The sequence below is a fragment of the Salarias fasciatus genome, chromosome 8 (genome assembly GCF_902148845.1).
Source record: "Salarias fasciatus chromosome 8, fSalaFa1.1, whole genome shotgun sequence".
Taxonomy (NCBI): Eukaryota; Metazoa; Chordata; class Actinopteri; order Blenniiformes; family Blenniidae; genus Salarias; species Salarias fasciatus.
The window spans coordinates 12280752-12352010 of record NC_043752.1 but is presented as its reverse complement, the minus strand read 5'-3'; the positions used below and the strand labels follow the sequence as shown (position 1 = coordinate 12352010).

The window sequence follows — 71259 nt, the reverse complement described above, 5'->3', positions numbered from 1 at the left end:
AAGATAGCATCAAAACACGTAAGTCTGGACATAATGAAGTGTGAGAAATGTTCCTGAACGCTTCATTAACATCAGACTGTTGCATCTTTAAGGACAAGTACCTGATGGACATGGACGAGCTCTTCTCTCAAGTGGATGAGAAAAGAAAAGTGAGTTGGAAAATTGCTTCCGAGTGTTAATTGCGTAAACGGCGGGGAAGTGGAGGTGGTCTGCACAGAGAGCCGTCCTCCGCCGCTCACACAGTCCATTAACGCGCACGCCGCCGTGCACCCTCGCTCGCAGTTCACTCCCACCTCACACCGACTTCTTTAAGCGTTGACATGGCAACAACTCAAATGAACCTGCACACACACACACACACACGGTTCCAGGCATTAAAGTTGACATTGTGTGTGTTTGTATATGTGCGTTTCTTCAGTCTGACTCTTTCTTTTTGCCGTGTATTCGACTGACACGCAGCCACTCACACCTAACTACAATCGAATAAAAACGGCACGTGATCAGCTGTTTCTGCTTTCATGTTTCCACGGTAACAGCCGCACTTCGTTTCACGTTGTTGTTGGCTTGACGGGGGGAATTGTCGCAGTGAAGGTGGCAGAACGTCAATCAAAAGTAGTTTTAATCAAACGCCATAATGGACGGCTCTGTGCTCCGTTTATTACTCTGTCAGGAAGGTCCATGTGATTTCTGAAGAAACTGATTTGTGTTCTAAATCGGCTCCCGCTGTGCCGCTCGTCTCGTCCCCGCAGAAGCGAGAGATCCCAGATTACCTCTGTGGGAAGATCAGCTTCGAGCTGATGAGGGAGCCGTGCATCACTCCCAGCGGGATCACCTACGACCGCAAGGACATCGAGGAGCACCTACAGGTAGGAGCGCCGCTGTCCCGGCCGCACGCCGACCAGCACAGACGGCGGCGTTTCAGTCCTGCGCATGTCTCCTCTGTCTGCAGCGAGTGGGGCATTTCGACCCGGTCACCAGGAGTCCCCTGACCCAGGATCAGCTGATCCCCAACCTGGCCATGAAAGAAGTGATCGATGCCTTTATCCAGGAGAACGGCTGGGTGGAGGACTACTGAGGAGGCGGCGCTCATCTCTCAACACAACAGCAGACTCTGGAGGACCGATCAGATCACCCCCCCCCCCCCCCCCCCCTGCCTGGACACAGACTTTACACAAGCTGTCGGGGGGGGGACAATCTGGACCTGAGAAGACGGGAGCCGTGTGTCCCGGCCTCCTCCCCACGTTTGAAAAACTCTGCTGTAAAACCATCCCGCTCCGGCTCACCGAGGCTCGGTGTCCATGGCCTGCTGCTCCCTTTAAAGACCTCCTCCCCCCCTGCCCCCCCTCCCCCCCTCGCTCTGCTCTTTCAAAGCCTGACTCCTCTCTGTACTTAAAGGGGCCACGTTCTCAGGTCTCTCATGCACCCTCCCTCTTCTCTCTTTCTCTGAGTGCCACAATCCTTACGAGACGTCAGTGTTTCACACAAACCACCGATTAAAAAAAAAAAAAAAAAAAGAAAAGAAGTTACAAGCCTTTCGTTTGGCGTTTTCTCCAGTATTTTCTAGTCATTTTACGTGAGACAATAGAACATTTTTCCCCACTTCTCAATGCACATTTGTAGAAAGGTAACAAAAAATGCCAAAAACCTGCTCTGACTGAGGGTTGTTTGTACGCAACTTTTACACACATCGGAGAAGGAATTTCCTTCTCCGTCCCCCCGGTGGCACCTCATGCAGACCGACCCACGTCACCTTACTGTAAGATTATGAGTAGATACTTTTCCTTTTGCATATCAATCACACCCCATGACAGACAATTGAGAGAAGTTGAATGTATACATTAAGTATTATTACGTTTTAGACTGGATCTCATGTAAATCAAGATGCTTCTTCTGTTTCGTTTTCCTTAAAGAAAATCGTAATGTAAGGTTTTCGTGAAAGGCCTTGAACTGGAGACAGGAAATGAATGGCTGCTGCATTAAAAAAAAAAAAAAGTTTGCTGGATTTTAGTACAGTGTGTAAAAGAAAATGTTGGATTTCAAGAGGTGAGAGACATTAGCTGTTGCAAAAAAAAAACAAAAAAACAAACCTGCTTTTGAAGGGTGGTCTGCGCTGTCCGTGTCGTGTATTGAGAAGAAAACTCGTGCTGTTTGCCTTGGATGACCGTGGACACTCTCCTCCAGCATGACCTGACTTTCACTTCCGTTATGTTTTTTTTTTTTCAATCCTGTAAAGAAGACGGCTGTGGACTCGTCCTCACCTTTTTTTTTTCCGCTGATAACTTCTGGCACCTTTCCTGCAGCAGCGGCAGCTTCTGCACACTGATGGATCCCAGGTCCCCCTCCCTCCCGGTCACTCAACCCCTGACCCCGACCTCTCGTCACAGAGATGCTGGAAGAGCTCACGACCATCTTTTCTCATCCGTACCTCACAGCGATCGTTTGTTTTTTTTTCAGTTCGCTGCTTTGAGTGGACACGTTTCCTTCAGCTGGATGTGTCTGTGGTGAATTTGGATTTGACCTGAGGCTGGTTGGAGTCGGGTGCAGGCGGTGTACATAACGTGCTGGTGTATCTGAATTTCTTGTTTTTTTTTTTTTTTCTTTTTCTTTCTCTGAGAAATCCTAGAGCTTGAGAAACTGTATTAAATGTAGATATGTTGATAACATAAGAAGCCTGACTCAGTTTTCATTTGTCCCCAATTAAAACGTGAACTTTGAGCTGGTGTGTTTTTCTGTTTCTGACTCGGATTAAACAAATATTTATGCCAATAATTCAAAGTCAGGATATCTTGGTAAAACTTTGATGGTTTTTATAATAAAGTATAAAGTAAAGTTTGGTCCCGCAATTCCCCTCTGTGCCAGCAGATGGCGCAGTGGAGCAGCAATTAAAAGTATTCTCAACGAAGCAGCCACACAAGAGCTTCTTTCAAATTAAACTTTGAAATCTTTTCATGAAAGAATTTGAAAAGTTCCTTAGAAAAGTACAAATTTCAAGAAGAACTTTTAGTTACAGCTCAGATGTTTGACCGACACTGTGATTGATCCTTTTATGAGATGTAAAAATCTCTTTCAAGTCATTATTGTCTGGTCTTGTCATGATATCGACACACTAATTCACACAGACGACCACACACACACACACACACACACACACACACACACACACATACACACACCAGAGCCTATTGTGAGCGAGTGTGTGTTCCAGAGCTGACGTCATGCTCTGTGCCAGGAGGGACGAGGGCACGAGACAGCAGCCAGTGGGACGGAGACATCAGCACAGAACATTCAGGAGACCAACATGAAAATGGTAACCACTGCTGATTTCCCCTCTTAACCTTGATCACTGTTTGATTTCTGATTATCCTGACCGCCGTCCCTGTGTGTGTGTGTGTGTGTGTTTCCAGAGGGCCCTGAGGTCAACTGTGCTTCTGCTCGGTGTTGTGACGTTTGAGACTTTTTCCTCGGCCACTCAAGGTAGGAACAAAAAGCAAAATGTCCCCTCAAAATGACTCTGAACTTTAATATTCTGATGTAAAACAAAAAAGCTAACTTTTCATCAAACTATGAACAGAAGTTCCTTTAATCTAAAATCAAAATTTCCCCTTATGGTAAATATTCATGGTAGATACCATGAAGTATAATTCAGCAAGACAAAGAGGCACTGCACCTTAAATCAAGACAGTTTTCATTAATTCCACTGGAAGAGTTTTTTCACTTAATTTAAAGTACTTTTTTGCCTATTTTGTTAAAGGATATTTCAAACTTTAATGAATGATTTCGTATCAATGTCATTTATATGTAATTCGTCCTGTTTGAAAAACTTTTTTCACACAGTTTTTTAAGTCTATACAAAAAGACATTTCTGACTGTATTTCTGTACTTTAATCTTACAAACTACTGAGTGCTTCTGTCCCATGATATAATTTATACTAGTTTTGTACAAAGCGTATTATACTTTATTGTGTTGCAGTTATTTTTTTTTGACATTTTCATACAAAAGCAATTATCTGGTAAGAAATGCTTTGCCAATATTCTGAAACTTTGTCAAAATGGCAAAAATGAACCACAGTTAGTTTGGAAGCAGCAGGAAGAATTAAGTCATTTACTCAATGTAATCACTTGCTGAAGATTTTCAGACGGTGCAAATAAAGTCGCCACATGGAGATAATCCAGGAATAATTCCTACATAAATCATCTGTTTACTGTGACTTGTGTCGTTTTGATCATCGCTTTTCTATCTAGATGTTCATCAAGCTTCAGTTTACACAATGAATATCATAGTTGTTGTTTTTAAGCACATGGTTGTGGAGCTGATCCTGAGTCACAGTCAGTGAAGGAAGGAGACGTGCATGATTATGTTTATGGGTTGAAGGAGGAACCTGGATTACAGGAAGAACATGCAAGCTAAAGACAGAGCCGACCCGACTGCTGCAAACTTAGTTTCACACAGATTGTTTTGTCTCGTCGCCTTCAGTGGGCCTGAGTGAGAAAGTCCTGGTCTTTCCTTATGAGACGGACTTCAGCTTCGTGGCCCTGATCCCCCAGAAGGAGATGTCCCTGCGGGCCTTCACCCTCTGCATGCGCGTGGCCACCGAGCTGCCGGAGGAGCGGCAGATCATCCTGTTCGCCTACCGCACGGCCGACTACGACGAGCTCAACGTGTGGCGGGAGAAGGACGGCCGGGTCTCCTTCTACCTGTCCGGCGACGGCGCCTTCTTCCACCTGCCCCCCCTCACCACCTTCCGCACCAGCCTCTGCCTCACCTGGGAGTCCCGCACCGGCCTGGCCGCCTTCTGGGTGGAGGGCAAGCGCAGCACCTACCAGGTGTACAAACCGGGCCACAGCATCCGGCCCCAGGGCAGCGTCATCCTGGGCCAGGACCCCGACAAGCACCTGGGGGGCCTGGAGGCCGTACAGAGCTTCGTGGGGGAGGTGGCCGACCTGAACATGTGGGACTTCGTGCTCTCCAGGAGCATGATCCAGGCCTGGCACTACGGACACAAGGTCCCCAAGGGGAACGTCTTCGACTGGGCCACCATGGAGTATGAGCTGAACGGCAACGTGATGGTGGTGGACGACGACTGACTGGAGGCGGAGAGCGGAGCGGGAGCGGACCGGGTCTCTGAGGTCGGCGTGGGGCTGATCCTGATGTGTCTCCTGGTCTTTCTGAGATTCTCTGCTGTGTTTTGCTATGACACGTCAGCCGTTCTTCCTTGAAGCCACTAAGTTTCTATTTTTGAGCTCCTTGTCCTCCTTTACAACCCGGACTTAAAACTCATTACTCCGTTTTTTTTTTCTTCCTTTTTTTCTGATGGTGTCCCAGTTAAAGAGCACTTTTTCATTCAAAGCCACATTTATAATCCATAAAAACGCAAAAGTTGATGTGCCAGATGTATCCATAGGGTGGCACTCTGCACTAGTTTACAGCATCTGATCCAGCACCAGTAATACAGTTAAACTAACAAAGATCACTCAATTCATTTTCTTCATTCCATTTATATTTGGGCACAAATTCAACATTCATGAGATAAATTTGTTTAAAAAGTGAAAATATTACCACAATGCTGCTGTTTATGACACATTAACAATAACTTATCACACTTGAATGTCACATTTATTCACCCAGCATATGGGATTCATTAGTATAGTCTGTAGATGATGAAGGTGATCCTGACACAGCGAACAGGAGGGCGGGTTATTTTATCACACTTAACGCCTTTAACTGCACTGAGAGACAAATAGCAATTATCATGTTTGAAATCCTCTGCCATCACGCTGCCTTTGGTTAGCAAACTCACTCATGAATTTTCAATGCCTCGACTGATGTAAGAGCGCTTCTGGGTCTGAAATAAAAATCTCGCCATGCGCATCGCTCATAGTGTTTGTAATTAAAGCGAAGATTCTGTCTTTGAACTGCTGCCTTCTTTTCAGGATCGACAACTTTTTCCACACATTTTGAAGAAAAAAATATAAGTTCTATCTGATCTAAAAATGAGAAAATTGTGTGTGACTGTGTGAGGAAGCCGAGGCCCGGCCGGTCCTCCAAGCTCAACACGGGCTGAGAGCGGAACCACTGAACATTTTCAGAATGTAGAAATACTTCTTTTCAAACTCTGAGGATGTCTTTATTTAAAGGTCAGTGTGCTGTTTCCTTTTTTTTAGTGCCATTAAAATCAAACTGGGCTTCTAATAAAGTAATGTGTAAAGGTGTGGATGTGCTTCCAGCTTGATCGCAACAGAGAAATGAGAACATTTCTATAAATTTGGATAAAATAGAAGATAATATCGTCACAAAGTGCTTTCTGAAGCGATGTTTAACGGTGAAGCATCTAGAAATAACCACCGGAGCACGAGTGAACTAAAAACCATTGTTTCCATCTGTACTAATTTGTTGTGTTCTCTGATGGACTGCGGCAAACAACCATGAGACATATGTCTTCCGCCGCAGTCATATGTAGCTACTCCGCTAACAAAGGCCCCTCAGAAAGAGCTCAAGGTCAGATCTTCTCCATCCAAGTGTAACACAGTAACCCTAAGTCGTGGAGCGCCGGCTCCGCTCGCCTCCGCGGCTCTGTGCACTCATCCACCCCGCCTGCGCCGCCGCCGCCGCTGACCTCCTTGCAGAGACGAGGGAGAAGTTTCCAGCGCGCGGGCTTCCTCCAGGGTGGTAAAGTGCTGCGTTCCCAGTGTGTTTATTCCGACCGAATCGCCCGTCGGCTCTCTCGCAGCAGCTAAATAAGGAGAAGGCAGGGCCAATGAGTTCTGACTGCGGGTCAGCAGCCAAATGTTCCACCTTCTTGGATGTTGCAATGCATCAATCGCGATGCCCACTCACTGTGCGGTAACACCTTTGTGGACCATCTGCCCAGGCCTGGCTTCTCAGCCCTCTGGTACACACACACACACACACACACACACACACACACACACACACACACACACACGCACACACACAGGCGTGTTATTTCCTTCTTTTTGCATCTCTGCCCAAGAGGGCTGCTAATCCTTCAGACATTCTCATGCAAAATCTTCCACTTATGAACTTTAATGTAGTTATTTGGTGAAGAGTGTTTAGTTATTCTGAAAATACATCACGGCGCAGCCGTTTTTTTGTTCCTATCTTGGCGCCACACGCCTCTCCTCTGCTCCACAGACGGACACGGAGCTGCTCGACATAAGGACGGAATCAGTGTCCTCCTTCACAGCAGGGATAATTATTCCCCGCGTCCCCGTGCTGCATGCATTATCCGACCGAGCAAACAGTCGCGGGGCGCCTCGTCCCGCTCGGGGACAGGACTGCCAGCGCGGGGCCCATGAGATCTGCATATTGGCCCATGGTGGTGGGAGCCGTCTGGGGCGAGGCGGTGCCGCTGCCTGCATGTCCGCGCGTGTGGAGCTGGTGAAAATGTTTTCCACGCGAGAGGAGATAGACGGCGAGAGGGAGCCCCGCGTGAGCCGGCGAAGGGGAGACAGAAGGAGGGCCGTTCTGGATTCCTTCGAGCAACTCCAAATAGATTTCCAGGCAAAACATATTTGCATACGCAAGACAGTGCTACGAGCTATCCGGGTGAGCCGTGGCATGTGTGCACTGAACAGATGGATAATTTTTTTAGAGCTTTCTTGCAGAAATTTCAGCCCATTAAATTGAGATCTTGGGCATTATTCAGCTGGCTTCTATTCATAAGGCTCACAAAGAGTCACCGGGATCAAGCAGCTCTTGTTTGTCAGGTTTTTCACATGACAGATGACAACAGATCGGGAAATTTTTGAGCTTCAACCACGATACAGCCCTCATGTTAAGCACTCATGCTTTTTAAGTGTCAAACTCTTTAATACTTTTCACATTATGGAATTGATTGTTCATCCTATTCAATTATGTCTTTGCATTCAATCTGACCTATTAACCTTAATTACACACACTGGGAAGGGTGGGGGCTGTGTGTGTGTGTGTGTTGGGGGGGTCAGTGTTGACCTGTCTGCTGTAAACCTGCAAACACAAGCTTCTATCTCTAAACCTTCATGATATCAAGACTCCGCAAATCTGAAAAACTGTCACAATCCACAATCTGAAATAAAACACAACACTTCTCCTACTAGTGAGATGAAATATCTGGTTTTTATCGGTAGTTTACGGGCACCATAACTGTTTCCTCTGTATTTTAGATTCTGTAGTTAAAACAGTTTAGATCAATCTAATAACAGTTCTCCCAACTTCTTTTTTCTTCAAACTATAAGACGCTATAATGTTAGAAAAAAAAGCATCTCCACACACTTTGACAACCACAGAAAAGCTTGTTTAAAATTAAAAAAGGCACTTTTACACATACACAGCATGAAAAAGTAAAACTTTCAGCACTTCTTCAAATATTTCACTGCAAAAAAAAAAAAAATAAAAATAAATGTACTCTCAACAAAACCGGAAATTCAGCAAATTTGAAGTTTACTTCATCGTTCAGCAAGGATGAAAAATGACCGTATGTTACAATGGAATCAATTTTTGCATTGCTTTGAAATTATTTTCACAAAATCTTTAAACAATGAAATCCGATAAATCCAGTATTTGCGAAGCTCAGAGGAGAGGTGAAGACATGACCTGAATGTCTCTCACTCTCTCTCTCTCTCTCTCTCTCTCTCTCTCTCTCTCTCTCTCTCTCTCTCTCTCTCTCTCTCTCAGAGCTGGTGATCTTGCAGGATGCTCGCTCGTCCTGCCCCTCTGGGCTGCATGAAAAATTCACCAGGCTTCCCCATTAGAGTCAGTCTGAATCAGGCAGCAGGCGCTGCAGCGGCCGCTCGCATGACACTTTTATCACTCGACATTTAGCAACGCAAATGTTGTGTTTATGAAACACAAAATCACTGCAGCGGCCGCGGCCGCCGACCGTCAGCAGGCCCCGAACCCTTCAGACCAGATGGAGGGCGGGGTGGGGCGGGGTGGGGTGGGGGGGTTGGAAGAGCGAGTTTTTTCACACTGACGGTGCGAGGCCTGACCTTTCCTGGGTGTGAGCGCGGCGGCAGCGTGACACCTCCAGGCGGGACGGCCAGCAGCACGCAGCCCACCTCTGAGCTCGGCCCGCGTCAGAAACATGACCGCCGCACAGAGGAAGAGCAGCGCCCACCCGGGCAAAAACGCAGGCCGAACACATGGCGTGCTGCGTTATCTGAAATCGTCTTAAAACAACTGAAACTTTCAGTTCTTCCAAAATAGTTTAGATCAGCAGTGGTTCTGGGATTCATGCTCATATTTTCTAACGTTCACATCACTGAAGTAAAGTCAGTTGTGGAAGCTGGTGTGTGTTTACAGCGTTTCTTTGCATTTGAGTTGATTCAATCACTCTTTACTTCACTTTAATTTAGTTAAACTCAATTCAGGACGTACTTAAGGAAACACCAGTGGCCTCTACTATTCTTAAAATGTACATTTTGCTATTTTTCTCCAGTTGTTTTTTTTTTTTTTGTCCTGCTTTTATATATTGACTTTAAGTTTAGGGTCTGTCCAAATATAATCTGGGTGTTAAACTCGTTTCTGCTCTGTAACATAACAGTGATTTTCAAATAACCCTTTTAAATGATATTTTTTAGTGTAAATATGAAAATTAATTGATTTTTTTTTAAATCATATAACAAATATCAGTACTTCCAACATTACGTCACCAGCTGAAATTAAATAAAATATTTTTTAAATATATAATTTTCCCATTTTCCAAGGTCAACAATGGCCTGCCATCTGCTTCTGCTGCAGTTTTGAGCAATATTGTTCATTTATACATTACTCAAAACTTATAAAATGCTATTGAAAAATAACTTATTTGACAAAAAAAAGACAAAACAATGTTTTGAATGGAAGTAACAATATAAGCCAGCAAATTTCTATTCAAATGATTAAAAAAAACAACAAACTTCACATTTTTCTAAATTTTTTTTTAAAGAAATTAAAATGAATTTCATTAGAAATCATTATTATTAAGAACAACATGTTGAATAGTAATGTCTGAACGCTATTATTCACATCCATCATATGACACGATCAATAATTCGAAAATGATTTCACGTCTATTTTGCTCATCAGGCAGCAGCACAGTGAGCGCCGCTCGGTGCTCAAGAGAGAAGAAAGAACCTTTGCTGCGCATTACGAAGCAAAAACAAATAACTACAGCATATAATAATTACTGAAGGAACGCAGCACGAGAGAGTGCAGAGGGGTGAGAGGAGTGAGAGGCTCTGTGGTTGAGTGCGTTGTGGCTTTTAGCGCTGAATTCCCCTCCGTCGCCTCTGGGCTGGCCTCCCCTCTGAACATATGAGCCGTGCCACGGCGCCGGGCGTCCCGGGCCTCCTGATTAAATATTACAGCCCTCTAAATGGATGGAGATTAGCCTCTGTGGGAATGTCGGGACTTAATTTACCCTCCGGCCAGAGGAGTGTGTGTGTGTGTGTGTGTGTGTGTGTGTGTGTGTGTTGTCTAGATATGAAGGGCCGTACATGTGCATTACCGTAAAGGGATTACATTTTGTCAGGAGTGTCGGTTGAGGTTGAGCTGTGGTTTTTAGGGGTGAACGGCGGGCTGCAGGTCGGAGGCTCGAATTTAACGACACAGTTTATATTTTTGTTTAAGTTTAAGTAAAATTTTATAATTTTCAATCGGTTCTATAGCGGTTAGCACTGGAATCTCACCAAATAAATATCTCCAGTTGGAGTCCGGTCTGTCTGGAGCTTCCATGTTTTCTTTGCGCGTGCACGAGGTTCGTGCGCTCTCCTCCCACAGTCCAGAAACATACATTTGAGGGTAATCAGTGAGTGTAAAACGCCCCCGGGTGTGGACGGCGGCGTGGCGGACCCAGACTTCACTCTGGGCCAGCGGGGATGGAGTGCAGCCACCAGTAGTGGCAATCTGGATAAAGCAGGACTGAAGACGGATTAATTGAAGAGCTGAATTGATAACAGTAAGTTTACTTCACCAGGTGGAAGATACAGACAGATCTAATGAGATCTAAAATGATCCACGTATTTCCGTACTCTGCTCCAGTAATCAGAATTCACATTAAACATTGGTTCTCTGCTCAGTTTTAGATGTATTTCTACCCTACCTGCACAGTTTTACTGCATCTGCCTGTTATTCCATCCGCAGTTCAGGATTAAATAACTGTTATTTTAATTGCAGCCTGTATTCTGTGTTCTGTAATGACATCTCCAAGTTTCCGCCTGAATTATTGATCGGTTGGTTTTGTAGTGCTACGCGTTGAAAATGCTTTTAAGAATGTGAGTGCGTGTTTTGAGGTCTTTGCATGAAAAACCCGGAACTTTATTATTTATAAACACACACATAAGCTTTGAGGAAACGCAGAACCATGCTAAACCATCCACACTCTCTTCTCTCATCTGCTTTGAGTTGTGTATCATTCAGATAAACATATGGCTTTTTTTTTTTTCTCTCTCTCTCTTTCTTCTGCAGAAGAGTGTATCAGATGTATCACTGCGAGGCCTTAATCCTCCTCTCATAATGGACAAACACATTCATCAAACACACTCCACATATGTGTGCAGCATGCACAGACAATAACTGAGCAACGTAAACGTGCCGCGTGTGCAAACACACACACACACACACGCGCGCGCGCGCGCATACACAAGCACTCTGTGCCACTGGGCAGGGACTAGCCTGAAAGATTGAAAGCAATTAAAACTATCATCTGCAGTGGCTCTGGGCAGGCCCGTGGCTGCGAGGGGGGAGCTGCCACTGCGCATCAGCCTCTCGGTCTCAGCAACGCACAGCGACATGAGAGGGAGCGTCTCTCTCTCTCTCTCTCTCTCTCGCTCTCCCCCTCGCACCGTGCATGCTCATGCACGGCTTTGTCATCCTCGCTGCGGATGCAGCTGCTCATCCCTCACCTGCGTCGACGACGGAGCTCGGAGTCGAACCGCCGTCGCGTGTTTGCAGGTAGAGCGCGCGTGGTCTGGTAATGGCCCGGCCTGAAGCGTGAGCAACGTGTCTCCAGAGGTGCGGAGACACAAAGCAGAGACAAACACAGAAAAGTTGAGGTTGTGAATCACAGCTAACAGGTTAGGCGAGGAGCCTTCGGTGCCCGAATAAGGGTTGAGACAAAAAAGTCAGCAGAGCCTTGGGTAATCAGGAAGGCCAACAGAGGAAATAGTTACTGTTCTGGTAAACACTTCAGTGTTTTGGGATGATTCTCGTCTCGTGCACACACACACACACGCACCTGGTTCGTCAGTCTGGTCTCATTAAGCCGGAGTGCTGTAACTCCGAGCTGTTTGGACCAAACTTGGAGCAGTTTACCTGCGTTCAGATCTGCTTGTGTCGGGACCGACCCTTAACAAGTCTCCTCAGGACAACCGCGCCACCATTACCGACCCCGGTTACTGTTTCTCTCTCTCTCTCTCTCTCTCTCTCTCTCTCCCTTCCGATCGGCTCGCAACCTGTCACTCTCACTTAGCGTCGACATTAGCACCGGTGGTTTCCTCATCCTGGTTCTCTGCAGCCCTCCCCGCCGCCGCCTCCCCTCGGTGCGTTTGAATACATATCTCCGATACTCCGGCCCGTCTTAATTTGATAGGCCCCTGTTTTGTCAGTCTGACAGGCCCATAGCAAGACACTAATAGGCCACGGAGACCACCAGCAAAGGCACCAGCCAAGGAGGGCCCTGCGGTGCCAGTCCCCATCACCCTCCACGTCTCTCCAGGCGATTCAGGCAGGAGGAGGGGGGAGAGGGGGGGGAGGTCAGGGCGAGGGTGGCGGTCAGGCAGGAGCGCTGTCACACCAGGCCAGAGCAGACTGGACCAGGCCTCAGTGCTGACACCCGTCACTGCTCCTCTGGAAACCCCCCCACCACACACACACACAGAGCGGGTGAAAAGAGCAGCCAGTGGGGGTATCCAGGGATCTAATGAATGAGCCTGCCACTCACAGCCATGGCTGCAGTCGTCACGGAGACGGCGGCCGAGGGAGGAAATTAACTGAGCGCTGGTTTGTTTGGTGATGGACCCACGGTGGAGCAGCTGGGACAGTGTGTGTGTGTTTGTGTGTGTGTGTGTGTGTGTGTGTGTGTGTTTCCCTTTAGGCCACCTGTCTGACCCACTGCGACCTGCTAAACTCTGATCACAGTTAATTGCCGGCCGGTGGCGCGGCGGCGGCGGCGAGAGGACAGCGGCTACCGTCCTTCTTTTGTTTCCCTCCCAGACAGGTAAGAGTCCAAAACAAGACACTTGATGGAACATGACCTCAATTTCATTTAAAATACAGACACAGACATGATCTCGGCCTCCTGCTCCCTCCACGCTCACATACTTTGGCTCTAATCATTTTTTCTTAGACTTTTTGGTTTTAAATAACTCAAGAAGCAGAAATGTCTGACTACAGTTAAAATGCAAAAAGTCTCTTGATTTCGACAATCCCTCTCGACTGTTGATGACCATCACTGTCAAAATTATCCCACTACAGTTTGACGTTTCTTCAGCAGAACCGTCCAGTCTCAGTCCCAGAGACTGTTTGGGTTTTAGATGTCCTTTTGTTTAACATGTGTAACAATCAAGCTCTGCAGACAGTCTGAGAATAAGTTCCTCCAAACTCTCAGGTGGGCATTTAATACATACAGGAGAGCGGCCGTCCCTTACCGTGGTTGAGCAACGTTCCCCAAGGCGGGTCGACAAAATTCTGAAACGTCAAACACTTGAGGAAATAAACTAAGACTTCTGTATTCACTTTGGTTTGTCGTTGCTTTAAACAGGCGCTGGGATTGAGAGAGAGCGAGAGAGACAAGCAGAGACCTCAGGACTGAGACGGGAGCCAGAGACAGGGGCTGGAGGTGGGGGACTCCCGGGGTCTTTCGTTTAGTGAATTATTAAGGTTTACTAATACTTCATAAATCCCCTCTTTGTCCTGTCCATTACCGGCCTGTCACATCCCCTTGCCACGGCTAGACTGACTCACTTGCTTCATCTAAATGACAGAAGTTAAACTGTGTTCCAGAGGAGATGGGGGCGAGGGCGGCGGGGCTGGGGAGGCAGGGAGGGGGCAACAGCACTCTGCGAGGAGGCCCCAGGGCTGGATGGCTGGGTGAGGGTGCGCGTCACTTCAGATTGTTTGCTTGTGCACGTCGGTGTTTGTGTATTCGGCGTTCCGACTGCGTCCCTCCTCCAAGAATCAGAATTTTAAGGCGTAGAAGTCGTAAATCTGAAAAGTGGTTTACTGTGTTAATACACCATGTGTATCGTTTATCAGATCCACGCTTCCTCATTAGCTCCCATCGTATCTACACCACCAGCTCGCTCCCTGCCCTCCCTCCTCCAGACCCCCCCCCCCCCCCCCCCCCCCCCCCACCAATCCCTCCACTCCCCCCCTCCTCCTCCCAAAACAGCAAACCTTGCCTCAGTGCGTGCCTGGCGGACTCTCTCCGCGGTCTCGACAGCCGAGCTGGTCGTTGCCCCGAGCGCCGAGGAGCTGTCGCCTCTTGTTAGTGTCGCTGTTGCGACCCAGAGTCGTGCCTGCCTGCTCCTTGATTAGAGTGAGGTGGATGAAGTGCGTTTGAGTGTGTGTGTGTGTGTGAGTGTGTGTGTGTTTAGTGCTACTCAGTTCACCCCCCTTCCTGCCCGCAGAGCTGCTTTTAAAGATCAGTGATTTGGTCAATTGGCCTGGCAACTCCAATCCCATGGAAGGTCAGTGATGACTCAATGGACCAGTCACTGAGGCAGGCTGTCATGTCACTGCGAGTGTGTCTGTGTCTGTGTTTGTGTGCGTGTGTGTATGTGTGTGTTCGTGGGGGTTGCCAAGCCCCCTGACAAAATCAATGACTAAAAAAAAAAAAAAAAAAAAAAAAACCCATAAAGATCACAGTGTGACAACATTCCACCAGAGCTCGTCAAATTTCTCTCATTGACTTTTATCTCAGCAGCTTCAGACCAAGTGAACTCGAAGATTATGTGAAGGATCACTAATCGGTCACGAACGTTAAATTACTGGCCAAAAAATTTATAGGTACATTTTGTGAAATCAACATATCTGAGCGGTTAAAAACACAGCTGGACGCCTGACGGTCTCTAAAGGTCACCAAGATGCTGGATTACTGAAGTCTTAAATAGTGTAAAGTAGAACCTCTTTGGATTTTTGTCTCATCCCAGGAATGTGAAGGCAGACTCGGTCTTTGTCAACCTATTTTCACGTGAGTGGTGTAGCTTTGATAAGAGTCTGCAAAATGTACGTCCATACAAACACAGACCAAAGTTTCCCAGCATAACTTCAACCTCTACTTTCAACTATCAACGTGACTCTGACACATCCAGCTGCATTTCTCCTAAACAGGAGGAACTTGAACTTGAACTCGAACTACGAGGCACTGACCTTGTGAAAAACTTTGACCGGCTCCATGTCTGCTGCTGCCGGACGGCCAGGTCAGTGAGTCTCTCCACCCCGAGGGAGCCATAAATACTGTGTGCGGCTTCACTTCCTGTACGCCCTGCCCTGGGCACAGCTGTCCATCTCTGGACAATTTCTCTGCCCAAAGGGAGGAACGACTGGCTCGGCAGACCTCGTACACACACTGCCCATCTGTCTCGGGCCATCTCTCATTCATCCCCTGCAAAAACAGAGGCGGACACTGAAACTCGTTTTGACTCAGAACGGCAGTCTGTGTCGCTCACATTTTATTTACGGCGACGAGGACGGCTTTCTTCTCAGATCAACATTATTCATCCCGCTGAAACTGAAAGCAGCCTGATTTATTGATCACAGGGAGTTTCTCATAAGGAATTCAAAACTTGGAGGCATCAAGCAGCTCAGCTTTAAGGTGTGTTGGAGAGAAACATCTCAGCAATTAATCTTCTTTCACTATTTCAACCTTTCTTCTACACCGCTGTCATTGTTAATTTATATATGATTCTCCTTGTTTTTTTACCCTTCTTTATTTCTCAGTGGTCCACCTTCTTTCTTTTCCTCAATTCTTCTACTTCTTATGTCTTATTTCTTTCCATTTCTTACACTTCCTTTGAATAAGAACAGTTTTGAATAAAGGTTTTAGAGCCAAGTCACTAAATTAGCACTGGAGTTGGAACATTAAAGGAAAGGTTTGTGAAGATTCAGCATCATCCTTAGAAAAAAACCCCCCATACATTCTAACTTCAGTTTGATCTTAAGATTTTTGTTTTTTAAAACATGGAGCATTATTTTTGCAAAGATGAACAAAACAGAAGAGATTTATTAAAAAAGACTCTTGTCCATCAGCAGCGTTCTGTCCAACGGGATGTGAGAGCAGAGCAGCAGTGAGAACATTCAGGAGCGAAAGTCAGTGAGAGGGAAACAAGACTTCCCTCTAGCTACGGCTTCCCGACTTGTTTATTTGCTAACCGGGTGGGTGAGGGGGTCGGGTGGTGGTGGCGAGGAGGGGGGGGGCGGGGAGGGTGAACATATGGTTTGCTAAAACACGGACTTGTAGTTGGGAGGCCGAGGCCCCCTAAGGGATGGAGCTGACGGGGCTTTGGTCCCTGTCTCCCTCGATTCCTCCCGCTTGGGCAGCCAGAGCCGAACAGCCGTCCTCCAGGAGTCGGCGGCGCCGGGCCCCGCGCTCTCTCTCTCCTCACCCCTCTACACCCATCCTCACGCTGGGAAGCTGACTGACACCACCGTCTTGTCCCTGGTCCCCAGAGTGAGGTGCTGCTCTGAGCCCTGTTGCTGAGGGACGAACGGAGGACGCGCTGGCGCGGCGGACGCTCGCCGTCTGCCCGGTAACGGATACGCCGCTCTCTGAAGTGAGAGTGGAGTTCCTGAACGAGGTCAGGAGCTTCGGTTTGGGGAGCGGAGGGTCGTCGATGACCTGCCAGCCACTGCAGCGATCTCACACAGATCACTGCACTGATATAGACAGTTACACACACACACACACCCTCGAGGTCTGTGTGTTTACGGACACACTCCCTCGCCGGGATCAAGGCGCCAATATACACACATGGTCTCACACACCCTGCATTGATGAACAAGCATATGCGCACACTCGCATACACTCCCCGTGGGTCAGTGACTTAATATGCACACACTCGCGCACACTCAAACACCCCGGTTTTGTTGTTGATGGCGCTCGCGCGCGCGCACGCCCCCGGAGGTCGGCGGCGTGATGGACAGCGGTCCTGATGCGCTCCGACAGGATCGGCTGCTTGCTTTCATTTCCACTTGCTTTTCCCCCATCAGGTGACACCCACAGGTGCCTCGGTGAGAGAGACCCAGCCTCCGCCGGGCGTGTTCGGGGGCGGCTGATGGAGATGGCGAGTCAAAAAAAAAAAAAAAAAAAAAAAAAATGAAAGCGGGTGATGGAGGCACCAGCTGCTTCCTGTCAGTGACCCCCACACTGGTGTAAACTCCGCTTCCTCGGATATAGAAATGATAAGCAGCGGATATCAGGCATCAGCTGCATCTCCTTCCAAATGAATGCCTCCAACAGACACGAGCCGCCCTCACCTGCTGATTCTGCCGCAGAGCTGCACCCGTCATGTGGTTCCGGGCTCGGAGAAGGGCACGCGTATCTGCGGAGAAAAAAAACCCCAAAGAGTCACCGCTGAACCTTGACATCTGCACTTTTCAGATATTAACCCAGCTCACGGTGAAGGCTGCACTTTTAGCTTGGACCGCGGCCAGCGTCCGTCCGGTCGTCGTCTGTATAATTGCGCGTGCTCATTTGAGATTGAAGCTGAAAATGTCTCGTTGTGCGCTCCCAGCGCTGTTCCCTGACATATACTGCGGGGGCAAACCACCTCTGAAAAGGACACTCGTCCGTCTTGCTGTCGACATTTTGGGATCTGGACTAAACGCCGTGATGGCTTCAGATCCATCAAATGTCTCAGACGGAGGAGGACTAAAGTATCAGCTCACTAAATGTGGAAGAAGTTTAAAAATAATCCCTTTAGTTAAATTATGATCACTAAAAACTATAGAGGAGGAAAGACCATAAAAAAATACAGTTAATGCGTTTTTTCAAAGGTGTCAAATCTCAGTTTTCCCAAACAATATGCACTTCAATGGAGCATCTGGAGTTTATATAAAGTACATTATCGCAACAATGGCGTAAGATCTTTATTAGCAGGTTTAAAACTATCATAGGAGTGAAAATATACTGAGTGTTGAAGCAAACCAAAGGAAGTCACCAAAGGCATGAGCCTGTTTTGTCGCTGCGGCGGTGTGTTAGCGGAGCTGCGGATGGCTGTCGGAGTTTTTCCTCCTTTGAAAAGCCGGGGAAGAGGGGAGGGGGGCGGTGAATAATTGATAGTGGCTGAGAGCGATATGAGTTTAGTTAATGTGCCCAGCAGCACCGGCTAAGAGAGGAGCTGTTAGCTATTCCACCTCGGGCCTGAAAGTCAGGCAGTGGAAAAAGCCGGAGACTCATCCTGGTTCAGCGGTCACAGTTCATCCTCCGTCCTTTCTATCTGCACGTATTTATTTTCAGAACATACAGTCTGTCTTCATGTGTGTTGTGATGATTTCTCTTAATTTGTATGGGTTTGGTTGGCTGTGTGATTGTGTGTGTGAGTGTGTGTGTGTGTGTGTGTGTTTGGAGGCGTCTGCACAGCTGGATGTGGCTGGCAGCGGCGTTGTTGCAGCCCTCAGGTTCCTTTCTCTGAGTGGTAATAGAGTGCTCCTGTCAGCCTCCCCAGATGCCGCTCCATAAGGACCCTCAACTCGCCAGGAGAGTTTCTCTGTTCACACTTCAAGTCTCTTCCTCATATTTCTGCTTCTCTCTCCAGACCTGGACGCCACATTTACAGTCTTACATGAAGGAAACTCTTGGGGAAACTGCACATAAACTCATCTTTAACCTTCTGAAAGCAGCACAGAACGACGTTCCTCTCATTCACCTTCGTTATCTCACCCAGGATTGCAGAAGTCACAGTCGCCAATTCGAATGAAAAGTAAAGTGTTTTTTAAATGAAGAATAAATTTTGACTTGAAACTAATTCAGAATGACTGAAATCTACATTGACAAGGTTTTCATTCTACCAGTCTGCAGAAAGAAAGACGATCAGACTTGAACGCTGAATCATTTGCACTGTGATCTCTGAGAGTCCGACAACAAAGAGGCTGAAGAAAGCGTCGGCTCTGGAAGACCGGGTCCTGGGTTAACACACTTAACAGGAGAAACTGACACCTTCTCCCACGCGTCTCTGCAGTCAGAGAGAAACACTGACATCGTCTCCCATGAGCCCGCGCTTTGAGAAGCGGAGTGGAGGATGTTCCTGCAGTTTCTCTTCTGTCTCCACTTCCTCCTCATGTCACAGCGCGCCCCTGTCGTTCCTCCTGATTTACCAGACATCCTCTTTCCCTGCTGTCACATTTGGTACAGATGGTTAGGCTCTATGGAGCGGCCTGTCAGTCTCCATTTGGCCGCCTGTGTGTGACAGCGGGCCCGATGGCTCGTGAAGGCCCCCCGACTTCCCCGGCGCACGGACGCTGACATTTCTCAAAGGGGCTCGCTTCCCACCCAGCCAGAGGAGGGAAGCGAAGAACCCGGAGTCGACCCAAAAGCCCGCCACGGGCGAAGAGAGGCTGCGGTAAGAGTCGGAGGAAGGAAGGAAGACAAGAGGCAGACAGGTGATGAAGGAGAGGATGAAGAGTCTGAACTGTCAACGCTCACGCCGTTAAATCATGTTCCCTGCACGAGTAATCGCTTGTGTCTCTTTCTGGGGGAGGTGAAGTAGCTACAAACGGAGGACAAATGCCCTGAAAACACCAAACTAACACGTAATACAGGTGAACTGAGGTGAAGCAACAAAAAGAAAAAAAGAAAACTGCCTCACTGCTCAAACTTTTACCACTTTTACCTCTCGACTGAAGTGTTCTGCAGCGAGTCTTCATCAAGAGCCAAACAAAAGAAGGATGACGGTTAAACTACAAGACAAAAGCATGGAGGGATTTAAAAGTTAAAATATATATTCTACTGCAGCAGATGGAAATGATTTCATCTTCATTTGGGAGGAGTGGTATCATTATTCATTGGGAAATGGCTCAGACAGACACGATGCATCAGCTTGAATTAATAAAGAAATAAAAATATTAATGTCAAGATTTACCTTAAGTTCACATATAATTTTGAAGCGCTAGTTTAAAGATTAAAAATAATCTTCCTGCATGATTTTCCCACAAAAATCTGTTTCTGGAGATTCAGCTTGAAACAAACTAGATTTTCTCTCTCATTCAAAACTATAATTTTTTGTCTTTTGTATTGAAAACATGAAACAAACAAGATGTTGACCTGATAAAGGAGGGATTAACCCTGATAAACATCCTCTCCCTCTTCTGTAAACCTTAACCTTTACCAATATTGTGTAAGTTGTTAATCTGAATCCCGGCATCGAGGTAGAGACCACATTTGACACTCCAGAGGGGGGGCGGGCGGGAGGAGAGGGGGCGCTGCTGTATTGTAGCGCCTCAGGGCGATGCTCCCAGTCAATATATATCTCCACGCTCACTCCTGCGCTCCCATTTGAGTGGGACGCGCTGCCCTGCCGCTGCAGAGGAGTGACAGACAGCCGCACCGGGACGCTCTGGAGGTACGGCCGAACACCGTTTATTCTCAGCTGGCATGCAAGCAGAATAATCTGGAAGATTAAATGGTATTTTAATTCGGGGACATAATGGAAGGCCTTGTATTTTGGGGCTGTTTTAGCAGAAAACCTTTGCTGTTTTGTTTTCAGTTGCATGCTTTCTTTTGGTTGAAATAAATTATTGCAATGTGAATTTTTGAATTTTAATTTTTTTTCAGTTTGGAAATTAAATAAATGCAAAAATGTTTTTCTTAAAATCCACACATAAGACATGAGAATTTATTTGATTTCACGCTTTAGAAAAAAACTTAAATATCAGAAATTTCAAGAAAACTGTATTTTTGGAATTTCTGTTTTTATTTTCAATAATAGCTTCAATAAAAAGTTGCAATATTTTTAGTTAAAAGGAAAAATGTATAAGTTAATGACAAACTGAGTTTTATCAAATATCGAATTGAAAAGCTAAAATCAAAAGAATGTTTATCTTTTTTTTTAATTGTATTGGGGAAATAAATCATCAACATGTACAGATATCTTGATATAATTAAAGTCTTAAAATCTCTTCTTTCTCTTCTTTTCCAGAACTTTTTACGACTCAAAGGGGGGAACAAAAGCTTCAGATCTGCCTGGCAGCCTTTTCAGGTAAAAACATTTACTTAAATTTACTTAAAAGTGTTAAACTTTATAGAACATGAGCGTTTGAATCCAGCCTCAGTCGGTCCCCGTGGTGCATCCTGCTGCACGCCAGCGCTGCGGTCGCGGGCACGTGTTAACTTGTCAAAGCTTTCATTGTGGTGAGCCTCCTTAATTGCAACAATAGATGTTGAAGCGATCGGGCTTGTTTGAACCTCGTCCCTAAAAGCTTAAAACAAGACCGCAGGGTTTGGATACGGGGAGGGCGGGCGAGGGCGGGAGGGGGGCGGGGGGCAGGAAAGTGCAGCCAAGTCAGTGGAGAGCGGAGCGGATAGCAGTGGCCAGAAGAGGGGAAAAAACCTACTGTAAAAATGATTTTTATTGATTGGCTCGTAGCAGCAGCTGTTAGACTCCATTATGTCAGAGCCCCGGGGCGGACAAGTGAGCCAATCAAATGGCCGGCCACTAACGGGCCAGTTCTGGGGGTCCGGATGGGCGAGCGGCGGGCGGCGGCCTGCCACCCTGTGTTAGACTCACCGCGTCTTTCACCATCGCCCTTCATGCTGAGGCTTTATGGATGAGGTTGTCCGCCGTCTCTCAGTGCAACCGCCCATCCATCACCTGTGTTTGCTTCGCCGGCCTTCACCTCAAAACTCTGCGCAGGACAGAGAAAGATGAGTTGGTGAAGTTTGTTTTTTTTTTTTTTTTACCCCGGCTTGGGTTGAATTCCTCACAGACTTTTGTGTGGGAATGACCTGAGGAAAGAGGAAAAATAAAAACCCTCAGAGCGGAGCACGCTTCTTCTCACATCTTCTCTCACTGCAGGCCTCACCCAAAGGCTCGGCTCTCAGGATTAAAAAGATCACAAAGTTTCTCAAATCAAACACCCAAAAAACTATTTAGATCTAAATTTTAGATGATAATAAAACCCGCTTTATTATTACTGAATGACTGAAGAAGCATAGGCAAAGAAGAGAAGTGGAGATATTATTCAAGTGAATAATTTTCTATAATTTCCATAATGTCTTCGTTATCCATCCAATGCAAAACAAAGCTTGAAAAACTGCCTCAAATTTTCTAAAAAGAAGCAAGTTCAAAGTGAAAACATCCTGGTTTAAATGATTTTTGCTCTCTTTTGTAAGTTTCAAATATATCTGGAGTGAAAGTCACATGAAGTGGTTATTCCTAAAATATCTTGCTGAACTATTACAATACTTAGAAAACCAAACATCTCACCTGTCCCACTTTAATTCCTCTGAGTGCAGAGTTGGCTGGATGAGACAGTACAGGAGAGGAGTTGAACTTATGCACCATGTCCTGACCCAGATCCCAGTCCTGGCACTAATGACGCCCTTTAGGCATGGCGCCAGGCTCTCATTAAGAATCAGGCCTCAAACCCCCAACTTCTCTCCCTCTCCACACAATCCTGCGCTGTGCCTTTAGCTGGCCTCGGAGGGAACAGGCCTAGAAACTCAAGCAGGCCTGCGACTGTCGTGAAGTCCCCCCCCCCCCCCCCCCCCCCCCCCCCCCCCCCCCCCCATCCTCCCTGCACAGGTGCTGAGTCCCCTGTGCCGACCCTGTTTGCCCCCCCCTGCAGCCCTGGGCCCCGCTCGGGCCTGGTGCTGCACTGGAACTAATGAGCAGTGGCAGGTACAGTGAGAAGGGAGCAGCGTGGGCCTCCCTGCAGTTAGGTTAGTGGCAACCCTCAGCTTAGGCAGACAACAAATGTGCTCCTGCAATACACACATATGTGCATAATGATACAGGCCACCCTTCAGTGAACACTCAGCTTTATCACTCGTTTGAATTTCTTGTTTGTTTCACAGGCTTGATTCATCAGGAAACTGATTCATCACCGGACTGAAGGGAAAACTTGCATCAAATGAAATGAGAAGTGTAGCTTGACTGACCACCGCCACACGATTCAGCTCTTTCTCGCCTGAAGACTCAACCATGTCGAAAGACGACACCTGCAAAGTGACTTCGGCCAGCAAGCACAAAGAGCGCAAGCCAAAGAAGCCCCACTACATCCCGAGACCATGGGGGAAGCCCTACAACTACAAGTGCTTCCAGTGTCCCTTCACCTGCATGGAGAAGTCCCACCTGTACAACCACATGAAGTACAGCCTGTGCAAAAACTCCCTGTCTCTGCTCATAGAGTCAGACTGGCCCTATAAGAAAGGCAACATCCTGCACCCGGAGCAGCTGCGGCCCTTCCAGCAGGCGCACGGACTCCACGGCGCGGCGAAAGAGGAGCTGGAGCAGGCGATGCGCGCCGAGGACAAGCAGGGGCAACGCAGGTCTGAGGAGGAGGAAGGTGAGGGCAGGGAAAACCACGGGGCCGACGAGGAGGAGGACGCAGGACGCGGGGAGGGAGCGGAGATGAGCGCTATGACCAAAGAAAACGGCAGCAGAGGAGACGCGGCGGAATCGGCTGCCAAAAAGACCAAGCAGCCCGAATCGGAGCTGCTCATGGCCGACATGCTCTCGCTTGAAGATCAGCTTTTACGAGCTCGCTCCGTGGAGGTGGAGGCCCAGCTGAGGCACTACAAGCTCTCAAAGACGTGTCTGACGGCTCCGGGTCTGCTCTCCGAGCAGTGGCGGCTGCTGGCGTCCAGCCACACCAAGGCCAAAGCAGAGGGCGCTCAGCCTCGAGTGGGAGGTTCAATCCCCTGCTACCCTCCGCCGCCAAACCTGGTGGACTACCAGGATCCCACCGGACTCAACCTGTCAGTGCTAGGCGTCGGTTACCCAATCAGCCCCAGCCTTTTCTCCTACATGAATTCAGCGATTCCCTCGGCAGCCTCCGGTATCACCGCCCAGACTCACGCGCAGCTCGCACAGCTCCCGTTCCTGGCGTCGGCCGCTCAGCTCATGCACCCGGCCTCCAGCACGCACTCGGACAGACCCCTCATCCCCCCTCGCCTCTACTACCCCTTCCTGTATGAGCACGCGTTCGGGCCCGCCTCAAGCCAGAGCGACGCCGGCAAATCTCTCAAGGCCTCAACAAACAGCCTGGAAACAAGTCCACTGTCTGGATTCCAGCCCAAAGTCAATCTGTGGAAAGTGCCTGCTCTGCGGCCAGGGACCACTGTCTCCCCGGCCGGGTGGGCGTCGCCTCAGGAGGACTCCTCCGAGCCGGGCTACAGGGTGGGGGACAGCGTGAAGGCCACTGCCAAGGAAGGAAAAGCAGGCTGGAGTCTCAAGAGGACGGCCGCACTGAGAAACCCCGAGGGACCCCCGGAGAAGAAACCCGCCGCGGGTTTCACTCTGGACCTCCTGAAAAACATCCAAGCTGCCTCGACTCTCAACATGACTGCAGACAAGCTTCTCCTCCAGAGCAGGTAAAAAAACGTCTCTGAGTTTAAAAATCACTTTTAATGATTCCAGAAAATCTATAATTCTCTCTCTTTTCCCAGTTCCCAGGATCCTCAGCAGCACTCTCGGTCAAATGAAATATGGAGCAACAATCCTCTCGCCAGTCCAAAGACTGAGACATCTTCTCTTTCAAGCTACGGGGGGCCGAACAGCCAGGACTCGACGGGTGTCAGGACGACTGGGGAAGGAGCCTCTGAGTCGGTCGCCGCTCTCCTCAGCGACCTCTCCAAAGCTCTGCAGGAGTATCAGGAGGCCGAACGCAAAATCTCCCACCTGGAAAAGCAGGACCTTCCAGCCCAGCGGCACCTCTGGGAACACCTGAACAAAATCCGCAGTGAGCTCTCGCACATCCACCAGGCGCTGGAGCGGACGGCCCGCCAGAGCGACGGGCCGCTCGACCTGTCGGTCAAAAGGGACGCCACGGATTCCGTGAGCGACCAGAGCGCGAGAGAGGAGGGAAGCTGTAAAGACACCATGACCGAGACGGAGGAGGAGGACGAGGAGCTGGACGAGAGGAAGGAGGAGGAAGATGAGGACGAGTGCGAGAGGAAGGTGATGAAGGCTTCGCTGGAAAGTCGGAAGCAGTCGCTGGACATGCTGATCAAGATGAGCCAGGCGTCGGTGATGAGCGCCGAGGTCCTCTCTCCGGCCGGTCTGGGCCTGAGACCCAGCCCGGCCGAGGCCCTGTGGCCCGGCAGAACCACCAAGTGTGAGGCGGACTCCAGCGTGCTGCTCTGCCCCGACGGCCGCTCGGTGGTGTTCACCGACATCCCCTCCTCCGCCAAGCCCCCGAAGAGGCCGCCGTCCATACAGCGGCTGGAGACCCAGTGTCCTCCGAGCCCTTTGACAGCGGCCGACAACTGAAGTCCGGTCTGACGGACTCACGGTGACTGGCATGACTCTGAAGACTGTCACTCTTATTCTCAGTTTACTTTCACTAAAAAAAACCTCAAATATTTTGCACCTTATAAGACAAACAGAGAATGAATGAAAATTTGAAAAATAAAGTTTTCGTTTTTTTTTTTTTTTTAATGCACTGAGGACATTGATTGTTGGAATAAGGTCCTTCTTCGATTCACAAATATAACGTTAGTTATTTCTATTTGGATAATTTGGATAAGCATTGAAATCTGAGAGGTAGTCCTCTGATAGGATTTGTGAATATTGTAAAGACTGAAAATGTATTTATTGTAAAGTGTTTTAAATGGTGATGTTTTTTTTATAAGGACGATGGGCTGCATCATTTTGCCTGATGAAAATAAAAATGTGCGACATACACTGTATTCCTTTGAGTAAATGGACTAAAAACAAAGGGTTTCATGTTTGTTCCTGAAAACAGCACAGTGAAAAGATTAAAAATAAAATTAAAAACTAAGGAAAAACGATGAAAAGGTAAAATTCAAGTTTAAAGAGATGTACATAAAGAAGACAGAGGCAAACAAATGGAAGGTGGCAGTACTGCCTGGTTGTAAAAACCTGTTAAAGGTGAAGGATCTCCTTGAGCTAAACGCTTACCTGAACTCTCCTCCTGAATCCAGCAGGCCTCCTGGATAAAGGTCAGGGCCGCAGGCCTCCGCTCCACACTGACCAGACACAGGCCTGCCTGTCTGCCCCGAGGAGGGCCGAGTGTCGGGCTGCCCGGCCTGCTCCGGCCCTTCACCGCCATCACACTGCCGACAGCGGCAAAGGTCAAGCGTCAAGACCGGGACAGCCGTCAGTGGACGCTCGGCCTGAATAGGTCAGAACGACTGTCTCCTCATTCTCACAGCAAATTTCACAGTAACAGCGCAACAGAAAATTGAAGAAAGAAGAAAGTGCTACTCTGAGGAATTAGGTTAGAAATTCAAAGATATGTTAACACATCTCTCTGAAAAATAAAAAAAAACCGGTGTTTGGAATAATAGTAATTTTTTAGTAGTATTTTGATTTCTTCAACTCAAAAGTGAAGCTTTGAAATCTATAATGTTAAGTGTTTTATTCTTTTTTTTTTGTTTTTTGGTTTTTTTTTGCACGTGCACACATCTGCAGTCCTGAGGTGAGAGCGCCCTCCTGTGGACAGTTGTCTTCTGGAATCTCTGCAGGCATCCAGTGATTACCGTAAATGTCTTATTCACACATTCTGATGACTTATTGCGAATTAAATATGAGTCTGTGAGATCTGCAGATCACATTTCAGTTTTCATTTAATGAGTTGGACCTCAGAATATTGCTTTGTTTTTAGTTTGCATTATGTATGAAAGTTAAGCATGACAAAGAAAACTCTGATAGTTACTTATGGTTGATGATGCACTGAGACAAATATCAAATAAACCATACAATAATTTAGATATTTTAGAGTTATATCATTCCACATACTTGTTTAGACATTTCTCAGTGAAAGCAGAAATTTAAAACTAGTAATTTTGATGTTAGACAAAGAGTCTTTAAAAATAATCAAATAAGTTTTTCTAATCACAAATTTATTAAATGCATTTCATTTTCATCTTAGTTTTTCTGGATAAATAATCAACAATCACAGGACATTTACTAAAAACATAAATTGCTTTGTAAGCTGTAGCAGACAAAGAATAGATTTTCTGTCGTGTGTGTGTGTACTGATACTCAAATAGTTTGAAGTTGATAAAGAGCTTTAAGTACAAAGTTAAAACATCATTCACATGAAGTCAGTTTCCTTTTGAATATTTACACTTCAGAGTGTGTTTAGTCTTTACTTTCATCATCACCAAGACTCCACAGGAAAAAAACATGTTGGGAAGAAATGGACCGTGAGCATTTCCAAACACTTCATTTATTTGACGGTATACATTCAAATGAAAATAAAAAATATTCATATATATTTCATATAGAGCTAGTGAGCAAGGTACAAGTTTAAAACAAAAAACACAGAAGTCTTCCGTGTAGGCATATATATATGTACAAGGCGTGGATTGAATACTATACAGTGTGTATCCATAGCTGCACAGGTTTCATGGGTGTTCATACTCTTCACTCAGTTGAGGCACGACTAGATTTCAGTGAGAGGTCAGGGACTGGGCCAAGTGCTTCAAGACTATTGCTTACAGTAAAACAATTCAATCTCAACATCTAAACAGTAGGACTTGCAAAAGCAAAGCTTAATAGTGTTAAGAGGTTCACACTAAAGCATAAAGTAGGGAAAAATAATGAGCTATCGTTCTGCAATTCAAATTATACTGTACAGTCATGCAAAGTTCCAATGAGTTTCAGGTTTTTGAGATGATTTTAATCACACCAAAGTCAAAACTGAGCAAACACAAAGTTTGAAGAAAGCAATTTAAAAATCCAGTATCACCAACAAGTCACCGTTGTTCACTAAATATGACAAGAGTCCAGATGTTTGGTTGCACTGCAGTAATTGAGTTGAAGTCACTACACCAATTTGAGACAAAAAAAAAGAAGAAGAAAAAAAAAAAAACAAGCTTCCTCAAGTAGTCAAGTGACAAGTGCAATCTCACTCTCCCGTCCACCCCTCTTCACACAAACACTCCTTAAAAAAACCAAAAAACTCTCATACACAAGCAAGGATCACATTGCTTTTCACTATCAATCAAACCATAGTTATAATACAGCAGATGCCCCAACAATCAATATCAAATCATATTCTACATGTATCCAGTAGTTATGTACAACACAACCGGTGCAACATCAAAACATTAAAAATTCTGAGATATAGACACTGTAATGATAAAATACAGCAGATACGTAGTTCATATTGGGAAATATATATTATTTATAGTGTGTATTGCTGTCTTGTTTTGGCATCTTGGAGGGTCAAGATAAACGCCGTCACGCATCCCTCTCACAGTTTATTTGACACATCTCCAACTTGGCCAGATTATAACATCTATGTCACTTTTTAATAAACCGTACACACGTTTGATTCTGTAAAACAATTTTTTTGCACTTAAAAAAAAAAACAAACATCAATAATAATAATAAGAGTATGACAACTTATGAGAAGCACGGTAGCAGTAGGTCCAAATCCAGATGAGATATTTTATATTCCATATTTCTTGCTGTTTGCTGTCAGAGTCTCCAGCTGGTTCTGCTTGTGGCAAAGTGACCGCACAAATAAAGGCCAGGCGGGAGGAAACAGCCCTCAGGGGACTTACACTCAGATCTTTCTGGAATCTTTTGCCTCAAAAAGCTTCATGCGCTCCTGCACGGTTAGCCCCTCTTTCAGGCTCTGTGAACGATAAAAACAAAGGAGGGAATTCTTTATAAATGTACAGAGAGAGACAACAGATGAAGTTTCGTTTCTGGTTTTGGTTCACCTTTTTAAAGACCCCATAAAATGGAAAACATATTCAACCAGTTTTTTTATCTCGGTATCAAATTATGTCTAATGTTGTCAAGAGTTTTATGACTTATCCCAATTCTTCATTAGCTTTTATTCAGCTGCTCTTATTCATTTGAAGTAGAACTGTCTTCTTCACCCCAGACAATCGAATCGGGTTCAGATATCAGTTCACATTTACTGCAACTGGTTTCTAAAGATATCAATTAAATCTCGAGCATGCCTCCTCCACCTGCAGGATCAGACACCACCCTGGCGTCCGTTTCATGGGGCCTTTAAAGAAAAAAATAAAAACCCAGGAAGAGAAACTATGTAGAAAAGTGAGGTAATTGGTGTTTAGCAGATCGTTTCTCTCTTCTAACACAGTTTCTGTTCTTTAAAATTAATCTTAAACCATCTGAAAGCTGGCTGTTGTCCCTTTACATCATGTGTGGGGTGAGCAGCAGAGGCAGCACCATCAGCATCATTAACCTGTACAACATGTACTACTACGACCTTTGGAGCTGTCAGCCCCTGTGGATGCCAGAAGCTCAAACAGAAAACAAAAGGCTGCTGACTCACTCAGCACTGCTGCTCATCCCACAAATGCCTGTTGATTTCAAATGCAACACAATCTGAAAGGGAAACACTCAGGATTTCCAGTGGTAAAAGATCTTAAACAGAGAAGCACTGCTGCAACAAATAATCCATCAAACACAAATTTCCTCAGTATTCGTGCTTAGTTTGAATGTTCACGTTACAAAGTGTGAATTAGTGTGAACGACACACAAACACCACGACACACATTTTAAAAACACACAAACAGTACGAACAAAGAAAAACAATGCAGGTACGAGTGACTAAAGGACAGTCGAGATTCCTTTCTCAAGGATCCCATCATTCAGTAACTGAACGATCAGGAGGATTGATGCTTTCTTCATATCAACTGCTGCATTTACAGGGGAGGATGAAGTGGAAATGCATCGTTAGACCAAAGTTTACCCAACCACAGTCACACCTGTGATATTCAAGAGAGAGGAGACACTGCACCGGCTTCTGGTTGTGAAGAGAAGGGAGAAGAAGGGAGTGTTTTTGGGGTGAGGTGAGGGGAGGGGGGGAGGTCATGCAGGGGTCAGTACGGCATGCTTGTGGGCTACTCCATGCTATACCTACAGCACGTCTTGGGGCAGGGGTTGGGGAGGGGGAATCACCCCACAATGGGAGTGTCAGCTATCCAAAGAAACCTGTTCAGTGACAGACTGATGGACAAAACAGACACGTCAAAACTCCATTTATAAAAACAACATCACGTCCGACTTATAAAGACGGTTTTACGATACGAGGGCGGCTCAGTGGCACAATAAACGGAGAAAAGATCACACAACAAACTGAAATTTTAAGTTCTAGAGTGTCTTCGGTTTAAAGAATGGAGGTGAGTTTCATGAAATGTGACTCTCACCTTTGACCTTACGCCTCTTGCCGGCTTGGAGGCTGTTGATTGTTCCTTTTTCATGAAATCTGGATTACTTTTTGATTTCATGATGTCTATAAAACACAAGGAAGGGGTATTATTATCATCGTACACCAGCAAACACACAAACCACTGTGGCTTCTTATCAAATGATAAAAGTGAACTGCAGCAAATAAATTCTAACTGTGTGAAAAAAAAAATGAACTGAACACAATGAAATGAGTTGGAAAAGTTGGAAATGTGGAATTCTTCACCGTATCCAGATGTAACAGTTCCATCCACCGTCCTCTCGCCCAAAGCCTCGGTGGCCATGAGCAGCTTCTCCTTCAGCTTGCTGATGTCGCAGTCGGCCTTGGCCTTCACGATGCTGAGCTCAGTGTAGATGTCCTTATATTTGTCGGTGGCGTACTTCTTGTCCTAGACAAAGAAATACAAAACACAGCCTCTGAGTGTTTTTACATTCTCACATGATGAGACAGACGGTTCAATAGTGTGGCTTTACCCTCAAAGCAGACTGCAGCTCATCTTTCAAAGAGTGTATTTCCTGTTTAAGGTACTGGATCTCTGATTCTTTGATCCGTAGCAACACCTACAGAAAAACAAAAAAATAAACCAAGAGATATTTAAATCCATGTTATGTGATGTATTGGAGTGTGTTGCATGTTGAGACGTACCTCAAGCTCATACACGTCTTTGCCTTGAGTGACCGGGGACAGGGCCGTTTCGCCGCTGAAGCAGGAGCGCATGCGAGTGATCTCTGCAGTCAGCCGGTTATTCAATTCCTGTGGAAAGCGAGGAAGTCATTCTTCAACCCGTGGGGAGAAATGGATCCACGTGCAACGTATGTGCAGGTATGAGGCTCGGGACCTGGTTGTGAGCGTTGAGCTCCTGGTTCTCTCTCTGACACTGCCTGAGGGCCTGCCTCTCGGCCTCCAGCGCCTGAGCCAGGTGAGCGTTCTCCAGACACTTCTGAGAGTACTGCTCTGACAACACCTCCAGCTCCCTCTGGATGGACTGCAGCTCCTCCCTGGACAGTCAGATTACCTCAGCATTAGTCTGGATTTCCATCAGATGTTGGAAACTTTCATTAGAAAGTTTCCCACATCTTTAGAGAGTTAAAACATACTCGTATTGTAAGCGAAGCTCATCAATGTCAGAGTTCAGTCCACTCAGCTGGGAGCGCTGGGTCTTCTCCAGCTCCTCTTTGTGTGCATTCTTCATAGCTTCAATAGCTAAAATAAAGTCAGATCACACATAGAAGATTAATATCTGCGCATCTTGGTTCTCAGTAGAGGAATTTTGAGGTAGTGGAGGACAGAGGGCTCACCAGCAATTGTGGCAGCCGTCTCCTCAGCCAGCAGTCTCTCTCGCTCCTCCATCAGTTTGGAAATCTCCCTCTGATGCTGCCTCTGGATGTCTTCTATCACCTTCTGGTGTGTTTCTTCCATTGCAGCAAAGCCGCGTTCACACGTGGCCTACAGTAAGAAAGAATCAACGCTACAGTGTGCCATCGTTCACCCATAAATGTCTACTTGTGACTAGAGGTAAAGTGCAGTGTCTACTGTAAATCCACTCAGATGCATGCAAATTCAGTGACAGAAGCCATGCAAGTATTTTGTCATCTAAAGACAGCTATGTTAGTAACAGAGTCAGTTAAGAAGTGGAAATCTAGATGAACAAAGCTGCATTATAACTGATACACTCTCACTGTTATCGACTAGTATATTCTGAAACCGAATTTGGGAAATGGTATGTTCACTGACGCCCAAGCGAAGAGGAAATGTTGCGGAAAAAGTGGTTAGGAAAAAAAAAAATCTGGTAAAATCAGGTGAAGCTGTCCCTAATGATTTGCTGCTTAGTCACAGCAGATTGGTTCAACGCGATCTGTAAGCTGCCGTGGACGTGCCACATTAATCCACCGGAATCAGTTTATTTCTATAGACTGATATAATTTGAATAAATCTGATAGAAGGCGATGCACACAAACGATACTTGAGGTCTTTGGTTCTAAACTGAAACACTGGGTGAAAACAGAGCTGTGAGGTTTCAATGCACTGCTGGAAATGCTGAATTTAAAACACTCGATTTCACAGTGATTTGCCAAATTGTAAGCCTATGATTCCTTAACGCCACTGTGATCATCTACTGACCTCAAACAAAAGCATGTGAAAGAGCTATAATCTCAATAAAGAGGTGGGCTCACTATCTCTGAGGGATTTATAGATTTTGTACAATCCCTATTTTGAAAATAATAGAGCGAAAAGGCAGATGAATGACAAAGGTCAACCTCGCTGTAAAAAAATAAAACTGAAACTTTGCATTAGCAGTTTATAAACACCTGAAGTTGCGTGTTCAGTTGAAAACAATACAAACAAAATGCCTTGACATCCATCACAGCGCTGGTTACACCCTCTGCTACAGTTCGCACTGAAAACAAAGTTTCTCAAATTCAAGTCACACCATTTCCCAATTCACATGATCAGTAAACATGACTAGGAATCAGAAACAAAGTCAGTGATTTAGCTACGTCTCTATTCATTTCTAACTCGCTCCTCTGAAATGAAGGTTTTAAATAAGGTAAAATGAAAGAGCAAAAACCTTAAGACTTTCAAAGTCTCTCTGGTATTTCTCTCTCAGGCTGGCCACATCTCCCTCAAGATGCTTGTTCTCCAGTTCGTCCCTCATGTTATTCATCTGAGTCTCCAGCTCCTGAATCCGGTCCTTCAGAACCACCATGGAGTCCACCTCGGACATCCCCTTCCCCTGCTCCTCCTCCTCCATTGGCGTGGCGGCCTCCTCACAAGGGGGCGAGTGTGGACTCTCAGGGCTTTCTTTGTCCGCCCGGCGATCTATGACGCTCTGAATATTTTCCACGTACTGAGAATGTAACTTTTCAATCTCCTCTTTGTGCAGATGCTGCAGCTCACAGATCCTCTGCTCGAACTGCTCCTCCAGCTTCCTGACGTGATTCTCGTGCTGCTCCTCCATGGTGTCCATGTCCACCAGCAGCACTTCCAGCTTCCGCTGACTGTCCGCCGCCGTCTCCACGAGCGCCATCTCTGTGGAGGCGCGGCCCTGTTCTGCTTGGCTGAGCTCTTTTTCGAGCCTCTGCTTCAGATCTTTGGTCTCCTTCTGAAAGTGCTTCTCCAGGAGAGCCTTCTGTTCCTGCTGCTGGGAGAGCTGGTTCATACGCTTGCTGATCTCACTCTTGAGCGTTTGATTCTCCTTCTGCAGATTGGTCAGGGTCTGAGTGAAGGTCAGGCGCTCCTCTTGCAGCGACGCTTCGTATTTTTCTTGGATCGCCGTCACGTTGCGGGCGTGCTGCTGCACTAGAGCGTCCATGTTCTGGCCGGTCTGTTTACACCAGCCCAGGTCTTGCTCGTGCATGGCCCGCAGCCTACATGCCACGTACGCCACCTGGGCCTGGATCAGGGCTTCACGCATACAAAGAGACGTGCCTGCGAAGCTTTGGGTACTTTGGTTCCCTAAAAAAGCACGGATCATTTTCAACAACCCGGGAGGGCTTCCGCCGCTTTCTATCTCTTGAGCGTACTTGTGAAGGATGGCTGCTTGTCTCTGAAGCTCATTCGCCAGGTTATCGTGTGCATTTTTCAATGATTCGACAGAGTCTACGCCACAAGAAGGCATTTCGCCAGCCAAGTGTCTATCAACAATTTCCTCTGCCAGGTCTTTAGCTTCTTCCGTTTCAATCTGCTCCATGTATGGAGCCAGTTCAGGGGGACGAATGTCAGCCAGCTTCTGTTTGCTTAACCCAAAGTTATTTTTAACTTCATTGATGACACTTTTCAAGTCAGGCCTTTTGGAAGCTTCGATAATTGTTTTCAAAGCCATTTCCCTTTGATATAAGTTATTATGGGCCTCGGCCAATTCCCTTTGAAGTACTTTGAATTTTTCTTCGTAGCAAAGTTTCAGGTTTTGAATGGAGTAGGCTAATTCTGCTTTAACAACTGTGTTGAAGACAACAGTTGCATCAATATCTACATCAGCCGATACGCTGCTCTCTTTGGATTTCGCCACGGCGGCTTCAGTTTTCTCCAGTTCTTTCCAAAAAGCACTCTCTAACATCAACTTCCTGGTCAATACGTCCGCATAAACTACAGCTAAGCAGTCTCTGTCACTCCTTTTAATCTGCTCTATCTCTTCCCACACCTCAGCAAGCGTTTGTAACAGGTCAGACTTTGAAGTCTGAATTAACAAAGACATTTTATTCAAAACAACTGCCTCAAAAGACAAAGTCTTTGCAAAGAGATGCAATGCCTCATTATCTATAGTTTCAGGAGTTTGCTGCTGATGGACAGCAGATGACTGCTCCTCTGTCTTTTGTCCTTGGCGGATGTACAGAGACGCATTGAACAAGTCACTCTCTATCTCCGATAAAGAGTGAAGCTGAGAATCGGTGGTGTCATGGGAGCCACTTAGAATAGCTTTCACTTTCTCGCGGCTGTTCTCCACACACACCAGAGCGTTGTTGTAATGCCTGATGGCAGCACTGTTGTCTGTCACGCTTTCTCCACTCATTTCTTTCTTTGTTTCTGTCACTTTTTGTCCCACCTGGGACTTTTCTTCTGCCTGTGTTAATTGCTGAACTTCTAGATTCTGTGTGAGGCATTTTAGCTTATCCTCAGTGGCTAGCAGTTTAGTTTCTAGAGCATGTATGATGGCGATAAACTTCTCTGGGTCACTACTGTGTGGGAATGCAACATCAGAGGGGACGTCTCCTTCTGTCACTTGGACATCCTCGCTTATATCCTGGTTTCCTTTCTGTCCTACGTCTACAAAGGCACCGCTCACACGGCCAGTGTCCACGCCTTCAAAACTCATGTACTTTTGGCACTGAATACTGGAAAATCGTATTTTTGGTCTCTTAGCTTGAGATTCTTTCTCGTCTGGGAAATCCTCTGTTGTGGATTTATCAAGGCGAGAAAGCGCGGAGTGTGTCGACATGGAGGAGGACAGTTTAGCTCTTCCCTTCTTGTTTTGCTCCGGAAGGTGCTGCTGCTTTTCCATTCGCAGGTCAGCATAGCCGAGCTTCAGGGCGTCGAGGTGCTGCTCCAGCTCTGCAATGCGGTCTTCAGCGACCACTAGCTTAGCCTGCAGATCCATTTCAGCCGTGCACGGCTCAACCTTATTCAAGAGGCTTTGACTCATTTGGCAAAGGAGCTCCTCCTTAGCCTGCAACTTCTGCTCAGTTTCCTCTAAGCTGTTTCCAAGTGCGGTCATTTTTACAAGTGCCTCTTCAGGTCTTCTTCCTTGCGTTCCATCAGCCTCTCATACATCTCTTTAGTTTGCCGGATCTCTTCCTCTTTCTCTCTGAGGAACTTGCTCATTTTCTGAAACTCTTGAGTAGCCCTTTCATATGAGTGCTCCAGAGTGTAGTAATCGGCCTCTTCTGTTTCCAGACGGTTGCGAAGCTTATTCACCTCTCGATCCGCTTCGGCAATCTGGTTGAGAAGCTCCTGACAGCGGCAGGTGAGATGGCTTTTCTCCTCCTCGAGCCGACGCACACTCTCCCTCAGCGAATCAATCACGCCGGACTTTTGGGCCAGCTCCTCTTGCAACTTCAGCATCTCCTCCCTGTTTTCTTTCCCTCCGGAGGCCCGCCTGCCTCTTAACAAGGCCTCCACCTGCTGCTCGGCCTCCACCAGCTTCTCCTCTATTTCCTTCTGTGCGGTTTCAGCCTCGGCTAATCTCCTACACAGAGTCTGCCTTTCCCGCTCGTGACTTTCTTGCATGCTACTCTGCTCCTTCCTGAGGCGCTCCTCCTTCAACGCCTGGCCCTCCTCGGTTGCTTTTAGTCGAGCGGTCACTTCTTCCAGCCTGTCCTGCAGCCTCTGTATTTCCCTCATGTGGTCACGCTGCAGGGCCTGCTGGTGCTCCAGGTGTCGGAGGGCCTGGTTCCTCTCCAGCAGGCTGGCCTCGACTTCACGGAGCCTGTCTTCGCTGTCTCTCAGCTGAGCCCGCAGGGTGGCCTCGCCACGGGCGTACTCCTCCTCGTGCTCTTTCGAACGGTCTTGCTCTATCTTCAGCTCGTTTCGCATTCGCGCCACTGCCTGCTCGCTGGCGAGGATTTCAGCCATCGCAGACGCAAGTTTGGCCTGCAGAGCCTGAATATCGCACTCGTGACGATCTGCGGCATCCTTGGCTTCAGTGTAGCTTCTCTTTAAGGTGCGGATCTGTTGCTGAGCAATGTCCTGCTTCCGCTTCTGCGACTCCAACTCGCCATGCAAATCTTGATTCAGCTTGTGCAAGTGTTGGAACGGCACTTTGTGCGGCGAAGAGGAAGGAGGTGGTGCACTCTTGAAAGAGATTGATGAGACAGTTTCATTAATGATATGACTTTAATTCTCCAACCACATATGGAGAACCACATCTCGGATTTTACCGGGAAAATAAGGTTTTGTCCTTTCTTGTTATCAAAGCTCTTTAGTTGAGTCCTCCAAGCTTCCACTGTGCTTTTTCAGAGGTCACTTTGGAAACCAAAATTCCATCCAAAAACAAAAATCAAGAATTTAATTGGTGACCTTTTTCATAAAAATATGAAGAACAAATTCCAATTTCGATACGACTTAAAATTGCACAACACAAAGAAAAAACACTGGTTAAAGCATGCAGTTCTGAACCCAAGGCATACAGAAAACAAGCTGGTGAAGGGACACACACACACACACACACACACACACATACACACACACACAAGCACACACACAAACAGAAAGAAAAAGCACAGCGCAAGGCTTTGTGATCATGTTTCTTACCTTAAACACATCAGATCAAATCAGTTATTTTCCCAGGAGATGTGAAACTCCGTCAAAAGTTAGTGAAAACACATGCTAAGAACACCGCAACCATGCTCATAAGTCTGAGAGAATAAGCACCCACACCTGTTAGTAGAGTTTTCAAAAGTTACAGTGGAACAGTATTGAGTTCAATCCATTAACCAAAAATGCCATACAGAACATTGTGTGTATCTATACTTTCATACAAACCTAAATAAAGCTGTAGGTTGAGATGTCTTTATAGAAATATTTGAAGAATATTAACCATAGTGTCTAATATGAAACAGAACCAGATGATGAAGGTGTGTGTTGTACCTGTAGCACATAGCCTTCCCTGGCACTGTGTTCTCTCCCTAGAGCATCCTCCAGCTGTTCTTTCAGAAGGTTGTTCTGCTTCTGTAACCGGTCCAGTTCCTTCTGTTTCTGTCCCAACTGAGCAAAAACGGGGAGACAAAACAAAAAAAAAATGATGCTACAACACATTTTCTAAGATACGTACAATGATCAGCAATCCCAGCAATTTCCTTCAGTACCTCTTTTTCCAGCCTTCTTGCTACTCTCGCTACTGAAACTAGTGAAACATAATACTGTAATTCTACATATATTGTAATAGCACACTGTTAACTGTTTAAACCTGCGACTCAAGTCTTAAACATTTTTGAAATATCTAAAGAGTGTTTACAGTGGGCAAACAAACACACCTCCTTATCCAGCAGCGCAGCAAGCTCATGAGGAGGCAGCCGGTCCGAGTTGCTGGAGTTCGCTAAAGCCGTGGTGATGGGCACTTGTTTCTCCTCTCTTAACGGCGTGGTTTCCACCTGGTGCCATCGCTGCTCGATCTCTTCTCGGACATCTGGGCTCCTGTTGTCCTTTTTGTCGTCCTTCTCTGAACGCAGAGCAGCAGGGTGGTCCACTTCCATCTTTCCTTGTTCTTGGCCGTCAGCTGCGGACGACTGCGCCGGTGACGTGGAATTCAGCGCTGAAATAATGGTAACGGTTACAGTATTTGGCATGTGAGCTGCACTAGTTGCGTTTTGTGGCGGGACGCTTTTACGAGCATTTTCCTTTTCTGTATCTTCAGCTATCGAGGGCGGGTTAGCGCCCGATACAGACGAGGTTTGGACAGAGGAGGTAGAGACTGGAGAGGACGCTAAGGAGGAGGGCGACGAGGAGGCGGAGCAGTAGGAGGAGGTTGTAGAGAAGGACGAACTGAGGTCGACGGTGTCCGCTCGTTCTTTCACAGGTTTTTGCGTTTTTTCCATCTTGAACTCGGTCCAGTCGTACGTCTTGGAGCGCCCTTCTCGCCGGCGCTCACGGACTCGGCTTTTACGTGGCTCAGAGGGAGGTGCAGAGGCGTTGTTTCCCGGCGGCTGTCTGAGGGAATCAGACTTTGGGGCCTCTGTACTGGGGCTTGACTCAGAAGCTGGCGATGAACACGGCTCCAACATCACATGGCTCTTAATCGTCTCATCGGGGAGGGATCTGGATAAAGAAAATCACAGTATATCCATAATTATATTTTAATAAAAGTGTACAAATGAGAGTTACTTTATGCACCGAATATGAGCTTTAACATCAGACTTTACAGGACAAAACAAGGACACAGAAAACATTTCATTCATATTAAGCAGCTTGAAGTCACTGCACATGTCCAGGGTTTCTGCAGGGTCCATCAAACTGTAATAAGACTCTAAAAAACCAGCTTGATTTGACTTCAGGCAATTTCTCATTAATCACATTCTTGCTAACAGAAATTTTCAGGCTTGATGGTAAACTAGAATATCATTACAAAGTTTGACTGCAGTCTTTAGCAGCCTGAACGTAAATAATTTTATTGTTAAATATAAACTCGGTTCATTCAGTGTTAAAATACTGTTGTGTCACAAAAGCAATAAAAAGGAAAATACTTCAAAAGTCAATTTAAATCAACCAATAGAGGAGTTATCCCAATTTCTAGTTTGTCACACTCTAAATTAAACACAACTATCAATTATTTAGAGAATCAAGACCAGCAGATACCCTGATTTTAAATACAAAGCAATAATGCCAAAACATTGAAAAGGACACTGAGAGACTGAAAGCAGCTTTTCAGTTCTAATTCTGCAGTAATCCTACCCGATAGCAGATTTAGCTACTATGTTAAAGCAAAAATCAGACAGTAGCTTAATGTTAAGAAAGTGTTGGCAGTAAACTGCTCATAAATGCATGCTGGCAGTAAAAGGGCAGAGCAACCTGACCGACAGAAAAAAATCCATTTTCAACATGTTGCGTGGGCGAGCCGGGGAGCACGGGGAGGGGGGTGTGTGGGTCGGGTGCAGAGGAAGGGACGGTGTTAAAGAATGGACAGGAGGTGTCTGCGAGGCGTCGATGCAGAAATACCAAAAATACCACACATACTCCAGTGTAAGAGACAAACTGCCAGATTAAAGTCTGTGACTCGGATAACATAGGTCAGTGTCTATACAGTATCATATGTAACGAGCCATCTGGATCGCAAATTTTTCTAAAAGAAAAAAAAAAATCAGTAAAATAAAAGTTGTAATTTCTTTAGATGCATTTTTGTCATTTTAAAAAAGGGGAATTATATCTCAGATGGTCATGAAATTACTTCTCCTATCGTGACTTTGTCAACCTTGAGCGGACAGTGGGGAAACAGTGATGATTAACAGCCGTGCGTGGCGCTGGGCAGATTATTCTAGGATGCTGATGTGTGGCTCCACAGTAGCATAACTTAACAGGGAGACATTACTCAATATTCACATGACATATGGGAGGACGACAAACACGCTGGGGCTGACATTGCTGAGCAATTACATCACCGTTCGAGAAGGAGGGGTGTTTAGCACACACACGCACACACACACACACGCACACACACAAGCACTCCAACCTGGGCTTCAGAACGGATAGTTTCAGAGAGATGTTTTTCCTGGAAGCAGGTTGAAAATACCAGGTGAAAGGGAAGAGAAAGAGGGAAAGAAGAGGTGAGGAGGAGACAGGCATTATGATAAACAAAGTGAGAAAAGCCGTTGTTCTATCTGCCACTGGCAGGTGCTAATCCCCGCCGGGTATTACCGGGTGACATCGGGGGCAATAGTAGGTCGCACATTCTTCATAATGGCCTGAATCCAATTGCGACGGATTCCAGAGGTCATGGCTGACAGGGTGCAGGCTCCATCTTTACACTATAAACAGACAGACAGTTCACATAAATGTCTGACAGCTCTGGGCAACATGTGGATCCAAGCAGCATTTCAATACTAAAGGAAGGCATGAAACCGACGTACAGAGCTGGACATGCAAAGACAATGTAAGCTTTGTTCAACATTCAGCAGAGAGACCTTGCTTCTTGTTTTTGACTATCCGGTCATTCGAAAGCAATGAGAAACAATCACCCAGTTCAGAACATTTCTATTAAATGTTACCATGCCTTTACCTCACAGTCATGAAAACAGCTTCAAGGTGAGACAGAGAACAAATTTACAATAACTGTGCCACAATTAAAAATCCTGCTGCAGGTTAATATTGAGTCCCTGAGGAAGGCCGTTAATCCCCAGTAGCTCCGCGGTTGCCCCAGCGTGGCAGCCCATCACCCCAAGTATATGAATGGATTAAATGCAGAGAAGTTCTTTCCCCAGGTGGATTAGTAAAGTGTGGTTTCTTTCTTTAATTCTCTTTCGTTTTTCTGCAGAGACCTCTAGTGGCAGCTGGGTGACACTCACAAAAGCCCCATTTCATGATAGATAGATTTTTTTTTTTGTTTTTTTTTTTTTTAAGTCAAGTACTTCATTAAACGAATGTGGATTGAAAATTGAGTTCAATGCTGCAGGAGGGCAAAGGCACTAACAACAAGCGCTTCCAGTGTGGAGCGTGGTGTGCAGAGAGCGGATATAAATACTGGAGTTATTAATTTCTCGACACCAAACCCGTGTTGTTCTCAGCCAAAGAGACAACGATCCTCTCCACTACTCTATTTCTGACTTCCTGTCTAGAAAATAGCCGGGGAAGAGACTGTAAACAAAAGAAATGACCCGCGGTTCTCACAGGATTAGCGTTCTGAGCTTATATCTATATGTAGCAGAAACAAAAGCCTCACTGGCTTCAAAGTGTGCTGCATGCAACTACATAGGACCACTAAGTATTTTGACGGGCAACAAGTGCTAAAAGCGTTTAATGACGGAGGGATTATGTGATTTTAAGAATACAGCAGTGTCTGGTTCATTCATGCAATGTCTCTGAGACACGTGAACACTTTTAAATGTATTTTCCATGGGCTACGGTGAGTGCTATCGACAAAATGTGGATAATGGCAGCGAGAGGTTAAATAAACATATCGCGAAAGATGAAGGCCACATGCTGCAGGACGCGAGCGTCGCTGGCATCGGCTGCAGCATATTTAGACCGGGATGATGTCAGCCTCACGCAGAGAGGGATGACAAGTCAAGTGACATTCCTCACGACAGACAAACAATCATTTCAAAAAGAGAAATGGCAAGACCTGATACCTAAGGTTGCCCCACATGGTATCTGTGGCTGTTTTTAGATTGGCAGGAGACAGTGGAGCCAAACTGTGCAGACAATAAGTTTCGGTCTTGCGGGTGAGCGATGACACACGACTATCGACGACATGAAGAATCAGCACCCACCAGGATTTGAAAGCCGTAATTCCTCTGGACCGGGAACTCTTTGACATCGTAACATGTGGAAAGGTCAATCTCTCCATCCAGTTCAGAAGCCTAAAAAACATATTTATTTATTCCTTTATCCTGGTTTATTAAAGATACTCACAATGAAATGACACATCCTGAGTTTTCCATCTTACCTCCTCGGCTATTGAGTCCTTGTAGTACCTTAAACTCTGGTCTGTTAGAACAAACCAGTGTTTCTTCCACTAAAGAAAAAAAACAAAGTATGGAGTTAAAGTCACGAAGTGTGTAAATATTATTCGATACTGGAGAGAAAACCATATTTGAGAACAGAATTGTAAAATAGATTACCACTCCATCTTCGTATAACTTCGTCATCCATCCTTTCTTGAAGTTCAGCAGATCAGGCTGCAGTTAAGACAGAAGAAAACAATGTCTCACAACCACCTGAAAATCTTAAAAAAAATCACATTAATTGGAAGTGGAATGCAAAAAAAAATGTTTTAATTGTATTTTTCTTAAACATTTTGTACCAACTTCATCAGTGGGCGATTATTTCTCCCGCAAGTATTTTAAATATACCAAAGGTCTGGCTGAACACTGCTGCATTTACGTGCATTTGTTTACATTCGGGTAACCGCCTCAGTTCAACAAGCGTCAGTAATCCATAAGTGGCTCCAGCTTCAGCGGAGACTTACTGGCGGGAGCCGGACTTTCCCTGTGAAACACAAACTGCTGCACATCGAAACCAAGCTCCAGTCTGTTTATAGACCCCAAAGCATAAAGTGGCGCTCCAGACCCTGGCGCCTGCTCGCTCATCAGTACCTTGCTTTTGTTGAGCTTCATCAGGTGTGGTGTCACCGTCTGGCAGAGAGTCATTCTGATGGCTAACTGCCTTCACTGCATATGTTGACAATCTGCGTCTTGCTTCTGCCCCTGGGACGTGCACAGCGACTGAGGCTGCCTCTGCGCCGGCTATTTATAATCGCCAGTAGCGGTGGCGGCAGTGGTGTGTACATGTGTACGGGTGTGTTTGAGTGGGTGGGGGTTTTGGCAGCTGCAGAGAGACCGAGCACACGCTGACTGAGTCGCCCCTGAACGGCCTTCAGGACAGACTGCGAGGAGTCAGACGTCAGGAAGATAACCCATACGACCGTGAGCAACCAGAAGCATTCAATAATGATGAGGGTGAAACACGGGACGGTAGCTTCAACTTTAAGAAATTGGAACGTAGCTTGTGTTGGAATTTAAGTTAAGTATCGCCCATGAGATCACGTATGCAACTGAAATAAATGATGCACCTTACAGCACATACTTGCATTCTTCTGAGCAGGGCATGTTACAGAAACAGAACACAGATCATATGCATATCATGTTTCCAACTATTAACCTATTAAAACCTAAATCAAGTTTTAATTTTATCCCTTTATGATTAGAGGCAACATTCTTGTGCTTCTCCTTTCAGAGTTGCATGCGATCTGACGTCGATGTCTGAAGTTCACTGACATACATTTCTGCAGATTCTGACGCATTTTATTGGTGGCAGGTCTTTAAACGGATGGCCTCACATGAATGCACTCAAGTTGCAACTGGCTCCTGAAGTGAGGACAGTGTCAGTGTAACTCTAGGTGTTTATGGGTTAGAGCTGTCATGATGTCTTCTTAAACTGTGCTTTAATAGCATTTATTTTTAATGATGCAAGTGTTGGCAGTTGAATTTCTTCAGTTAAAATCTGAATTCTTTCACAGTAAAATAAAAAAAACAAACAAAAACTGATGATGTTCTTCTTCCTTGAGTGCAAAGGAGTATTATTTTCATTCAGAGACCCCACAGTGACTTTTAGTGGACAGGTTAAAGTCATTTTACACCTCAGAAGAAGTGTCGGCACTCACAGTCATCGAGGACTCCGTGACTCTGCGGTCCAAAGACTTGGCTCTTCTTAAGTTGGCAAAACTGGAGCTGGACACATCCGGGACTGAGCGGTCCTTTGCTGAATCCAGTGACATTTCCTAGAGATGCAAACCATTTGAGTTCAGTTCAGTGTGTACGGGTTTTAAGTGCTCAGGATCAATGAAGTGAACGGCCTACATGTTTGTTAGCTAGATAGCGTCTCTCGCTGCGCCCTTGTCTCAGTGTGGGGTCAGCCGAGGGGTCACTGGAGGTGCTTGTGTCCATACGCTCAACATGTTGGCCTTCCTCGAATCGGCCGATGATTTGAGAACGTCTAAGAGACAAGAAAGACCCCTTTTTACAATAAACACTAGTTTTACAAATACAACAAAAAGTCTTGTGTCACTATAGTGATCCAAAAACAAACAAAAAAAAAAAAACAGCTTTTCATCATGCCGAAACACTAATCATTTAAAGCATAATCATATCAACAAAATCTCAAAGTACTGCGTGAACAGGAGAGCATTTCAAAATCAAAGCATGATATGAAGGCAAATACAAGCAACCATCTTAACTCGATTTCAAAATAAACATCATTAAAAACCTCCAAAGAGACCCATCCAGAAATACGATCAAAGATAAGGAGTAGCGTTACATGATGAGAGATAAATTTAAGAAGAAAAAGGAAATTTATTAGGATGGCGGATTAAACACACACAGGAGTCAGAGCGATGGCAACAGTTGGCGTTACCTTAAAACACTGCACTGATTAACGAGTAGATAACTGAGAAATGAAGCGCAGCTAAAGGAGAAAAGCCTCAACTGTCGGTAGGACCATCCCTCAGTTCGTATAGGCACATGGTAAATCATTCATTGATAAACAGTGCATGTGTGAGCTCCCAGGCAGTGCAGAGATGAAATGATAGAAAGCAGGAATCAGCGGTGACCAGCAGGGAACAGCATTGGGACAGGGGTGGAAGGGTTGGTTGAGATAAAGCTCTGTTCAGAAGCCCCTGGAAAAGATCGAAACAAAACAAACTAGCAAGGTGACTAGAGCAAAAGGTAGAGAGCAGTAGAAAACAAAGCACCACATGCATTTATTTAATAATCCTGAATCATTAATGGTAAACCACTGGTAGGCTGGGGAAGGCAGCAGGAACAGAGGATGCCCAGAAAAGAGTGCCTTAAAGGAAACAGCCACCAGGGGGCGCTACAACAATTAAAATATTGATTTCTTCAGGCAAGGCATGGGACTCTCAATAACCCTGCATGCTGTCTACAGGATTTACAGCTATGCTGAGAACTAACAACCAGTGGCCCATTAATGATTATTACTGAAGCTGGTTAAATTATTAAAATTATATATGCATCATGTTTTCAATGCTCTTCTTCAACAAGCAGCTGCAAGGAACTTAAAACTTTCATAACGTTTGATGCAGAGTGCTGAGCATGACACTGAGCCTCACCTGCGCTCCTCCCCAAACAGCCGAGCCACCTCCTCCCTCCCTGGGCTGCGTGTTCGAGTCCTCAGCTCCTGACGCTTTTTGTCTGATCGGAAGGCTTCCCGGTAGGTCAGCCTACGAGCCCTTGGCACATCTGACAACGCTGCATACTCCCTGCCAGACCTGCCAACTCTGCCTCCTCCACCACTGACACTAACAGAGCCCCCTCCACCACCACTGTGCCCCTCCCAGGTGGGCGTAGCCCCGCTGGGATCAGAATCCAGCGAGCTCTGGGAGGAGCTGATGGTGGAGTAGCTTGGGGAAACAAGTGAACCTGGAGAAGGGAGAGGGTCTTGGGAGGGCTGATGAGGGGAGGTCTGGGGCTCTGATTCGGAGGTGTACCTGGAACTGGGAGCTCCTAAAGAGGATGATGATGCTGAAGAGGACAGGGGCAGATGCTGGGGTGGCTGGGAGAGATGGCCAGAATTGGGAGAAGGCTCAGACTTGGTCTTCTCCAAGGAAAAGTAACCACTCTCCACTCGTACTTTACGTCCAGTGCTCACAGTGCCGCCGTCTGAAGAAATGAGACACAGTGACACTGATGTAACACAAGGCCAGGATGTGAATCTGCTCTCTTCCCAATCCTCCAGGCTAACACAACAGTGCACATTCCTAAAGCTGTGTAGATGTGCATAACCACAGTGGGCCTTCTTATGTTTGAGGATTAGCCCTCTTCTCGGTCCTCACCATCTTGAGTAGTGATACTGGACTCCGGTTGGCTCTGGCTCAGCTGGCTGATACAGGAGGCACTGCGGCTGCAGGGGATGGTGGCCCTGCTCCAGCGGCTCTCTTCCTGCCACAGCGAGGCCCGACTCATCGGGACGCGCTCGGCACCGGCGATGCTGCTGGGCAGGCAGGGGATGCTGCCTCCGCTGCTGCTGCTGGTCACGGTCACCTTGGCGGGGCCCGGCTCCTGAGCGATGGTCCGGGTTGGAAGGAGTGGAAGGGCGGAGGGAAGGACATAATGGGAGGTAAGGTCACAGAGAGACTACAATAAGGAAAATGAGAAGGAAAGAATTTGAAGAAAGAATAAAACACTTTAATGTAAACATTGGAACACAGATGTTGGAAATATGTTTTAAATCCTGACCTCTGAATGGAAAAGTGCTACGTTGCGCTCTGTGTGCTCACTCCCAGCATAAATCTTAAACACTACCCTGTAAGTGTTTCTAGTGTAAACATCTGGTCAAACTAAATACATAAAAGATACAAAAACCCAAGAGGTATGATTTTCAACAGATACGTCCATCAGTTTTCAGACTTTGCATCCTGACATCAACAGTAAAAAATGTATCTCAGTAGATTCATTATTCATCTATTCAGTAGAGCATTCTCTTAAATGATTGTTTTCAGTTAGCATTGTCTGAATTTTGAAAGAAACTGGACATTTTTGATTGGTATAATTTAGATTATTTACAGTGAGAATGATATGACTCTTGCTATTCAGTTTTATGTCCTGATACATTACTGATCTGTTTCATTACTGTTTCCTTTGTTTATATGCTCTCCTTTTAACCTCAACTGTTTGTGTCAGGTGATCCCATCACCAGCGTGTCAAACCAAAACAAAACAGCCTTTATTGCTGGTAAAATGACAAATTGTGGGAAGAGAGGAGGAAGCAAGGACAGGAGTAAGAGATCGACAAAGAACAAAGAGCTCTTTCATGGAGAACACACCTGTAACACCGGGGGATACAAAGAACAAAACCACACAAGGACAGTCTGTACAAGGAAATTACACAGAAACACTATTTCACAGTGGAAAAACTCATCGATCATTCTTGCTTCATTTAAATTTACAAACCAAATTAAGAGTGTGATAGCACCTGTCCAAATCAGAAATCCATTCAGTGATCAAGAGATGCACAAAATCATTCATACGAGAAAGAGAGAGAGAGAGAGAGAGAGAGGGAGAGAGAGAGAGAGGGAGAGAGAGAGAGGGAGAGAGAGAGAGAGAGAGAGAAAGAAAGAAGATTTCAAAAGCAAAGCAACCCATGAAAAAAGTATTTTTTAATCAGTCTACCAGATCACCACAAACAGAAAACATGCTGCTGGGGTTAAAATCATTCCTCCACTATCAGAGAGCAAAGAGAGAATGGTGTCCTTTTGATTCACCCTACACCCGGACTGATTGGGATTATAATTGTAATTTTCAAGGGATGGGATTTCAAAGTCTGGGATTTTGTTCAAATGGGATGCAGGATGAAAAGTTTGGCCAAGCTGAACTCACTGGATGTCCATTCATGTCTTCAGCTGAAAAACACTGGCTTGAAGTTACTCCACCCTGCCAATCACAAGAAGCCTTTGATGTCAATGCCTGCTCTGTGTTGCTGATCGTAATCAATAAAGAAAAAAGAAAACTCTCTCTTTTTTCTGCGCTAATGACATGACTCGTATTTTAAAAATCCTTCCAAATGTTTGGTTTAACAAAGACAACACTTTGAACTGAAATACAGCTACAATTTTAAAGGCATTTTCTTTCGATGGAGCCGACTCAAGAGGAGGAAAGTATTCAGATTCCTTTCAGTTACAGTCGTTTCTCCCTGTGCATACAAGGTCAGGTGTTTAGATTAGAGGGCACTACCCACAAGGCAAACACAGCACATCGCCAAGGTATTTACAACAGTGTCTTAGCATGTGCATGTCTCCAGTGCAGTATATTACAGTGGGAGGACAGCCTTCAGCACTAAATGTGTTGCTGGCCCAGTAAAGTGAGGAAAATGTAAACTATAAGACAACAGTTGATATTAATCAGTGATAATCTGCTGTCCCAGATAACTGAACAGGCCAAGACGCAAAGAAAGAAACTGACAGCAGCTAAGCAGAGGAAGGATTCCTCTGACACATTATCAACCCTAATTATATGGCCGATTCTTGACCACTGCTGTTATTTTAGGTGCTGATCTCACGCAGATACAACTACACCAGAAGTAGTATTGCTTTACACAAACATCATGGACTTACTAAGATAAAGCGCTCATCTCACAGCAATTTAAAGGTCAGCTGGACTTGGTCATGTCTTAGAAGAGTCGTTCCTTTCTTTAGGTGCCTTCATCACTTCATGCTTTTATCAGTATGAGGTGCTGTTTGCATGTAAAAAGAATGTTACACTGACTAAGCATTTCTGCAGTGCGCAGATCTTCAATATCATCTCATCCATTTTCATAGATGCCGTCTGTTTATTCGAGGTACCTTGTTATTCTCAAAATCAAAATCCGCTTGCTGGCTGCTCTACAAAGCAGTGAATGCAGCTAATTAGCAGCACTGGCAGCGTTTACTGGCAGACTCCCAAAGTCTGCATTCATAGGTAGGTCCACAGATATTAATGTATGTCGCACTAAGACAGTAACAGCTCACTGCTGTTCCGAGCGAAGTCAGAAAAGAGATGCAAGATCCCTTATGGGCCTCTATTTAAAATCCTGACTGTGACCCTCTTCAGAAAAAAATAACTGCTTTGATCAGGCCCACAAGGTTATTAAACCGCACAGGCAAGAAAATCCTGACAGGTGAGACAGCAGCTGCGAGACATGACAAGGAAACCGGCCGCAGTGGCAAACTCGCATGCAGGAAGATCGCGGACACATTGCTGAGAGTTTGTGCTGAACGCTGTGGCGGCAGGCAGCTGTCATCGTCGCCATGGATTGTTTGTTCAGGAATGTTTTCATAGCTCAGTAACATTAAATACCTTGTGATATTGTTTAGTCTTTGCCACAATAGATGAGCTTCATTCTGAGTGTTGTGTGTACCTGGCTTAAACCTTGCTACTCACAACGGTCAAATGTCCTCCGTCTCGGGCTGCTGTGTGTCAGCTCAAGTGGACATGCCGTCTACAAACACCGACACATCCTGTGACTGAAGAATGCAAATATGCATCATATAAACTCCTAAGCATGTTTGCTGGCAGAAAAACTACATATCCATTTCCCACCCTCAGTGAGGGGGAAAGATCTGCTGTACTGAGGAATGAAAAGCCTCCAAGCTGCACGTTTCCAGAGGTCATCCTTCGGCATGTCCTTATTGTCGCTCCAGGGCAATAACAAAACTGCCACTTGTGGATGTTTGTATACCGTTCACCATGTAAAACAGTCCATTCAGTCAGCAAGGTCGAGCTCGAGACCCCGTGACCTTAAGTTGGAGGAACGACAGAAGGCGGATGGATAATAGTTGGAGAAATCAGTACAGAGAGATCAGGATATCAGTCTGCGACCGTGAACCACATACAGAACACAACATAAAACATCAGAAACAGCGTCGAGCTTCAAATATGACCCTCACATTTGTCTGCCTGCCCGCTGCTGCTGCCCTGTTCAGTGAAAGAAGATATAAGTGCTTTACTGAGAAGAGTGTGAAGAGATGCAGTACCTGGTGAGTGGGTGGATCAACCTTGCGCTTCTTCTTCTGGTTCTGCTTGTTGGTCCTGGGGTACACAGTCAGAGCCTCCTGCCACCTACGAGCGGTGAAACAGTTCAAGCGTCAGTGGAACACTAAACACAGACCGAACAAACCCTGCATCCCGGGTGGATCAATAGACGACAAAGTTCTCTGTGGCAAAGAATAAACCAACAAGTATGTGCTGCAACGATTCTAAAATCGTGTAATATCATGGTAAATTAAGCACTCACCTCTTTCATGAAAAAAGAAGTGAAGCAATAAATGAAACAGACTGCAGCTGAATTCATCACACAGAAATGAGAATGTTAAATGCTCCTTTTCAGGTGAATAATAATTCATAATTGCTTTTCCTAATCTTGTGGAAATTAACATTTCCTAAGGAGGCATTTCAATGGGGGAACTTATTCTATTAGCACTCATGCTTTGGTAAGGCTGAATAGATTACCTTTAATTCGGTAGTGTGCTTAAAAAGTGAAGCTATTTCATGAGCTACACAGAGAAAACCCCCACATTTACTGACTTTATTAAAAAAAACAGTCATGCATTGTCTCAATCACAAAAATGTTCATGAATTTGTAGTTTCATTAAAATTTAGATGAGAATAAACTATGTTGTTTTTTTTATCTATTATTGACTCAGCTTTTCCATGCTTGGCACTATTTGTATTTGTATTTCCTAATAATTAATTTAGCTTATCAATGTCAACTTTCACGTCACACAGTGTCCTGCACATTGACCCACCCTGGCTGGAAAATCTCCTGGCCGAAGCGGAGGCTAACCTGAACCTTTTCCTAGTCAACATCATGAAACATTGATGATTAACTCATTGAGAAAATAAGACATAGTGAATCTATATTTGAACTTCTCATGAAGATACTGAATTGTGTCGTGTGCGTCACGCGTTATTTTGATGCTAACGGGGAGAAGTATTTATTTAATCAAAACAGTGACTGCAGCACAAAGCACTCATGCATTATTTTGATATTTCAACCCACCTGCTTTATTGTTAAAAAAATGAAGGGCTCTATAAACTGTCACAGATATAACATGTGACATAATTGTAAATGAATGGGTACCCACGCAGGGTGCCTTTCATAATGTAAAAGAGACTTTTAAGAGGAGCTGAAAACCCCCGGCAGTCATTTTTTTTCCATCGTCAGTTATTGTGATCGCCAAGTGCCGACACATGGAAGCCAGATGATGGGAGAGTGGGTGTACAGTGATTGAGCAGGTAGCATAACGGAGAGTGGGTGTTGTGAGTCACAGCTCCCTAAGAATAGCCATAATGTGTACTGTATGCTACAGCCGGGGAGGGAGAGTGCGCCGCAGAGACTGTGCAGCAGCAGCAGCAGCAGGAGTGTAAAGAGATGCCTGAATTACCGAGATTAAAGCTTTTTGTAATGAGACCTGCATCTTGGCCAATATGAATTTGTAGACACAAGGAGAGGGTCGGAGCGGCAGCGAGGGGGGGACTGTTCAAGAATGTGCACTGTCACTGCGGCGTGAATTACAACTCTCTGAAAAGCACGGCCCAGAGGAGGCAGCAGGGGGCAGAGCAGTTTTGGCTGCAGCAGCAGTTGCACACAACTATTTCCTTTGACTCAACCGCATCAAAAACCCACAACGGCCACCTGAAGCCAAAGCAGACTGAGGGGCCGATGTGAAAAGCCCATGCCGACAGGCGACGAGTCTCACCCGTTGATGATCTCTTTACACTCGGCCCGTATGAAGTGCTCCTTCTCAGGGGTCAAGATGCACAGGGAGTTCTTCTGACCGGTCCTGGACTCGCCATCGACCACGTCAGAGCACTGGTTCATGTTGATGGTGCCTTGGGGCAGAGTGCTGGGCTGCGGGATCACACCAGAGACACACAGAGAAAATGTTAAATGAGGAAGTGAACAGACGGGCCCACAAGTCCCTCCACATGGTCTGTCTTCTCACACCATCCGCCCCGGCATAAATTTTCATGCCAAGCCTGGCTCTTCACACATCGATATAACAGGAGAAATGTTCTCCTCAGTCCCTGATTTGATGTTTGTGTGACTTGTGATATGAGGTTTTGCATTTAAAATCCAGTAATTATGTAACTGCTTCACAGACGGGAGATTTGTGCCAACGTACGTCCACCTGAAGTACAGCAATGTTCTGAAAGAGAGGCAATTAATCACAGAACACAGTGTGAATCATTATTCTGTGAATACTTCAAACTCGAACCAGGTGCAAAAAAAAAAAAAAAAAAAAAAGCTAAATCAGCTAAACTCTGTCGCTGAAAGAGCAATCAAGCAGCATCCTTTCTCTGGTAGATATGCCGTGTGACTATCAGTCTCTGTTGTTCAGCAAAAATTGAGTTGATTAAACATAGTTTAATTGTTATTGCACATTTATATGAAGTGTTGAGCAATTTCACTCCATTAGCAGCAGGGAAAATGTGCAATAGCACATTAGGAGCAATTTGTACTATATGCAGGAATCAGTGATAATGCTTCAAATACATTACAATCTTTGTCAGTTGTAAAGTACAAATGTCTAGGATTTACAAATGATTTGCTTTTCTTGTTAGTATGACTTGATGGTAATATGTAATAGTTGCATATTGTACTGCAACAAAAGGAATAATGCACAACAAAAGAATGAACACACCCATTAATTGGCTTGTCTGTTTCACTTACAAACACCACAAGTTCATACGGTCACGGCGCGGCTTTGTATTTCAATCCGTCTGACTCCTGGGTGTTAAGTGCAAACTCAGCTACGTACACTGCTATTGACGCCATCTGTCAGCCAGAAATAACGTGATCATAGGGCCTGCAGAATAATGCTATGCTGTGCACAACGACATAAGGTTCCACATGCAGGTTTATTCAAGTACGCCGTGGCTTTGTACGAAGGTACGGCTCATTTAAAGTCGAAGAAAACATGCTAACTCAGCTCAAGATGGACAAGATAGTGCAGTCACAGTTCATTGTGGTGCTTTGCTCCTGTCACACCCAACACACATTTAGTTGGCAAAACTCTGTAATTATGATGCATACATAGGTCATTGCTATCAATAAGACAAGTCCAAGAAGTTCAACTGTTTCTCCGTCTGATCCCTAAATAACTTTTCCAAGTCAGTGTAGAATCCTTAATAATCTTTCATTCACTTCAGGAGTTACATTTGCTCGTCAAAATATGTGAGTACTGTGTAACAAAGTCCACAGAGAACAGGCCTTTGGGTCCTACCTTCACTCCACTAAGCATACGGACAAAATGATAGACAGCAAAATATCAGAGCTAAAATAATTCTAAAGTACCAGGCCACAGATGATAAATTACAGCCTTCTGCAAATCAGTATGTATTAGGAGATCAATCTGGGGACAAAATTAAAAGGTTCGCAAGTGACCAAATAAATCTGATTAGTGGATCTGCTTTGTGTCAGCATAAGCAGAGCTTGTAGGCAACAGAGCAATCTACGCCTGTGCAGGGCCTCTAATGTGGACACAGAGTAGTCAATCGTTAACAGTTTGTGGTAATCCCACCCTGAGGGTGGACCGGAGGCCCTGTTTACTCTGTCTCACTTTCATTCTCATCTGCTTTAGAAGTGGCCATGCAATGAACACAAGCATTTGCATGGTTGATGTTTTTCTCAATGTACCTTGAGATTTGTTATTATAAATATTTTTGAAAATTAGTTAATCGCAAAGGTTTTGTGAATTAATCTTTGTGCATATTGAAGAACTCATCAGTTTGAATTGGCAGACTGTGAATGCAAAAATGCATGGAAACATTTTAATGCAGAGGAAGTTAATCTTTTGCAATGTGCATGTTCGGACTTCAATAATATTGTACTGGGTTGACAATTTAATAAGCAGTCCTGCTGTGCATATTTAGTCTGAACAGGTTTTGACAACCCAAAGTTTTCACAAGAGAAAAACCTGAGACCTAAACATTGACGCAGCGTGACCTTTAAAGTTTGTCATGTACCGCAGCAAAATGATGGCGTCACGCAGGCAGTGACTCAGTCAGCCATTGTTTTGGTTCAACTTCTTATGCGGTTGGCTTTAAAATCACCAAAGGGCTCTTGACATTAGGTGAGAGGCCAGTGCGACAGCCGGGCTTGACACACAGACGGACAAACAGGCCTCGGGACAGCTGGGCGAGGACCTGGGCCTGCTTCAGACTGGGCAGTGAGAGACCGGCGTCAGCTTGACCTGAGAGCCCTGTCACTCTCACATGGAGACATGGGGACCAGGTTTTAAGGCAGAGAGAAGGGACAGTGGAGGGTGACTGAAGAGAAATTAAGTCCCGAACTGGTAGTCTGTAGAAGAACAGCAGTGCAGCAGAATAAAAAAGGGGGCTGTGTGTGTGTGTGTGTGTGTGTGTGTGTGTGTGTGTGTGTGTGTGTGTGTGTGTGTGTGTGTGTGTGTGTGTGGACTTTGACTTGGGACTGCTCGGCCATCTGTCCGTGTAAACAAATCCAGAGTACATCACACATGTGGGTCTGCCCTTGAGCTGGAGTCAGAAGAGGATAAACAGCAAAATATTTCAAATTCTGGGAACAGTTGTACAAGCTGCTTAAGCTCCCGGCTTTATAATCAGTGTGATAGATTCTCTGGGACATAGAAAATAAATGAGACTGACAACAGCTTTGATTGAAAATCTATTTTCACGAAGCTGCTCACCTACAATGGAGATTAGAGAGTAGTCGGTGGCGTTACAGTAAAAGTCCGGAGTGTTTTCCACTGGAGCTCTGTGGCAAGCAGCACGGGACCCCTCTCACACGTGTGCACCCTCCCAGCTCCGGCATTGTGTCAGCTGAGCATCAATACACGCCCCTTACTCTGGCCCAGCCACCGTGGCTGGAGGCCCCCAGACCCAGGCCCCGCGAACCCACACCTCTCTGTCACCTAACCGGGACCCAGTCCACTCTGCCCGGGCCACCGCTCGCCACAATGGGCCCTTTGTGAATCAGCACCAGTTCACACAATGTGGGATTGTCAGCCGCCACAGTCCACAGGGCCACTCCTCCCGTTAACCCTCAACAAGAAAATATCCAAGAGACAAGAGGCCGGAACAAGTGTCCTTTTGTGATCCCAGCATGGAAATTATGAAGCCGGCATAAACTTATTCTTGTCCCTGGAGTGGTTCAGACAATAGTATGAATGCTGTCTCGATGAGAGTCATTCACTGGAGTCTGAGAGGGAGACGGGGACAAATCAGATTAAGATTTGGTTTCTTAATTCAGTCTAAGATAACTGACTGACCTTTACTGTTTCGGCAGTCCAGGCATCCGCACAGGTATATTGTTTTACCATGTGAAAAACAGACTAAATAACTGCAAGTATTTAACTGAGTGTTTGTTACAGGAGCTTGACAGTGGATGTTAAAAAACAGTTGTGAGCATTCCAGAAATCTTAAAAAAATAAATAAATACAAAATGTCAGAATAAAAGTTGCTTGGTGTTGAAGAAAGAAAAAAAAAAACACCTTTACTAAGATGCAGAATAATTAAAGATTCTGAGCTTTGCTGTTGATGCTATTAAATTGCAAATCCACTGCATAGTTTCAGACTCTCCTTTCCGCAGTATACACTGATCATATGTCTGTCCAGATGTTGTGCAGCATTACGGCAGTATTCATTAGTAACCAAGTCTCTGTTTAGAGAGTGGTAATTAGTGAGTCCATACATGCAGGCATGTCTTCTTGCCCGAGGCCTCCTTCATCCGTGGTCACTCTGCAGCTTAGCAAAACATCCCATTCTTCCTCGTGACCCAGTAGGAGAAATATTTGCTTCTTTTGGCAGCTGGCTGATGATCGACTTTCAATTTTGGTTGAGAAGCGAATTCTCTTCCTCTGCCCTCAGCATTTTTGGGTTTGACATGCTCATTTCTCATCATGGAAAGCAGGAGTGACTCACTTCAGCATGCGAGTGAATTAGAATGGCATTCTACAACGTGACGCAAATTGGAATGCACTTTTTTCAAAACATGCAAGTGGTTGTCTATGTGCGCAAATACACATAAAAACGGTTACTTATGAACACCTGTATGCTGATTAGAAACATCTGCTATCTGGTATTAGGTGCCAGTTTGTCTGCCAACATCGGAGGTGACAAATTCTAATGCTATGACTTCACTTGTTCATTTACATTACTCTTCTTTAGACATGTAGCAGCAGGATTCTCAGGAACTGCTCCAAGGAGTTCACACTGGATCCTAACTGGATTGACTTAGATTATGAGAGACGTTGGAGTCGAAACGGCAGATGACGAACTGGCACCGCTTCATCCTGACTCATGTGTGCAGCCGAGAATCAGGGCTTTTTGGGGTCCTTGTTCTGTTCATTACCAATAACAGCAATTATGCAATAAATCTTTCCATGGCAACTGAGGATAACAGAGGTAAACAGGCATTTTTGATACCAGTGAGCATGCCAACAACAAACAGTGGGGAAATATCTTCAGGTGCCAGATGGACGGAGTCACTTTAAGTCATGCTGCAGAGAGCTGCAAAAGCTACTGTCTCCATCCTGCACAAGTCCACAACGATCATACAAAGACAGATACACAAAAACCAGAGCAGGAACTGGAGCTGGCAGATTGATCATGGACAAGATTATAACCATCACCCTGAGTCCCCACAGTCCTGTAATTTTACTTCAGTATCAAGACAGCGTAAATCCGGTACAAAAGCACAGCCTCAACTATAATACAGTCCCTTAACTCCTGCCTGTACTTTAGATAAACATATAGCTCTATAAAAATCAGACTCGGCCATATGGTGGATATCTGACATCTCTGCTGCAGGGCCAAGTGCAGTCCTCCAGGCATTCGCAGATACACCTCACCCCGCTGGTATGCATTCAGGATTTTCAGTTGGTTACAAAGCAGCATTCTCTACCGCGAAGGATAACTGTATACCGGCACGTCATATTCAGAGGAAAAATTAACAAGAACAGTAATCAAAACAACACTCATTTCACACATTCTTGTACCAGGTATTTTGGAGACCCATGTGGGTGGTAGCGGCACTTCTCCTCTTATGGAGAATGGTGAGAGGATGTGGGCGGCTTAATGCTGTGTTGGGAAGCCAGCAGCCGGCGAATGCAGAGGAGGAGGAAGAGGAGGATGAGATGGATGAGGAAGAGCTTTTTTCTCTGCTAGTACAGCAGGATTCTTTTCAAATGGAAGCTCGAATTGTGCCTGGTCAATCAAATGCAACTGTACCAGAACTATGTGAACCAGACCTTTGGCTGCCCACTGCGTTGGCAGGTCTGCTTCACGATGGAATAATTAAAATAGGAGCTCACTATTGTGTGGGCAAAGAACAGTTTATTATTCTCATTCGGCCGTGGTGTCCGTGATGACGACAATAGCATTAATGTAATGTCTGTAATGATAGTGACTGCTTGGCAAAATGCAAGAAAAGGCAGACGGAGTGTGAGAAATCTGCCAGCCTGCGTCAAAGTGGTGACAGAGTGGATGGGCTGGCTGCAGAAACAGGTGCTACAGTCGAGTTGTGTCATGTTGCTTCGGCTGTTCAGACACAGACCGTCTAAGGAGAGTTATTGTGAGTGTGTGTTGTTTCCCAGACAGGTAACTTTTCACCCCCTCTGTGCAATACAACTGCCTTCAAGGTTTCTTAAAAAAAAAAAAAAATCTTACATTAATGAATACCTTTTTAATTTGGATTGTATTGCTAGTAAAGAATAATTGTTATACATGCACAGCAAGTGATCTTCTGCTAATCTGTCAATATATTAAGTAACTTTGCAGACTATATTATGCTTATAAAATCAATACTTCCGAGAAGAGTAGTGCTGATATCTCCCCTTGAGTTAAATTTTTATCATTCAGTTACTGGTTGTTGGTTGATCAAACGTAACCTCTCACCTTAATCACTCCCACCTGTTTTCACAAAAGTATGTACGTATGAATAGATTGCATTAAATCATGCACACTATGAGCTTGTAGACACTACTGCAATACAGTGATATATAACATCAGACCCTTTGTACTCACATATGTATTAAAATGCCACATTCTTGCTACATTAAATGTGTTACCATTTTAGAAGTATCACGACTGCCAGACCAGAGAAACATGGCGACAGAACTGGAAGCTTATCTAAAACCTTAGGCTGCCAATGAAAAGACAAATGCATTTCAGATAGCTCTACCATAAAACATCCCTTCACAATGAACATGTGAGTCCCACGACTGCTACTCCTCTATGTCTGATAATGATTGTTGGAAGCTCTGTGGAGCGTACTGGTTTCAATTTGTAACACAACTATTAGACGTTGTTGGTTCGAAAGCACATCTGTGTTTTAACTCAGTGACTTCTGGTACAGTAAAGCCTGAAGCTGCAGGAAAATAAGCCAACAACAGTCATTATAGGATCACAAAGGTACCCCAAAACAGCAGCGTCTGAGCTGCAGCAGCATCACATATGGCGCCCTGACACAGCACTTCAGAAAGTAGGCCAAGGTGAACAGGTCCTAACAAATGTTCAAACAAAATGAAGATCCAGAGAAGAGGAATTCTAAAGGAACGAAAACATACTTATTATTCACTCCAGAACTCAGTCAACACAATGTGAAAGAGTTGCATAAGGCATGCAAGGAGGCTTCAAAAAGTCACTGCAAATCTGCCAAAGCCTGGATAAGTCAACGCAAATTAGCCCATCAGGAGTGAAGAGAAGGGAAAATGGAGGAGCACTTACGAAAAAAAGTTTCTTTGAGAATTCAGCTGATACCTCAGTTTTTGAGCTCCCAGTTTCCCTGCAGGGCTGAAGAGCAGCTTCATACAAGCCTGGGTTTGTCTGTTAGCACTGAAACTGTCATTCAGAACATTGCTGACACATGATAAAGTTTGAGAAGATAGCACTAGAAATAAAAAGATTTTTTTTTTAAAAATCTAACAGAATGCCAAGTGTAACGAAGCTGAAGGAAGGAAATTCTGGGTCAGGTCGCGGAGAAACTGAAGTGGGTTTTTAAAGAGAGCCTGGCTCAGAGCAGAAGCTGCAGGTGAGGAGTGGAGTTTACAGGCATGGCTTGCTCATGACATGAAGCTTCAACAATGTTCTCGTCAGCTGGTATCAGGAGATTGTTTCACCTGTATATCAAATATTTCTATTGTAGACTGACGAAGCCTTCTTAAAAAAAAATCTACTGCAGCCTCAAGGTTGCACTTTCTTTCTAAAAATATCTCGGCTGCGGAGTTCTGACCTTAGCAGGTGGTTGGATTGGTAGATCATCAAGCTGAGGTGAAAGGTTAAAGGTCATCCAATACACATGCACCTGTTGCCACTCTGAAAGACATTCAGCTGCAGCTGTGGTCACTACTACTACTACTACTACTACTACTCAGCTATCACAAAGCCGAGGCATGTTAGACACCCAGTCTCAGGCCAGTTTGCAACTGGAAATCATCCAACTGACGTGTCTCCTTGCAAAAATGAAACTAATCAATTCATTAGACTCCACACAGGAAGTAGCATATTGTAGATGTATACTGTACTGGTAAAAGTACTGAGAGTATGTGGATCATTTACTCTGGTTCACTGTGTACTTTCAGTGTCTCATACCTTCAGCACTGTACTCGTAGACACCTTCCCAGCTACCCCGCTGTTTTATTAGTGCCTGTCTCAGAGCAGGCCAGCCCCTCACCCCAATACTTTAAATAAAACCTTTTGTCGGTGTCCTGGTCTAGTGTTTAGAACAAACTGAGCGAGCAGTCCATCAGGCCCAGCTTGGCTTTACAGACAGGGGGGAGGGTTTAGGGGGGGGCAGAGAAGTTACACAATACCAGTGGTTGCTCTTTCCAGCACCAATGATTTATAGAGCAGACAGAATAGGAAATGGAAGACAGAGATATGGGGGAGTGGCAGGATAAGCGAGAGGAGAAAGTGAATCAGGCCTATTAATTGAAAAAATAGAAGTGAGGTCCTCGCGAGTGAGAGTGGACACTGGTTTTAGCTTGAGCCCCCTGGAGGAAGCCTTTCTCTGGGTAATGAATGGCTGGAAATCATTAAAAAGAACAAGACTACAAACAGGGCAACAAAGGAAGGGATAGTAAAAAAAAAACCAAAACAGAAAAAGCGTCTGAGAGACTTCTCACCATGGCACAGCAGAGGACCACCATCAAGAATTTAGCTCAAACCCACATGGCAATCATATTCACCAAGAGAAAAAAAAAATGAAAGCAAGTACTGCTTCACCATCAAATGACCCCCACATCAAATGAAACTCGATACCTTTAAAGAAGCCACTATTCATCTGCTTTGAGTGATATAGTACTATTTTAGTCCATGTGCTGATAGACCCCGACCCGTGTTAAATGTTCCTGTCTACAGGTTCATGCTGCAGTGAACACCAATATAATAACAGACCGAAGTTAAACAAGAAGGTCTGTATCCTCATGCTAAAGGTCCATGCATTGGCTGAAGCTTTAACTAGCGGCTATGAAGAGTTTTATTATTGTCAGGGGGAGTTCATGGTCTACTTATCCAAGTATAATCTTTTCCAAAATGCTGAGGAATTTTGGTCCAACTTCCAATTATATCTCAAATGACATTTAGATCAACACAGCGAAATAAATTCCCTCCTGTTAGATTCACTTTGTGTTTCATTTAGAGCTTTTCTGCTCATTCAGTCAAAAAGAAGATTTGTTGTATTTTTTGCATTTGATTCCCCTGGAAAACAAGGTTGTTTTATTGACTGTTATTTGAATTTAATGTGAGACTTGAAAGAGCGAGATTAATTTTTGACCCATTAAAGCCTTTGACTACACAAGCACGCACAATAAACCGGAATGAAGAGCAAAGAGATGAGTAGGGAAACATGAAAATGTACCCCTCTGTCATAGTTTATCTTTTAGAGTATCTTATGAAACTCTGATTCAAAACAGCTGGAATCGTGTTTTCAACAGTTTTCCATGTCTATTCCTATACTGTTGGACGTAACTGCTGCAAGAGACAGTTTTGTGGATGAAGACAATAAAAGTGACCACATGTAGGACGATGTAGAGCAGTGGCTCACATACACGCTAACCATACGCCTCTGAAGCAGAGAGGACGGGACTTGACTCTGAGTCAGAGTTACAGTACTTGTGACTAAACAGATGGAAATGTCCAAACAGCAAAGTGGTGGAGATAAGATTTTTATCTGAGCCATGTCCGGGGCGATGTGGTCACTAAAGGAGAAGAAAAAACTAAAAAGTACTGATATGCAGACAGTGGAAAGTCAGGAAAACATAAAGAGGCAAATTAACTGATGAAGCGAAAATACAGCACAGATTGTTCACTTCAATCCCAAGTTAACAACAGTCATGTTGTGTATCAGGTTAATTGTATTAATTGGTCTCAAACAGGAGGTCTACAGCCTGAAGCTCACAAGGAGGGGACAAACGCTATAATCACTGGTTTGAGAAGATAAGATCAGTGACTACAGGTTATAAATGACAAACTGGTACAATTTTGGATGACACCTTCACCTCTTAGGGAGCGTTTTCCTGACAAATGTCTAATTGTAACAGGAAAGCAGTGGGCGGGGTGTGTTATTTTTAAAATGTAAGCTTCCGTGACAGGACCTCCTCGTGAGATTGACGAGGGTATGACTGGTCAAAGACTTTTCCTAATGAAAAACTGCCTGTGCTCACTTTGAAGTTTTGAGCATTTTCTCCGGCGTTCTATCACTGAGATGCACAGTCCCAGTGAACTGTCAACCCTGTCACTGCCAAATCACTTGGAAGCCTCGGGGCTGTACACTCGCGTGGTCTATGCTGATGATACCTCTTCCAGTTTATTCTTCTTCTAACGTCAACACACTCAGTCGAGTCATGATGGGATTACACAGCTTTCAATTAGAAGCAGGTTTTGTTTTGTTCAACTAAAACAGATTTCTCAGGATTTCTGTGTTTCTAGCTGGAAAAGCTGCCGTGGGCTGTTGTCTAGCAGTGGTTTGGCCATTACACCTGCACTGTTGTTGCTGGAATATATAATACCCTCTCCCTGAAGATCACTGCAGCAATCCCTTGTCATGCAGTCATGGCAATGACAAGGCCTCCAGTGCAAAGGGGGCAAGTGGAGCTCAATAAGACCGATAATAATAGTTTAGAAAAAAAACACCATCTGAATACATATGAGGAAAACAGAGAGAGAGAAAGAGAGTGCTACAGTGGTCGACAGTTTTGGCACGTACAGTTGCTTTTATCTCCAGAACTGTAAATACTGATTATTCCAAGCTGTATGTATGGCTGTTCCCATGGTTTTGTGCCTCTTTGCAATGGGTACAGTGACCCCAGTGTAATCCATGAATGTTTACATTCCAGAAGATCAGTTCCTATTGGAACCATGGGGAAGGAAGGGCAGGGGTTAAAGAAGACTCTCACGCACCATATCTCCACAAAACCAACAAACGCCTCACTCAGGATCCACACTTGGTAAACAATCCAGTCTGTTTTCCAACAGCAGACCATCGATTTCTCCAACATGCAACACAGCACAGACTCAGAAGTACAGTAGACATTCGTTGCTTCCTTTCCCACTCCAGCTTCTCCTGATTTGCAGTCAGAAGAGGACTGGAGCACCCCTTTAAGTGTTCCTAATTTGACGGGGTGGGGTGGTCAGCGTGCACTTATTCCCCACACAGAATGCCTGGAAGCAGCGACACAACTCAGACGGCTGCCCACTCAACCATTCCCTGGAAAGCGCTCATCATTCCCAAACCAACGCAAGACAAAAGCTCCTCAATTTGGCTAAAAATAACCCTCAATTTCATCTCTTACTGGCAAAGAGAATAGCAGCTATTTATGCCTGTTTCAGCACGTCAAAAGGTCTGAGGGCAAAGATGGGCGAAGGCTGTATGCTCATGTTTGAGAGATTCAGCGGAGAGGCAGCGGGATTCTGTGCCTCAAGTTAAAAGAATGCACGAATGTGTGGGAATTGAAGGAAGTTTGTCAAAACTCTCTCTCTCCCTGGACAGTGCTATGGGGCAGAAGTCCACTATTTGAATTCCAGTAAACACAGGAAATTAATTGAGCTAAGATGAAATGAGAATGACTTCAGCAGCTGAAATGTCATGAGAACATCGTGTTCTCATTGGGATAACAAGGGATATGGCTGTGATGCAGACCGTCAACTGCAGTTAGCGCAGTCTAAAAGCAAATGCAATCCGAAGGCCTCTGAATGGGCCTTTTGTGTACTGCAACTCAATAGGTAGCCTCACTTTATTTGCAGGTATACTGTGAATGTGCAGCCAAGGTTAAAACGCATTAACAGATCAGCAGGAGAAAGCAAACCGCCCTGTGGTTTCCTATAGATTTCCTCCAAATGAAATGAGAAAATAATTAGTATGATTTTTCAGTCAATACCTGTAAGAAATTGTCAGAGCTAATTTCTTATAGGTATCTGAAAAAATTCAAGAAAAGTTCGACTGTGTGTGCGTGTGTGTCAGCGGGAGCAGGTCACAATGAGGTCGCTGGATGCTAGGTCTTGTGTGGGGTATTTATGACTGCACAGCGAATCAGTTATTAGAGAGTGAGTGTTGATGTTTTTCACTCACTCTGTCATCAGGCTGGCTTTGTGGAGGGCTCTTCTCACCAACATATCTGCTCTCACTGTGAGGTGATAATGGAATTGTTAATTACCCGGTTGTGCGAGTCGTCATTTTTTTTTTTTTTTTTTTTTTTCTCGTTTACCTCGTAGTCATTATTGCGGAATTTAAGCTGACATTCATCTGACAGAGTCAATCAAATCCCGCTCATGCGGGGCAGTTTAAAACTGAGCTTTCTCAGACTTTGCAACACCTGTTCCTGACACGGCCTCTGCAGTCAAGCACCCTCGGTTCCAGGTGCATTCACTCACACACAACACTTACTCACTCCAACAGACACATATGCACTTCAGCAGAATCTGCAACTTGCTCCAATCCTGCCTTGCACATGTGTTTAGAAGCTGCGTCTGATCTTTCTCGTGCACGGCTACTGTAGGAAGGCCGGCTCACCGTGCGACTGAGCCTACGGACGACCTCGGCCCACGCCGCCGTGCTTTGCTTCCAGAGCGTTCTGCCCTCTATCCCTACAGTCAGGACAGAGACGGCTAGAGCTCGCCACAAAACCGACAATCTGCCCTGTGCTACACATACCATGGTCAACTGTTGCTGGACAAAAGGACAAAACATGTTACCTTGGCAACGCGGCCCTGACATAACTGTGTTAGGTTGCTCTGGGAAAAAGAAGCTTGTGCATTCAGCAAATACTGGAGGCTGAAGTGAGAATCAACTTTATGAGTCATCTTCAGAGTTACAAATAATAAAATAAGCAATGTGTTTGATCAGTGAAGTAACTTCGAGATGACACATTTCAGCTCTGGTCTGTGGAGGCCACATTAGCCTTGCATGGAAGAGCACGCTCTATGCAGGCCAACATTTCCAGTTCTTTGCCGTGTCTTTCCTTTCAGTCAGTGACAGGACACATTTCTCCTCATCATGCTCGTACTGCAGCAACATTTTCTTCTTTTACCCACTTGTCTCGAGCGTATAACGGCTCTTCAAAGCCACGGCCGCCCCCAGCAGAAAATGATGGCAGCGGTGTGTGATGTTGGGTGTTCACCCTAGGTGGGCAACCCCAAATGCAGGACTCCAGTTACTGTGATCTGTCCCAGGTTTTTACAAATCCAGTCCTTTCCCCCAGAGCCACGCCACATCCTGCAGGTTGGAACCACAACCCATCTGGGTTTGGTTAAGCGAAGACAGAAGAGCCATAAAACCGGGCCGAGAGAAAAACAGAGGGGCACCTCCTCATCTAAAACCCTAACTAGTGCTCTCAGATGGGGGTTCTGATGTGGTCTGGAGAAATGTTACACTGGCGAAAGCTGGCAACCTTTAAATTTGACACAATAACACACAATTGATCCTAACATTGATTGTGGCTTCTCTGTGTGATGTGAACAGAACATTATTTCACTTTTGTCATTCAATCTCATCCTTCTCCATCTCACCCATCCATTTCCATCTTCTCCTTCTTCACTGCATTCACGAATCTTCTCTGTAAGAAAATCTTAACTGTAGCGTCTCAGTTGATGCACGGGAAACACTTTGACAATGAAGTCCGATAAGTACACTCATTAGCCAAGTTTGTGCAGCCATTTATTCAACAGGAAACAGTTATTCTAATGCATCTAGTGTGACATGCCGGGATCTATATTTAGTGTCACTTGATATTTTGAGTGACAGGCCCTTGTTGGCCCCCCCGTCCTTTTGATCCTCCACTCAGAGAGCAGATGAAAAGATGAGGAGTGATGTCCAGAGAGAATGCTGAATGGAAAAAAGGACATCCGCCTCCACCCTTTGTCTCGTCCCGTAAACACATCGCCCATCTTTTCCCCGCCACCATCATTGTCCATCAGTCAATTGAATGCATTTTATTATCTCCATTATGAAGTCGACATTCAGGCTAAAGCCTATTTATTACTTTTGTTCAACGCAAATACAAACAACGATGAACAAAAAAATGCTGCCCATGCAAACACAGCAGAAATCTACTGCACAGTAATGATGCAATGACCATAAAAACCACTCTACATCACAGCTCCTGCTATTTCAGTAAAGAAAAGAAAACTCTCAGTGCTTCTCTTTTCTTCTCCAGAATACCACACGTAATGTGAAAGGGTCAGAAGCAGCCGAGCGACTGCTGGTTGTAGTCTGCTTGCACTTCATTTCAAAGCGCGTCCAGAAAAAGCTGTTGAGCACTGCTTTGGGTCAATCAATATCCAGCATGCCCACAAGCTGCAGCACACCAACAAACAATACTGTATCAAAACAAATGCCACACAAACATATTAACTCACCAGAGACACTGTCTGCCTAGATATTTAGTTTAAAATAAATATATACAGCAATTACAGAAAAATAAAGATCGCTCGTTATGTGTTAATCCTCCTGGCATTTTTTTTTTATTTCTTGATTTTTAACTCAGAACAGAAACTCAGTGTTCCAAGGCTCTTGCACAATAACTGTGCAGCCACTTAAGCAAACACAAACAGCTCAGCACATGACTTTCAGTATCAACACCATGTGGTGTCACTTCATTCCTTTTGACACTCCTGTGTTAGCCAGCATGAGTGTTTAGCACGCTCGCTAAATGCTCCGTTGTATGCAAAGAAGGACTGCTGTCAACTTAGTGGCGACTGCGTGATCCTGAACACAGCCTCCAAATACTCATCAGACAGACAAGCTTTCAAAAAGAATCCCTACATTTACAGTAAAGAGACATTTTTTATTTATGTAAAAGGGAATTCATTTAAGTTAAAAGGTTCAAGGCTGAATAAAAACCTAGAAATAAAGTTGAAAATACAGAATCATGTTTTTTGTATATTTGCAGAAGCTTTGCCACACAGTTCATAGGTTAAAGGCCATCTTTGATATATATTTGGCTAAATTTTATAATCACGTGTATTTGTACCTCTTTTGCTCAGAGTTAAAAAAAAATCAAGAGCTGAGAGAAGGAAAGCTGTCGCTCACCATTTCGTCCAGAGCGTAGCGCAGTAAGCCATGCTCGTAGAGGATGAAGAAGCGTCGTTGCCATTTCTGCAGAAGCAAAGAACCAAAGACATTTTTGGATCACTAACACAATCATATAACACACACTATTTGTTTTTGTACCGAGTGTTATTTTAATGGGCTTGTAATTGTTTCTGTAGTAGTTCCAGTTAACATTGTGAATATGACATAAGACACCTCAAGGTATGAAGAAGAGAAAGAAACAAAAGATTAAATGCACGATCAAAGAAACTGCATTCACTGCGTCACAAAGCTTCAGAGCTGAAACAGGCTGGATGACATTTTATCACACTGACTTGTAAGAAGGATAAGCCAACCAGCAATAAGACGATTCACTGTCCCGGCCGAATGTAGACACAGTCATTTAAAAACTAAGTGGTTAAATATTTTCAAAGGAGCACCAGAGATTATGCTTCTGATAACATCACCTGTGACCAGATCTCCCTTCCAGGATTACACACAATGAAGTCAAGCCTCTGTAAACCAACAGGAACTCCCTGCACAAGATTAATGCAATCCTGCCTATTGACGATGAAGACTATCACATTTCTGAAACCGCAAGTTCAAATTTAGCACGTAGGGAGGAGGTTAATTTATCTGTTGGTCAGAAAGCCAATTGTGTTGATCTTTGTACAAATACTACATTGACAGCTCTTATTGATCTCTTTCCTGTTGCCTCGATAAGCGCCCCGCCACCCACATCTTATCTTAATGCAGCGTTTTGTCTCAGTGTTAAATTTCCTGGGCTCCTGTTCCAACTGATCCCAATGCATGAAATATTGAGAGCTGCTCTGTGACCTAAAAGAGACGCCGGAAGGTCTCAATTGGTGCAGACAAGCTTAGCGAGTAATAGAAATGAGACACATTTAACTTCCCCTAAACGTCCATGACACCGCAGTATTACAGAACAGAGGCGCAAACCCACAACCTGTCAATTTAGAGTGTTCGTAAAACAGGAGTCATTATACATCAGCACTTCTTCCCTCTGTTATTTGTTTGTTGGTCAGTCGAAAACTGACCAAAGTGCTGACCCGGCACTACGTATACAAGCCACCAATTATACACCCACGTTGAAAAGCTGACTGTAAGAGAAGGCACAACATATCAGTGCTGATGTCAAAGCAGCAGCAGCAGACTGTGGATAGTAGATCAAGAAGTGCTTTTCCCAAAAACCCATATGGAAGCCATCAGCGTGCCTATGAGAACCAGGACCTTCCTTCTCCTCCCCCACATTCTCCCGAGTCGTTTTTTGGGATGCAACACCACAGTATAATCTAGGACCTGATAAAGGAAGGCTCCCATTGCTGGGGCAGTGCGATTCACAAAATAAAGTCAATATTAGGCCTCATTATTGCCTTACGATGAGGTTTCTTTTGATAGACGCCCAAACCTCCCACACAAATCTGCTGATTCTATGAAGCGGCTACTGCAGCCACATCGAGACCTCCTGTTCATCAAATGTCAAACAAGGGCCACAATTAAATCAGGGAAAGAGCAAATCACACCGTGTGGCCTTTCCACAATCTATCTGACATGAGCTAAGCCCCCTGATGAGGCTTATCAAGGCAGGCTCAAACGAAAAACACAAAGCCGTTGGAACAATAAAAACTATAGATGAAAAAAAAAACTCCGCTGTATGCTCATAAATCTTTACCAAAAGCATATTGATTGGGTAAACTCACAAAAAGCATGAAGAAAACAAACTATAATTGCCTGAAAACATAACTTACCCGGGATCTGTGTAAAGGATTGTCAAAATTAGTTCCCTCGGGTGCCAGCAGCAACCATCCTCCATATATAGGTTTAGCCTGGTGGGAAGAAAACACAATAACTATTAGGAAAACAGGAACGCTAACATATTGATTAACAGCTCAGTTATGCACAATTGAATTCAGCACTGATTTGACTGCAGGCTGGATTAGTTTAGACCACAAACTATGAGCCATTTTTAGAACATGTTACAATAACAAAACACACACACACACACACATTAAACTCGGGGAATGGTGTGTTATTAGCTACTAGCTGCTCTGTGTTGACTGCAGGCTAAATTCTCCAGTTGGCTTAATTCCAGAGCACCATGCTGCCCTGGAAAAAAAAAGAAAAAAGAAAGGCTAACACACATGACTTTCCCTCTGATCCTCTAAGTAGGTGGACTGGTGGGTGGAGGGGGAAGCAAGAGGCAGAAACGGGCAAGAACAACAGTGGATGAGCGAGGCAGCACAGATCCTGGGAGCTGCTGCCGCCACAGATTTGCAAGTCAAACTCGCACTGAGAAATGCAAGTTCGCCTGGCAGTCTTTTCTTAAATTGTTCTCGTGCATACTTGAACTGCAGCCACACTAGTAGTCAGCAAAGAAAACCCCAGCCGAACTGCTGCAGACCAATTCTTCCTTAATGTTTACAGTCAAACCGTACCTACAGCTAAAGAGCTTAGCAAATTAAGAACCTTATGTAATTCAGTCGCTCCCTCCAGACTGGGGAACAGTGGCCGACGAATCAAGTCAAAAAGCTCTGACGGTTACAGCCGTCTGCCACCTCCGAGTCTCGATGAGAGGTTTTGATTACAGTCATAACTTCATTCTATGTACGTTTGAGTATAATCCACCATCAAATCCTCTTCCCCTTTGATTATAAGAGGAACTGCACATTTCTCAGCTCAGTGACTCTACAAACAAAATGACATAACAGGAATTTTTAATCTCAGGTCCCAGCAGTACGCCTGGACAGTCAAGAATCAGAGCAGATTTAAAAGAAACACTCTCAAATATTTGAAACATATTTGAAATAAAGTAAATGTAAGCGATATAGAGAGCTGGGGATTCCACTGAAGGAAAGTCAAGTGAGAAAAAAAATGAGATACTGGGCCACTCGCTGTATTCATGCATGTGGAAAAATTGCAAAAAGAAACTTTGACTGAACACTTCAGAAGAATGTGTCATCTCTCCTCACATGACCTGACAGCAAGCCCTAATGGCAAGTCCCCTTGAGACAGAGAAGTAAGGGAAATGAATCTAGGTTGTTTTTCACCCTTCAGTGGTTAAACTGAGTCATTTGAACGTGTTTGCGTTCATTCATTTTTCCAATAGCCCCTGAAACCTGTGAAACCCCCCCTCAACATAAAGACTAATGCTGCAGCCACAGCATGGGCCTTTAAACTGAGGCGGACTGACAGAATGAGTTCTAGACTAAATGAAATGGACAGTCTCTCTGTGTCTTTCTGCAGGATGATTTGTGACAATAAACAACATTACTGACATTGTCAGGAGTTTAATCTCAGACAATGGGTGATCATTTTCCTACTAGTGTTCTCATGAAGATATAAAAGTTGTGACCAGTTGGTTAAAAACTCCACCATGAGTCTCGATTCTGACAAAGACGCCAGTGGTCATCATGGACAACGACAATAATTGCAATGTCAACTGTGTTTTCCTGGCCTCTGAAGAAGCATCAGTGACACCTACTGAAGCTTCATTCATATTATCTGCCAACCTGGACACAGGGAACTCCTAACCTATCCAATTAAACAGCTTAGTAAAAGGGAGTGACCACAATACAGGTCAGCAGAGTTCAGCCTCACCTGCTGCCACAGCTCAATGCTGCATGCAGTTTGCATATTGAAAGTATGTCAGATACCATACAAATTCTCACCACGAAAAGACTTTGAACCTTTACAAACCTCAAGCAGTTAACTTTAATGGACGTTTATTTTGTGCGTGGGGAACAGAGCAGTGTGTTGCGGAGTAACGCCACAGTCAAGCTACAAGGAACAGGAGATCTTGAAGCATCCGAGCAATCAAAGACACAACTGTACTGCTAATGATTCAACAAAAGCAGCTGAGAAGTGGCCCACAGTGCTGCAGGGTCTGGGTGGAGTCCTGTATCTATAGGAATTAAGGTCAATATGCGCCCTTGGGCTGAAAACTAATTATGTCCAATTAACCCAACCTCTGCACTTCACGGTCTGTTGACATATGACAGGCCATTTGAAATGAACACATCAAAGAGAAATGACACCAGCAGGCTTCCTCTTCTTGTCTCCTTTAAGTTACAAAAACATGTCACAACAGTATCAAAAACAAATAAACAAAAACAATCATTCACCTGATTTAAGTCTTCATCGTTCAGCAAATGTGATTCTCTGGGCTTAAAGCAGTTCTGGCATTTACTTTTGTTGAAAATGTTGGCTTGAAATTTCCGACAGGGATTCTCTTTGAGTGACATTTTTAAAAATTCTATATATTAAAAAGCGATGATTAAAAAAAAAAGGAACTAAAAAAATAATAAAAATCAAAAAGTCTTCAGTTGGGATGGAGACAACTTGCTGATGTTTACTTTCTGCAACAAACCTGCGTGGAGTCCATGAACGGGTTACCTGAGGCGGCGGAGACCCTCACTAAGTCATATCTATCATGCTCATGTTGTCTCCTGCAGCTAACTTTTTGTTTTCCTTTTCCTTCACAGGCTTTCTAAGAAGTTGTCAGATAAGTCGTCGGGAGCAGATGTGCGCTGCTGCTGTCGGTCTCTCCGCTCCTGTTATTTGCGTCCTCCGGCGAGGTCTCGACGCTTCGCAGGTGACATTCCGGGCCTGGAGCTCTCTGGAAGGGTCCCGTCAGTCTCCATGGGGCGAGTCGGCTCTGTGCCGAGGGAGGGAGTCCACTCCGGGCCCCTCTCTCCTGCTCCCTCTCTCTCTCTCTCTCTCTCTCTCTCCCTCTCCCTCTCTCTGCCTCTGTCTCTCTATCTAACAAGTGATACCGCAGTCATTCCACTTGAACCTACTCCACGCTCCTAACTGCTCCTCCGCGAGGCCACAACAGCGTTATCCAACTTTGGTGAACGCCATCGACGTGACTGTCACGCCGCCGGATCCGCGGCTTCGGGTCCCGGAGCTCGAGTCGCAGCGCGGTGACGGTCGGCACGGAGACGCAGTCAGCCTGCGGTGGATGTTTTCGTGAAAATCCTCGTATGGGCCGAACGACCACTCGGTGGAGGCAGTGGGAGGGGCTTAGGAGAGAGTGAGCCGTGAGCGACGGCAGTCTGGACCAATCACACGCAGGGATACGCCCACTTAGCGAGAGCGTCTCCTCAACTGACCAATAGGAAAGCCCCAAGCAGGTCCACTGTTTTCCCCTCAAGCTAGGTGGGCTTTAAAGAGCCCATGGTGTTATTGAAACTGTACTAGAGAGAG

General features: G+C 45.2%; 4 protein-coding genes across 8 annotated transcripts in view; 3 read left to right on the top strand and 1 right to left on the bottom strand.

Annotated features, from left to right (window-relative positions):
* The window catches only part of stub1 (STIP1 homology and U-Box containing protein 1), an 11844-nt gene extending 3004 nt beyond the window's left edge, over window positions 1-8840 (top strand). For 2 of the 5 annotated variants that reach the window (XM_030098160.1, XM_030098162.1), the window contains 4 exons: window positions 1-18; window positions 93-149; window positions 750-866; window positions 950-1224. The exon at window positions 1-18 is cut by the window's left edge and continues 58 nt beyond it. In XM_030098160.1, the coding sequence (XP_029954020.1) occupies window positions 1-18; window positions 93-149; window positions 750-866; window positions 950-1075 (318 nt within the window). In that variant the 3' untranslated portion in view covers window positions 1076-1224. Of the gene's footprint in view, window positions 19-92; window positions 154-749; window positions 867-949; window positions 2667-8607 lie in introns of those variants that run through there. The other 3 variants (XM_030098159.1, XM_030098161.1, XM_030098158.1) reach the window with 3 other exon arrangements.
* LOC115393088 (pentraxin fusion protein-like) lies at window positions 3299-5167 on the top strand. The gene is made up of 3 exons (XM_030097910.1): window positions 3299-3307; window positions 3405-3474; window positions 4475-5167. The coding sequence occupies exons 1-3, from the start codon at window positions 3299-3301 to the stop codon at window positions 5083-5085; spliced, it is 690 nt and encodes a 229-aa protein (XP_029953770.1). The 3' UTR covers window positions 5086-5167.
* A 14278-nt stretch (window positions 8841-23118) lies between the features above and the next one.
* Window positions 23119-25407, top strand: prr35 (proline rich 35). The gene is made up of 2 exons (XM_030098391.1): window positions 23119-24509; window positions 24585-25407. Exons 1-2 carry the CDS (start codon window positions 23119-23121, stop codon window positions 25405-25407), a joined length of 2214 nt encoding a protein of 737 aa, XP_029954251.1.
* Window positions 25408-27313: 1906 nt separating this feature from the next.
* Window positions 27314-71039, bottom strand: LOC115393440 (myosin phosphatase Rho interacting protein). Its single transcript, XM_030098432.1, is given in 27 exon segments — window positions 27314-28747; window positions 30297-30382; window positions 30563-30725; window positions 30811-30897; window positions 30983-31090; window positions 31176-31335; window positions 31435-31540; window positions 31636-31783; window positions 32907-35566; window positions 35569-36625; window positions 37421-37537; window positions 37807-38587; window positions 39996-40034; window positions 40181-40290; window positions 41752-41841; window positions 41928-41996; window positions 42103-42159; window positions 43644-43760; window positions 43840-43975; window positions 45108-45657; window positions 45831-46131; window positions 47373-47426; window positions 49505-49589; window positions 51230-51381; window positions 66034-66099; window positions 67803-67880; window positions 70176-71039. Coding segments are annotated over 27 exon segments (7569 nt in total). The 5' UTR covers window positions 70296-71039; the 3' UTR covers window positions 27314-28675.
* Window positions 71040-71259: the final 220 nt, after the last annotated feature.

Coding starts and splice junctions, on each gene's coding strand:
- prr35 (XM_030098391.1), top strand. CDS start 23,119: ATGTCGAAAGACGACACCTGCAAAGTGACTTCGGCCAGCAAGCACAAA. Junction 24,510..24,584: donor AAGCTTCTCCTCCAGAGCAG/GTAAAAAAACGT, acceptor CTCTTTTCCCAG/TTCCCAGGATCCTCAGCAGC.
- LOC115393088 (XM_030097910.1), top strand. Junction 3,475..4,474: donor TTTTTCCTCGGCCACTCAAG/GTAGGAACAAAA, acceptor CGTCGCCTTCAG/TGGGCCTGAGTGAGAAAGTC.